A 72,089-nucleotide genomic window follows, 5' to 3' on the forward strand; every position below is an offset into this window, starting at 1 on the left:
AACAGTGCCACCTTCTGACAAAAGGGAGAAACCACAGCTAAACCAGGCTTAGGTGGAAAATCCAATGATCACAAAACTATAAATTAGCCAGGCTAGCTACCACCTAGCACAACTAAATTTATTAGCAACCCTGTTATGGACAAGGGTGCTACAAAAAAAAAATCTTGTTTTTGTAATAACATTTTGTAAATAAGTAAGCTTTCTCCTGCACTTGATGAGCACTGATGAGGCGGCACTGATATGCAGTACTGATATGCAGCATTGATGAGCACTGATAGGCAGCACTGTTGGGCACTGATAGACAGCACTAATGGGCACTTATGGCGCTTTTCCACTGCATGGAACCGAACGGTTCGGCTCGCTTTTGTGCTTTTCCACTGCTGGTACCGCATGGTACGGTGTAGGAACGGTTCGGTTCGGTACAGTACGGCTGCGCTTTTCCACTGCATGGAACCGAACGGTACGGCTCTCTAAAACAGTACCACCTCGATTGTGGTTCCAAGAGGTACCATACCGGTACCATATCCCACAATCCTTTGCATGCAGTCACTACTAGCCACTGATTGGTCAGAGAATCGTTGTTATCCCACCCACTTAACTTTAGTACTACTTTAGTGGAAAAGCAAACCGTACCGAACCGTTCCAGCAGTGGAAAAGCAAACCGGGCCAAGCAGGGCCGAGTAGAGCCGCGCCGGTACTTGCAGTGGAAAAGTGCTATTATAGGTGGCACTGATTGGCACTGATAGATGAAACTGATTAGGAGGCACTTACAGGCATTACTAATGGGCACTAATTGGTATCCCTAATAGGCACTGGTTGGCATCCCTGGTGGGCACAGGTTGGCATCCCTGTTGGGTTCTAGTGGGCATCCTTGTTGGGTCTGCTTTGATAATCAATGTGCTGATTCTATGCGCAGACCCCCCGCCATCAGGAGAGCCGCTGATCGGCTCTACATTACTCACGCCTTGTGAGCACGAACTGAGGAAAGCTGATAAACTGCACTTCCTGGTAAAATTGTGAGCAGCTGTGAATAAACACAGCTGATCACATGGTAAAGAGCCTACGTCATAGGCTCTTTATCAGGATTGGAGATGCAGTGTGTCAGAGTGACACACCGCACAATCGATTGCCGCTGTGCGTGCTCAAGCGGCTTATCCTGCTGGACGTCATATGACATCCAGTCAGGATAACTTAACCAATTTGCGGCCGTCATTCTGCTATATGGCGGCCGGGAAGTGGTTATTATAGGCTTACCTAAAGGTAAAACTTAAAGATGGAAGTTTACTTCCTCCTTAAGTCCTATCTTTATTCAACAATGGCAGACACTCTTATCTGTTTGAAACTAGGCAAAAAAGATAAAGTTTCCCACTGGCAGGGTGATATACAAGACAATATTAAGCAATGCCCTGTGTTATAAACACAGCAGGCATCTTGACTGGAGACAGTTCCTTCGGGTTGGTACATTGGCATCAAAAGGGTTAAGGAATGACAAAGGAGTGGGTGGGTGAGGTGGTGTAAATTTGGTGGCAGGTTATTGGTGGGGAAAAGTAAAAAGGAGTAGACTTTTGTGTCACTACAAGTCATGTGACTTACTGGTTCTTCAGTCTGTACAATTTTCACGAGGGAACAAGTCCCTGCCCTCCCGCCCTTTGTTGCTGAACTTTGTTGTTATGATTTCTTTAAAAAAAAAAAAAGACTTAAAATATATTAATAAATAATACAAATAATGCAAAAAGAAAAAAAACGACTTAGTCCCCGTTCACACTAAGGCGACCTGTGAGGCGACCTGGTCGCCTCACAGGTCGCCGTAGGTTGCCTCCCATATGGAAGCTGCGGACCCATTCTAATAGGAGCGACACAAGTCGCTCCGACTTAGAAAAAGGGTCCGGAGCTTCTTTGGGGCGACCGCCATAGACTTCAATGTTATGAAGTCCGTGGCGGCCGCTCCGAGGTCGCGGCGCGCTGCTCACCGAGGTAGCGTCGCTTGTATGTGAACGGGGCCTTAGGCTTTGTGTTGTGTCCGTTGTGTTATTTTGGATGCTGTTGTAGTTAAATCCTGGCTACAATATTTACTAATAGTTTAAGTAATTTATGTTTGTTGCTACATAATTTTATTGTCATAGCTGGCGGTTATCCCTTTTGCAGGCTGTGGTGGCAGGTGGCTGATGGAGTCAGTAGAATGGGGAGCAGGAAGGTCTTAGTACGCCCCTGAGCCTAACCTGGATGGCTGGGGGCTGAATTGGCTTGTAATAAGTAAGAAAAGTTGAGATATGCCACTCAGCACTGCTAAAGGAATCTGGTGTTGGCTATATATGTTTACTGGTTTAAATGGTTCAATTTACAAGTAATTAAAGTATCAACCCCGTCAAAAGAATTTGGTTGTCGGTGTGATTATTTAAGGTAATCTTAGGAGAAGTGAACAGTGGAGCAGTCAAGTGTACCTGGCATACTTCCAAGCTAGTCAATAAAAAAAAAAAAAAAAAATCAAAGGCACAACTCAGTTAACCAAAAAGGGAAGGCGGGCTTGCTCTCAGGATTTTAAAAAGTACTTCACAGCATCCATTCTGCACAGAATCCTAGACTGGAAGCACCATCAAGAATCCAAGCTATGGGTCCAGCTAGAATTCGATCTCAGTAAAACGGACCTATATCCACTAATTTGGATCCCTAGGAATTTCAGCTCCTTATTGGAAGGCACCTCTCCATTGACGATTTCCACCTTCGCTGTATGGGATTCCTTACACAAGTCTAACAATTGGAGTTATAACTCACCTCTGATACCCTTAACCAGTCACTCTTTCTTCCCAACTGGAGAACTTGACCCATTTTTTAATAAGTGGCTTTCTTCCATTGAATTCTTCCATTGAATGGAATTCTTCCATTGCTACTAAAAACTTCTGCGGCCACAAATCTGGATCAGTGGAGATATTATCAACTTTCTAGGTTTATCAAAACTTAACAAGAACAAATACGCTCATTATCTAATCTTACTCCAGTGGAAAACATATTAGCCACAGTACAACCACCGCAATCTGGTTTATCTCTATTTTACAAAGCCCTACTTTCAATGGGAACCAAATCTTGTCCCACTTTAATAACACAATGGGAAAAAGACTTGGACATCCCCTTAACAGATCAACAATGTTCCACTGTTATTTAACTGGCTCATATCTCCTCCATTTCATCAATACTCTCTGAGTCCCAACTATAAACTCCTGACCAGATGGCACTACACTCCTGCGCTTCTCCATTCCCTCTTTCTGGACTCTTCTGATCTATGCTGGAGAGGATGTGGTGAGGTTGCTTCACACATATATGGTGGCGTTTCCCGTTTATACACCCATACTGGTTATCAGTTTTGCATTGGATTAGAATCATTCAGGGTTCTAAAGTACCGAATGATCCCTGGATTGTACTGTTCCACTGTATGGTTGAACCAGTAGGCCGAAATAAGAAATCCATCACCCCACATCTTTTAAATGCACCGAAATCGTTGATACCTAGATTCTGGAAACAAGCTACTATCCCATCTCTACATCTCTAATAAAATTTGGGCCTGCTGGTTCGCCTTTACGTTCTCCTCTGCCTACGCGGAGGTTATGGCTCAACCTAAGTGACAACCTTAGTAAAAGGGTTTCATGAAAATTTTGGCATAAAGTTATGGTTTCTTTCCTCATTCCCTTGAGGCGCCCCCCCCCCTTTTCTTTCTCTTCATATTCTTCTCTCCCCATTTTTTTTTTTGTGATTTGAGACGTATGCCTCTTATTGAGCATACCCAAGGGCTATATTCAGACCTATGTTACAGGTTATGCTGGTTCATATTACTAATGCATAGCCATGGTTGATAGGTTCAAATATAGTATGTTGTACTTGGTTCATAATGTTACTATAATGGCATATTTGTTTTGTTATGCTTTTATTATTTTATCTCAATAAACATTTATTGAACAAAAAAATAAACTAATTCAACTACCCAGGTTAAACACATAGAGGAGAAATAATCAAAACGAGAGCAGCCAGAATCTAGACAAGAGCAACTGCATGGCAACCCATCAGCATTCTTCAGCTTGTTCAGTTAAAGTGGAACTAAACCCTCTTATCCTTTATAGACAAGGAAGCTGCCATCATAACCTCTGTTTGATCTGCAGTTGCCATGGTGCTGCACATTTGATCAGCTATGACACCAACCATTTATTGGCTTGACAGTTCGGTTGGGAGCTTACATAAACAAACTGACAACTCTGACAATTATCATTCATAGCATACTTGGAATGTAACTGTTTTGGGAAACAATTAAATCGGTGGGTTTAGTTCTGCTTTAAAGGCATTAATTCACCTTTACATAAAACTGCCTATGCATATAAGAGACGTCTGTAGAGAATAACAAACTGTGCAGGTTTAACCAAAGTTGAATAATGCCCTTGCTATAAGTATAGCCCTGTCAGGATCTGGATCTGAGCTCAGGACCTCTGCTGCATCTGGCAATAGCTCTTCTTACTGTGCCACGTGAGTGCTGGACAGCTCCCTGCCTGATCCCTTGGACAACCTTACTTTCCATCCTGTTTCTGGTGAACCTTGAACTCCTTGCTCATCCCTTGAACTTTATAATGAAGCCATGTTTTTACACTTCCTGTTTGCCAGATTATTGTTGTCTTTTTCAGCCAATATTTTGCTTCTTGTGCTCTTGCTGCTGGATCTCAGATACCACGTGGATCCCAGCATCGCAAAAAAATTCAGTTTTGCGAAGTGCTCTCTGAACAGGTAAAGATTAGCTCACCAGAGATAAGATTCCTAATGATGTCTAGACTTTCATCCAATTATGTATCCAAATTGATCAGAATGTTTGGAAGTAATGGGGGCATGTATTTCTCTGCTAGTCAGTTAGTGCAGAAGAAACCAAATGTTTCTCCGGATTCTAACATTCCTAAACCTATGTAGGTTGATGCTATCAAAAGATCCATTGCCACTCAGAAGAAAGAGAGATGTTCCAAGAATGTATGTCTATATTGTTAGGACTCTAGGTATTATCCAGTTAATTATCCAAACAAAGTTAAAAGAATGCTGCGACTGATGTTTGGGTGCCTGAACAAATAAACTCCATGACTCAGTCTGCCTCACCCTTGATCCATAAAGAACATAAAGTTAATTCTCCGCTATCTCATTTTGTCATCCCTATTAAACCTATTATTGAATCATCGAGGGCCATAAAACTTCTTGCTCTGCTATGCTAGACCCTAGAAGGGGGAGCGGGAAATTAATGGGACAAAAATTTGCTCAAAGCAAAAATATTCAAATGACAATTAAACCTGCCCTGATTGAGATGGAGAAGGTTGATGGTTCACCTTTATCTTCAGGACTTGTTATCCACAAAACTGTACCTCTTGAACTTCTATTTGAGGCTAACCATCATGAGACTTTCAGCTATTTACATCACTCAAACTTTTTCAGCATGCTGGGCATTTCCTGGTTTTGTACCCATAATCCCTCCATTAACATCGGGAGCACCTTGTCAAACAAGTTCTCCACTGATCAAGGAATCACAGGTTGATGTGGTAACTGCCCAATCATATGACAAGCTGCCTCCACAGTGCTACTAATTCCAGGACATCTGTGATAAACATGCCAATCAGTTACCTCCTCATTGCCTGTACGATTGTCCCATTGAACTGCTCCCAGGGGCAGAAATAGCTTTAAGATAGAAAAAAGATAACACTATACTAGTTTATCTCCCCGCGCCTCGGAAAAGGTTTTGATTAAACGCAAGCGCTGTGTATAGCCTAGACTATTTTTCTATCAGAAATAGCTTTAGGTTGTATTTATTGTGTTAGAACTTGAATTAAGGCACCATTCACACCTGAGTGATTTTCTGCTTGAAGCTTTGTAATGCTCAACAAGGCAAATCCCATTAATTTCAATGGCCCCTGTTCACATCTGAGTGTTCTGTCGTCTGTAGCAAAATGCCTGTTGCTTAAAAAAGTACATGAGCTTCTTTTTGGCAGATTGGGCCCCATACACTTCGATGAGAATGCCTAAAAACACAAGATGTGAGAGTTTTACAAGCATTTTGCCATGAGTTTTCTGCTCAAACAGCAGCTTTCCACTTCTAATCTCCCCCCCTTGGGCATTCTATTGGATAAACAAAAATGGCTGAAGTTGTGAAACGCTTGTAAAACACTTCTAAAATTGCTCAAAAGAGGTTCAAATAAAAATGCCTGAAAATTGCTCTGCTAAGGTGCATTTTAAAAAGGGGCTTTATCAGACACTCAACATCTGCAGTGGCAGCCCTGTTATTTGTTGAAAGACTTCACCTTGCATCTGTGTATCGAACACAGGGTTTGGACAAAATAACTATTAAAAACTGTTATCCACTCCCCTTAATCCCTGAAATGTTGGAAAGACTCAGCTTGGCCAAAATTGTTACTAAAGTAGACTTAGAGGGAGCACATAACCTTAAGAAATAAGACAGAGTTGGGAAGGCAGAATACTTGCAGTGTCCTTGGGTTTAGCAGAGTTTAGTAGATGAGCAAGGTATTATCTGTTCTCAAACTTGACAGATGTTCCTGATTTATTGGTACATGAGAACTGTCAAACTATCCTGGCATTCTTTTTTATTTGGGATTAAAGTGGTGTTGACACCCTGAGGCCATCTGACCAATTAAGCGTCTGAGAGGTGGTTGCTGGGAGATCTCCACGTTCATGACCATGTTTCAGATACTTTGTGATAGGTATACATATCTCTAAATATCTTCCAGTTTATAGTTTGCAAACCAGCAGATTATTGTCCAGCATTAAATTTGCTTCAAATCAAATAAAAATATGTCAGGTTTCCGATGTCTACTTTACCTAGGAGGGATAAGGGGTGTCAGTGGTTTCCCATATAATCTGACATAAGGGTGTCTGAACATGAAACGTTACAAATTAACTGAGGAAAGTAAATATGTCCATATTCTGGCTGTGCTATTGTTGTTTTGGAATGGAATATACTGGAATGATGGATTCTATGGAGAGACAGATATGTGTACAGATTCCACTGAGGTATTTATGTCCCAAGTCTGTTAACTTTTTTGGCACTGAAGCGGCTAAGTCAGACACTTTTACGGGTCCTGAGATGGGTATTGGGAAATTGTTAAGAGGTGTCTGGCATGAAGAGGTTGTGGATTTTATGAGCTGAAGAAGAAGGAAGGAAGGAAGGGGTAAGGTCACTGCAGCTGCATCTTCTTAAGACAAGATGGCATTGAAGACTTGTGACCTGAACAAAATGGCTGCTACACACACAGCTATACTGTATGTGAGCCCAGTACGCAGGACCATTACCATCTCCACTTCTTAGAGTTCTTTTTTCCTAAACATTGGATATCATACATTTTTTATTCTTGATCTCCATGTTTTAGCTCTAAAGTTTGGGGTTGTTAAAAAAATATATATTCATGCCCTCTAATTAAAAAATGAACTCCACTTACCAAACCTGGTCTAGGGACAGTCCTGGAAGGAAGAGAGTACTTTTAGGATCCAGATCTGAACCCAGGACCTCTGTTGCATCTGGCAGTGGCTCTTCTTACCCTACCACCTGAGATCCTGGACAGCTCCCTACCTGATCCCTTGGACAACCTTATTTTCTATCCTGTGTGGCCCTGACCCCAAGGGAGTGGCTTATTGCATGGGTATCCTCTTCACTTTTTGCGCTCTGACCCCGCTCCAACCCATCTGACACTGTTAGCTCTGTCATCTTGAACGATTGAGACCACAAGTAGTGCAGTGAATACTGCTTTTAACTTTTGAAGAAAAACAAGAATATGCAAACAGAATCAGAAATGACACAGATGTTACTAGGGGAATAGATCCTGAATTCCCAACCAAAGATTTAGGTTTAGTTCAGCACTCAGAATCCGGAACACAGGCCATACATACACATACAAATAAGTGCTTGTGTATGCTAGAGGATTGTGTTCAACAATAGTAAACAACACTTTGAATAATCTGGTGTAATTAGAGAGTGACCACAGATAAGAGTGACCACACTAGATAACTTAATGTAGAATAAACAACATAACAATACTAAAGTAGCTATCAGAGTGCACTCTGTATACCAACGGGGGCCCCCTTTACAATGAATTGCAAGAGTCTCCTGGAGAATGAGGCCTCACTTGTGTTCACCGGCAAGGAATTCCCACAATCCAAGGAAAGTATTTGTAATCCAATAAAGGTAAGGATGATGAACTGTATTCCCCAAGGTAATCAATAGTTGTAATCCACAGAGTAGTAAACGCGACAAATCTTGATGCGTCACAACAGGTTAGCAGCCTAGGACTGAATAGAGGGCTTAAGGCCTAGTTCACCCACCTTGCACTATATGTATATCTGCAATGTCAAGTGGTTAGCTGTATGTCAGTATGGCCCTTTGTAAGCCCTGATCCAGCCTAGGTCTGTGATTTATGGACTTGTAGATACTGGATGTCTCTCACCCAAACCGGGAGCTCCACTCTCTGCGGTGGCCAGACCCCGCTCTGTTCAGCGTCTCCGTCTGCCTGTCCACAACCTTCCGCTCGGTCCTGCCACCGAGACTCCTCCGCTCACTCACACCACCGGCTTCAACTTCGGTGTCCGCCACTAGGCCTCGGCCTAATCTCCTGCGATCCGCAGCAGCTCTTCCCCTTCTTTCCAGTACTCTGTCCTAGAGGCAAGAGAGTGAGGTTGAGTCCCATCCTCCTTTATAAAGACACTCCCAGCAAGCTCCGCGCACCCTAGTGCTCCCTGGGAGAAGGGTCTCTCTCTCTCACAGCAGTCTATGATCCTTGCTCCTCCCATACTATATCCCCCATTGTTCCAAAGTCACTGTCTTTGCAGAACTTTAATAACAACAACAGTTTGAACAATGCCAGCCGTGCGACCGGGCTACATCCTCCCCCCACTTGAACATCTTTGGTCCTCCAAAGATAAGGAGAATCTTTTCCGGAGAAAACAAAGGCTGATTCATATGAAAAGTCTTAATCAACCATCTAAAATAGCATTCATTGCAACTGGAACTGATTATCACTATCTAACAACTTACTGCACACGTTATCAAATAAATCTGGGTCACTCTCACAGAAGGCTAGCAGAAAGTCAGCAGCCAATTTAATAGTGTCAGTGGGTGGAGTAGAACTTTCTCCTTGAGAGTCATCAATAGAGGGAACAGTCGATGACATAGACCGTTGTGCTGTAGAGATTTGTTATTCAGAACTTTCCCCTAAGGTACTATAAGTCAGTCTTTTGGGGGGGATGAATCTCTCCCTAGTCTAGCAGATATTCCATTATCATTTTCAATAGCACTTTCCTCTACTGAAGACTCAGGGTCCACCAACACTTCTTGTCTGTCTCCAGAAGAGTCCACTTCCTTAGAAGGCGAAAATATTTCGGAAGCCTTGACTCCCATTTAGATCTTCAAATGGCTCCAAGGGAGGAGAACTTGGACGTTCAACAACAGACTCGTCTAATCCAGATAAGGGAGAATCCACAAAAACATTGTCAGTAGGTGACGGGTCCTCAGGGACCAATACAGTCTCTCCTTCTATCTGTCTTGGCTCCTCACAGGGGGGCTATGTCCCTGGCTGAGTTCCCTTTTAGGGAGAGGGGCAGGGCCCCACTCAGCAGTGGGTGAAGATGTTTCGGAAGAAAATCCCTCACAGGATGGCCACCACCAGTCGAAAATTACACTTTCATCATCGCTATCCCCTTCTTCATCCATTACATTTGCAAATTTTGGGCTGGAACCCTAGGGGCCCTAGGAGCATCCTCCTCTTCATCCCCTTCGGATGAAGTTCTGACTGCTTCAGAAATAGGCAATAGTTGATTTCTGTGTCAAGTCTTAAGTGGTCTCACCTTACCCTCTGGGTGGATTTGATAGACGAGTAGCCCAGGAAGTTTCCTGTGAAAGACAAAGGGCTGAGAGTGCCAACAATCAGCCAACTTATGCTTCCCTGGCACCCCCAAATTTCTCAGGAGCACTTTATCACCAGGCTTCAGATCTTGCACTCTCACTTTCAGATTAAAGTTATTTTTATTCCGTTGTTCTCTACCCGCAGAAGCTTCCACCGCCTTCTCATGAGCCAATTTCAAATTTTGCCGTAGTCTGTCGACATAACCCTTGTAGGAGGCCTGCCAGGTATGATCCACAGAGGTACCAAAAGCCAAGACAGGCAGTCGAGCTTCCCTTCCGAACATAAGGAAATACGGGTAAAACCCCGTGGAGTTGTTAACAGTACTGTTGTAAGCATGAACTAATACTGGGACATATTCACTCCATTTGGCCAGTGGCATCCAACTTGATGTCGTCAGTAAGTACATCAAGGGTTTTTATCAGTTTTGACCATGAAGAAAGCCCCATAGATGTAATCCCTCACCTTTTCCACTACAGCCCACTTGAGGGCCAGGAACTCCAACTTATGGATGGGGTAATTATTCTCAGAGGGGGACAAACTGCGGCTAATGTAAGCGATGGGCTGCAGTCTTCCTTCAGTTTCCTGATATAACACTCCTCTTAGACCATCTCTACTGGCATCCACATGCAACTCATACGGTTTTGCTGGATCTGTATAAGCCAAGACTGGAGCCTTAGTAAGGCTCTCTTTTAACTTCCAGAAAGCATGTTCACACTTGACATCCCACTGGGCCTGGATAGACTCTTTATATCCTCTAGGCCCTTTCATGAGTATCTCTGTCTTCCGAGGAGTTGGCCCTTCTTCTTCAGTTTCCCTCTTCAGCAGCTCATTCAGAGCGCTAGCTATCTGAGAGAAATTCTTATCAAACCTCTGGTAGTAAGAACAGAACCCCAGGAAGGATCGCAACTCCATCATATTGGTAGGTCTAGGCCAGGTAGTAACAGCCTCCAACTTCTTCGGATCAGTGGATACTCCAGCAGCAGACACCACGTCCTAGATAGGTGACAGAGTTCTGATAGAATTAGCATTTCTCCAGGGACAACTTCGACCCCTCTTCATAGAGCCTCTGAAACACTTTCTCCAAACGGGCTTCATGCTTCTCCAAGGTCTTCCCAAAGACAGTGATGTCATCAAGGTGGACCAGAACTTCAATTAAGTGCATGTCTCCCACTGTATTCTCCATGAGCCTCTGGAAGGTCGCTGGGGCCCCGGCCAGTCCTTGGGGCATACGGTTGAACTCAAAGAAGCCAAAAGGACTAATAAAAGCAGTCTTTTCTCTGTCATCAGGATGCATGGGTATTTGATAATACCTGCTCTTCAGATCCAACACGCAGAACCATTTGGCTCCTAAATAGGCACTGCAAAGCATCTTCTATCCGAGGAGTGGTGTATTGATCTGGAATGGTTCGACGGTTCAGAGTACGGTAGTCGATAAACATCTGGATGGTCCCATTCTTTTTGCGAACCACCACTATGGGGGAAGCATAGGGACTACGGGACTCCCGTATAACACCCTACCTTTTCAGTTCTGCCATCTGCTCCCCGAGATCTTCCAGGTCACTCAGAGGTATTCTTCGAGCTCTCTCTCAGAAGGGCTTGTCCTCACTGAGGCAGGTCCGATTTTGAATCACTTTTAGCACAGCCCACATCGTAATCATTTCTTGAAAATAATTACTCCCACCGAGATAACTGGGTCTTCACTCGCTCCCCCCACTTGAAAGGGACCACTGGGCGAGCAGGGGAAGTACTCCTTCTCTCGATTCTTCTCTTCCTTTAACTCAGAAGGGGTAAGTGGATAGGCAGCACGCACATGTCCTAACACCATCCTTGGCTTCAGAAGTACTGGCTGAGTGGTAACATTCCGGACACTGACAGGAATCTTCCCGCTATTTTTCTGTAGCACTTTAGTCGGGGTTACTTCCAGCACCAGCTCAATCCCACTATCCTCTGCCAGCAGATCTCCCTCCACCATCACAAAAGGCCCCAGTTGGTCCCATGACAACTTCACCACAGCCTTCATGCAGGCTCTTTCTCCCGGCTGTAACACTCGCTCCTTGGTATCCAACCTCCAGAGCTTCACCACTTCTTCAACTAGGGTCTTCTGCTCCTGCAGGACTAGCTGGAAAGCTGCCCTTAGCTTAGGATGTACCTCTTCCTCTGTAGACCCATGGGCCACTAAAGGGATGAGCATCCGTCGAACCAAATCCGTGTTTGTGCCGATTATCAAGGAGTTCTGTTTAGCACCTGGGGGTTGAAGGCACACCACAGCCAAAGTATCAAACACTTCCATCTTTGCCCCTTTTGTCGGCTAAAATTATATCTTCACAGGAATATACCCGTCTTAGGGAAACTTCTGGGTCCCCAAACCCCAGATTTGCAGTTCTTCTAGCTTGCACAGAGGAAGGTGTTTTAAGTGCTTCAGATAAAAGTAATTATACAACAATGTCACTTGGGCGCCCGTGTCCAACAAGGCCTTGGTATAAATGCCTTCCACTTGCAGTTGGAAACCACCGGGGCTGGCCCCACCAGATTCTTGTGTACCACCTCTCTGTGAGGCTGGAACAATTTTCGGCAGACCTTGTTACTGAAGTTTTCCGCCCTCTGGGGCTTGGTTTTTGCAGGAAACTTGATGCTTCAGCTGGAGAGGAGTTGAGGTACCGACCCCCTGTGTCTCTCTGCCCGATTTGGGGGGTCCCCACAAAAGTATAGAGGTATCGGGGGTAGATAGGGAGGCACACCCCATCTCATTGTGACCGTAACTACCCTGATAACTGCTAGAGATCAGGCTTTGAGAGGGACTCTCAATTGGCTCCTTCACTGAGGTCCCTTGAAGTTTTCTGCCTTCTTGATAAGGAAGAACGTCTATATAGCCTTCAACAACTCTTCCATTGTCTCAGGAGTAAATCCTCGCTTCAGGCATTGGGCCCTGAAATGCCCCTTTTCTCCACAGGCAAAAAATCCTCTATCCCGAGGGGAGAAAAGATTGGATCCCTTAAACGACTTCCACACCTCAGGAACTTTTCCTTGCGCTTCCATGACCTGCATCAGGGTCTGGCACATTTGTGTCTGATAAATAAAATGGAAGGTGATGGCGCTGCTTATTTAATAAAGTGCAAATAAATATGAGATGCTTAAATATAAATATGATTGAGGAATAAGTTAATAGATAAAAGATGCGGAGGTGAAAAACCAAGTAAAAAGATCAAACGTATGGTGTTATAAGGGATATAAATTAATCTAAAAATTCCAAAAGTATATAAGAGAAACAACCACCAGAGGGCGTAATAAATGGCAAGATGTGACAATAAATATGCTTGTGTATATACCAAAATAAAATAAACAATGTGAATATATGACAATACTAAATAAATTAATAAAATTTATACAAGGTGTTAGTTCCGCAAGTGATAATATAAATAATAGTGAATGAATTAATAAATAGGTGATAAATGTGCGGGAAACTTTTATGCACGGGATGGGTGTGCAAAAAAACAATTGATATACAGTGCAACAAAAAGTGATAACAATATATCAAGGTGAATCAAAGATAAATGTGCCAAAAATAATTTTTTATATAAATATGCAGGTGAGTATAAAGGTGCGGGAAGTCTATTTGTGCAACGTGCAAAAAAATCCAAAAAATGAGTCCATAAAATAATGGTGATAGCAAAAAATATAAGTGTACAGGATATCTTACGGTGACCCCCAAGGTGGGTGACTGGTGAGTGGTAAGGTGGCCCCTGGTAGAAAGACCTACTCACCAGATGTACCCACCCCACACAGGGGTATAGAGCGGGTACTGAAGAGGTATCTTTTAATCCTGGATCTGTGTAGTGGTTCACTTCCTAGGGGAGATGTGTTATGGAGTCCGGAGTGTCCTAAGTGGGGTCCGGTAGTGAAATATTGTGGTATCCAAAGCCTCGTGGGTAAATCAAGTGTGGCCACTCAAGGGTATATGGATGGAAGGAAAAAAAGGAGCTCGATAGTGTATTATCGTTTAGCTAGAAAGTTTAATGTAAATTACAGCAGCAAAATGGGTACTCACATATACAATGTGGGAAAACAGCGAGGTATCAGCGTCCCGGAACGCAATGCGTTCCAACCAGAGACCGGAACCGGAAGTGACGTGACGGCGCTGTACGCGTTTCGTCATGTGACGTCTTCTGCAGCGTCCTATCACTTCCAGCGTAGGCCCTTTTGTACATGGTGGTTACTAGGCAACAAAGTAGGCGGAACTCAACAAAGCAAAACTGATGCCGTGGGTCGTAGTATCGGGAACAGGGCGTAAGATAATCTTAGCCAAATAGAAATCAGATGATAAGTATAAATAACAAAAACCCAGGCTAGCCATTGTTGAATACTAATTAAATGAATATATAATATAACAATATAAGAAATGTAATGCTCCGTGCCTGATAATTGAACCATCATGTATACATACAGGGAAGGATATCTCGTACATGATATTAAAATATATACAACAATATTTTATTAACAAATAAGATTAAGAATATATTAAAAAATTAAATTAAAATATATTACGCCATCTGGTGGATAGAATAAATATATGAGGTACATTTGATATAAGAACGTAGAACTTGCGCCATCTAGTGGATAAGTTGTTAATTGTATAAACTATTCATTTGATATATACGATGTAAAGGTTATTAATGTTGTTACCATGAGTTTGTTAGTATGTGATTACTAACAATATATACCAATTTATGGAAAACATGATGGATAAAATATATAATTAAGGAGGACATCTGATTTAATATATGCTATTTTGTAAAAAACATTATGGATAAGGTTAACATTAATATAAACTATTGTGTAGAAACCTTTATGGATAAAATTTTTTGAATAAAAAATATAATAAATAATATTTTATAGGAGGATAGTACATCTAATGTGTGGAAAAATATATGTCTATTAATTATTAAAAGGATGTATCAGAATATATATAGAAAGATGTATAAAAAAAATATAAAAAATATAAAAAATATATATATATATATAAAAATTAATAAAGAAATGGAAGGTGAAATGACAATGGTGTATATCGAACATTAGAATCCAGTATAATATATTAAGTTTAATACATATGAATATAAATTCATAAAGTGTAAGAGTATAATGAATGTGAATATGAAAATTAATAAATGAGAAATGATATAGTAAAAAATAATGAAAATGTGATTATAAAATATGTTGTGATGATAGGGTGGATACTATATTCATATATAAAAAATTGATGGGAAAAAGATTAAAAATTGGAAATAAAACAGTTGAGGTCTATATCTAGGTTTAATCCCCTAGGCTGGAGTGTATTAAGCCGATATATCCAGCTGGTTTCATTTTTGGAAATTTTAATTCTTTTATTTTCACCTCTCCAGTGTCCTGTAATAGAGTCAATTCCAACGAATGTAAGTCCCCTGGGATCCTTATTGTGTGCCTCTGCGAAGTGCCTAGAGAGGCTATGTTTCGGAAATCCCTTTCTTATGTTCTTGATGTGTTCTCTAATACGCACGAAAAGAGGTCTGGTGGTCCTACCGACATACTGAAGTCGGCATGGACACTCTACCAGGTAGGTCACATGGGTGGTCTGACATGTAATTAGTTTGTTAATCTTGAATTCCTCTCCACTCCATCTGGATTTAAAATGTAACGTCTTTCTGGGTTGTTTGTTCGTTGATTTGCAAGGTAAACATCTATTGCATCGGATAAACCCTTTTAAATCAGGAAACAATTTCACTGGTTTGGGGGGATCAATAGCATTATGTACCAATTGATTGCGTAGATTAGGGGCTCTCCTATAGATAAACCTCGGTTGTCTGGGTAATAATTTGGACAAGGTCTTATCGGATTTTAGGATAGGCCAATATTTTTTCATAATCTTCTCTGTTTGTCTGAAATTTTGATGGAATCCCGTAATAAAAGCTAGCTCATTGGATTTTTTGTTGGGGACATTTTTCTTTTGTAGGAGTTCATCCCTATTGATATTTAATGTTTTATCCCTTGTCATAATTAACTTCTGTCTGTCATAACCCTTTTCCTCGAATCTTGTTATTAGAACATCCGTTTGTGATATATAATCTTCCACATTGTCACAATTTCTCCTGATCCTGACAAATTGGCTTTTTGGGATTCCTTCTTTCCATACAGGATGGTGACAGCTGTTAGTAGGTATGTATCCATTCCTATCTGTAGGTTTAAAATAGGTCCTACTTTTCAATATATTATTGTCTTTAAAAATATTAAGATCCAAATAATTTATTTGATTAAAACTCCAGTCTCCTGTGAACTTAATACCATATGGATTCTCATTCATTTTTAAAAAGAAATTATTCAAAGATTCTTCAGTCCCTTCCCATAAAATGATAATATCGTCTATATATCTTCGGTAGAATGTTAGTTCTGGTATATCCTGAGTGTAAATCATCTTTTCCTCTAACATGTCCATAAATAGGTTCGCTACGCTAGGTGCGTAGCGGGCTCCCATTGCAACTCCCTTTGTTTGTAAGAAATAATCATTTTTATGCCAAAAGAAGTTGCTACTCATGGTGAGTTTTAGACCATCCAGGATATATTTTATTTGTGTTTGTTTTAACTTGCTACGTTCGTGTAAGGCAATATCTACCGCTTTTAATCCATCACTTTGTTTGATGCTGGTATAAAGGGAATTAGCATCTATTGTAGCCAAGATACATCCTTCTGGTAATTGTACTTCTTTGAGTGCTTTAATCAGCTCTGAACTGTCTTTAAGGTAAGATTTCCCCATCTTTACGGCTGGTTGTAGGTATCCATCCAGATATTCGCCCAATCTAGAAAACAAGGAGTCCACCCCACTCACAATGGGTCTCCCCGGGGGTTTGACTGGGTCCTTATGTATTTTGGGCAAATAGTACAATACTGGGATCTTACTTGAATCAGGTATCAGGTATTGTGCTTCCTTTTTATCCAATATTCCTATTTCTTTGCCTTTGTTAATGAATTCTTTAAGTTTCTTCCTATATATCTTGGTTGGATTCCTTTTCAATTTTTCATAGGTGCCTTCCACTCTTAATAGATTGTTCATTTCTTCTTCGTAGTCATTTTTGTTCAGAATCACTAATCCCCCTCCTTTATCTGCGGGTCGGATAATAATTCCTTTTCTGTCTTCTAGTTGTTTGATTGCAGACTTAACTTGATTGTACTTTTTATGTGGTTTTTTAATCTTCCTCAGGTCCTCCTCCACCATTTTCTTGAATGCGCTAATACATTCACCTCCAGGTACTTTTGGGTTAAAAATTGAGTTATTTCTGAGACCTGAGTGTACAAAATTGGGGTCAGGAATAGTAGGTGTGTGTCCTTTTAGTTTAAAAAATTTCTTAATATTCAGTTTTCTTAAAAATTTGTGGAGATCAATAAAAATTTCAAAGGGGTCAGCATCTTTGGTGGGGGCGAATTTAAGGCCAAGATCTAAAAGCTGAAGTTCGTCATCATTAAAAACTATATCCGTGAGGTTAAAAATACCTTGCCCTAAAATTCTCGCCTTCGTTTTCTTCCTCCCACCTCTCTTACCCCTCTTACGTCTTCTTCTTCCCAATAATGGTTTTGTTGATTGGGTCTCATGTATCCTCCTGGGGGTGGTGGTCCCCTCCATTGATTCTGGTAGTCTCCTCCTCTGTATGTATTGGGTCTTCTGTCTTCGTGATAATTGTGGTTCCATCTCGTCTGCTGGTCTTGTGGTCCTCTCCATCTCGTTCCTCCTTGTGGCCTGTACCACCCTTGTTGTCTGTAAGAGGGTGGTGGTCTTCTTTGGTGGCCTCCCCGGAAAAAATCCCTTTGCATATTGTAGTTCGGTCTATCCCTATCTGGATGGATACCTACAACCAGCCGTAAAGATGGGGAAATCTTACCTTAAAGACAGTTCAGAGCTGATTAAAGCACTCAAAGAAGTACAATTACCAGAAGGATGTATCTTGGCTACAATAGATGCTAATTCCCTTTATACCAGCATCAAACAAAGTGATGGATTAAAAGCGGTAGATATTGCCTTACACGAACGTAGCAAGTTAAAACAAACACAAATAAAATATATCCTGGATGGTCTAAAACTCACCATGAGTAGCAACTTCTTTTGGCATAAAAATGATTATTTCTTACAAACAAAGGGAGTTGCAATGGGAGCCCGCTACGCACCTAGCGTAGCGAACCTATTTATGGACATGTTAGAGGAAAAGATGATTTACACTCAGGATATACCAGAACTAACATTCTACCGAAGATATATAGACGATATTATCATTTTATGGGAAGGGACTGAAGAATCTTTGAATAATTTCTTTTTAAAAATGAATGAGAATCCATATGGTATTAAGTTCACAGGAGACTGGAGTTTTAATCAAATAAATTATTTGGATCTTAATATTTTTAAAGACAATAATATATTGAAAAGTAGGACCTATTTTAAACCTACAGATAGGAATGGATACATACCTACTAACAGCTGTCACCATCCTGTATGGAAAGAAGGAATCCCAAAAAGCCAATTTGTCAGGATCAGGAGAAATTGTGACAATGTGGAAGATTATATATCACAAACGGATGTTCTAATAACAAGATTCGAGGAAAAGGGTTATGACAGACAGAAGTTAATTATGACAAGGGATAAAACATTAAATATCAATAGGGATGAACTCCTACAAAAGAAAAATGTCCCCAACAAAAAATCCAATGAGCTAGCTTTTATTACGGGATTCCATCAAAATTTCAGACAAACAGAGAAGATTATGAAAAAATATTGGCCTATCCTAAAATCCGATAAGACCTTGTCCAAATTATTACCCAGACAACCGAGGTTTATCTATAGGAGAGCCCCTAATCTACGCAATCAATTGGTACATAATGCTATTGATCCCCCCAAACCAGTGAAATTGTTTCCTGATTTAAAAGGGTTTATCCGATGCAATAGATGTTTACCTTGCAAATCAACGAACAAACAACCCAGAAAGACGTTACATTTTAAATCCAGATGGAGTGGAGAGGAATTCAAGATTAACAAACTAATTACATGTCAGACCACCCATGTGACCTACCTGGTAGAGTGTCCATGCCGACTTCAGTATGTCGGTAGGACCACCAGACCTCTTTTCGTGCGTATTAGAGAACACATCAAGAACATAAGAAAGGGATTTCCGAAACATAGCCTCTCTAGGCACTTCGCAGAGGCACACAATAAGGATCCCAGGGGACTTACATTCGTTGGAATTGACTCTATTACAGGACACTGGAGAGGTGAAAATAAAAGAATTAAAATTTCCAAAAATGAAACCAGCTGGATATATCGGCTTAATACACTCCAGCCTAGGGGATTAAACCTAGATATAGACCTCAACTGTTTTATTTCCAATTTTTAATCTTTTTCCCATCAATTTTTTATATATGAATATAGTATCCACCCTATCATCACAACATATTTTATAATCACATTTTCATTATTTTTTACTATATCATTTCTCATTTATTAATTTTCATATTCACATTCATTATACTCTTACACTTTATGAATTTATATTCATATGTATTAAACTTAATATATTATACTGGATTCTAATGTTCGATATACACCATTGTCATTTCACCTTCCATTTCTTTATTAATTTTTATATATATATATATATTTTTTATATTTTTTATATTTTTTTTATACATCTTTCTATATATATTCTGATACATCCTTTTAATAATTAATAGACATATATTTTTCCACACATTAGATGTACTATCCTCCTATAAAATATTATTTATTATATTTTTTATTCAAAAAATTTTATCCATAAAGGTTTCTACACAATAGTTTATATTAATGTTAACCTTATCCATAATGTTTTTTACAAAATAGCATATATTAAATCAGATGTCCTCCTTAATTATATATTTTATCCATCATGTTTTCCATAAATTGGTATATATTGTTAGTAATCACATACTAACAAACTCATGGTAACAACATTAATAACCTTTACATCGTATATATCAAATGAATAGTTTATACAATTAACAACTTATCCACTAGATGGCGCAAGTTCTACGTTCTTATATCAAATGTACCTCATATATTTATTCTATCCACCAGATGGCGTAATATATTTTAATTTAATTTTTTAATATATTCTTAATCTTATTTGTTAATAAAATATTGTTGTATATATTTTAATATCATGTACGAGATATCCTTCCCTGTATGTATACATGATGGTTCAATTATCAGGCACGGAGCATTACATTTCTTATATTGTTATATTATATATTCATTTAATTAGTATTCAACAATGGCTAGCCTGGGTTTTTGTTATTTATACTTATCATCTGATTTCTATTTGGCTAAGATTATCTTACGCCCTGTTCCCGATACTACGACCCACGGCATCAGTTTTGCTTTGTTGAGTTCCGCCTACTTTGTTGCCTAGTAACCACCATGTACAAAAGGGCCTACGCTGGAAGTGATAGGACGCTGCAGAAGACGTCACATGACGAAACGCGTACAGCGCCGTCACGTCACTTCCGGTTCCGGTCTCTGGTTGGAACGCATTGCGTTCCGGGACGCTGATACCTCGCTGTTTTCCCACATTGTATATGTGAGTACCCATTTTGCTGCTGTAATTTACATTAAACTTTCTAGCTAAACGATAATACACTATCGAGCTCCTTTTTTTCCTTCCATCCATATACCCTTGAGTGGCCACACTTGATTTACCCACGAGGCTTTGGATACCACAATATTTCACTACCGGACCCCACTTAGGACACTCCGGACTCCATAACACATCTCCCCTAGGAAGTGAACCACTACACAGATCCAGGATTAAAAGATACCTCTTCAGTACCCGCTCTATACCCCTGTGTGGGGTGGGTACATCTGGTGAGTAGGTCTTTCTACCAGGGGCCACCTTACCACTCACCAGTCACCCACCTTGGGGGTCACCGTAAGATATCCTGTACACTTATATTTTTTGCTATCACCATTATTTTATGGACTCATTTTTTGGATTTTTTTGCACGTTGCACAAATAGACTTCCCGCACCTTTATACTCACCTGCATATTTATATAAAAAATTATTTTTGGCACATTTATCTTTGATTCACCTTGATATATTGTTATCACTTTTTGTTGCACTGTATATCAATTGTTTTTTTGCACACCCATCCCGTGCATAAAAGTTTCCCGCACATTTATCACCTATTTATTAATTCATTCACTATTATTTATATTATCACTTGCGGAACTAACACCTTGTATAAATTTTATTAATTTATTTAGTATTGTCATATATTCACATTGTTTATTTTATTTTGGTATATACACAAGCATATTTATTGTCACATCTTGCCATTTATTACGCCCTCTGGTGGTTGTTTCTCTTATATACTTTTGGAATTTTTAGATTAATTTATATCCCTTATAACACCATACGTTTGATCTTTTTACTTGGTTTTTCACCTCCGCATCTTTTATCTATTAACTTATTCCTCAATCATATTTATATTTAAGCATCTCATATTTATTTGCACTTTATTAAATAAGCAGCGCCATCACCTTCCATTTTATTTATCTCTGTATAGCCTTTGGCTATAGTTTAAGGGAGGCTGCAGCTTATTTGTGCATATATTGTTACAATCCCTTGATATCCTTAGCGCGGATTTATTTATCCACATTTGTGTCTGAGCTTGAGCTTCTTGCAGCATCAAGTCAGCAGACGGCAAACCCTCCTCAACTTTCCTCCTCTCTGGAACTTCCTCAGGATGGTCTGACTCCACTTCAGCTTCACTCTCGTCGTCTGAGAAGTTATTTTCCAATCGTAGCAGCCGGGCTGAAGCTTTCTCTTTTTTGGATTCATTATATAATGGCTCTTTCCCTCCGTGATTTTTCTCTTCAAGCAAGGCTTCTTTCTCCCAGACTTCCCGCATGAGTTCCGGGCAGTGGCAGCTGGTGCTCAAAATTTTTTTGGGGGGGGGGCGCAAACAGAAAAATTTAATAGGCATTGCTTTGCGGCAAAAAACGCTGTAAAAAATTGCATGACTTTGAGGTCGCAAAAGTGTGAAAGGGGCCTTCAGTAATTAAGGTATAGTGTGCCCTCTTTCAATGCAAAGAGACCAGCGTGCCCCCTTTCAATGCAGAGAGACCAGCGTGCCCCCTTTCAATGCACAGTGACCAGCGTGCCCCCTTTCAATGCACAGTGACCAGCGTGCCCCCTTTCAATGCCGTGACCAGCGTGCATGCCCCCTTCAATGCACAATGACCAGCGTACTTGCCCCCTTTTAATGCACAGTGACCAGCGTGCCCCCTTTCAATGCAGTGACCAGCGTAAATGCCCCCTTCAATGCAGTGACCAGCGTACATGCCCCCTTCAATGCAGTGACCAGCGTACATGCCCTCTTCAATGCAGTAACCAGCGTACATGCCCCCTTTCAATGCAGTGACCAGCGTACATGCCCTCTTTCAATGCAGTGACCAGCGTACATGCCCCCTTTCAATGCAGTGACCAGTGTACATGCCCCCTTCAATGCAGTGACCAGCGTACATGCCCCTTCAATGCAGTGACCAGCGTACATGCCCCCTTTCAATGCAGTGACCTGCCTACATGCCCCCTTCAATGCAGTGACCAGCGTACATGCCCCCTTCAATGCAGTGACCAGCGTACATGCCCCCTTCAATGCAGTGACCAGTGTACATACCCCTTCAATGCAGTGACCAGCGTACATGCCCCCTTCAATATAGTGACCAGCGTACATGCCCCCTTCAATGCAGAGACCAGCGTACATGCCCCCTTTCAATGCAGTGACCAGCGTGCCCCCTTCAATGCACAGTGACCAGCGTGCCCCCTTTCAATGCACAGTGAACAGCGTGCCCCCTTTCAATGCACAGTGACCAGCGTGCCCCCTTTCAATGCAGTGACCAGCGTACATGCCCCCTTCAATGCACAGTGACCAGCGTACATGCCCCCTTTCAATGCACAGTGACCAGCGTGCCCCCTTTCAATGCAGTGACCAGCGTGCATGCCCCCTTCAATGCAGTGACCAGCGTACATGCCCCCTTCAATGCAGTGACCAGCGTATATGCTTCCTTTCAATGCAGTGACCGGCGAACATGCCCCCTTTCAATGCAGTGACCAGCGTACATGCCCCCTTTCAATGCACAGTGACCAGCGTGCCCCCTTTCAATGCAGTGACCTGCGTACATGCCCCCTTAGAAACATAGAAACAAAGAATGTGTCGGCAGATAAGAACCATTTGGCCCATCTAGTCTGCCCAATATATCTGAATCCTATGAATAGTCCCTGGCCCTATCTTATATGAAGGATAGCCTTATGCCTATCCCATGCATGCTTAAACTCCTTCACTGTATTTGCAGCTACCACTTCTGCAGGAAGGTTATTCCATGCATCCACTACTCTCTCAGTAAAGTAATACTTCCTCATATTACTTTTAAACCTTTGCCCCTCTAATTTAAAACTGTGTCCTCTTGTGGTAGTTTTTCTTCTTTTAAATATGCTCTCCTCCTTTACCGAGTTGATTCCCTTTATGTATTTAAAAGTTTCTATCATATCCCCTCTGTCTCTTCTTTCTTCCAAGCTATACATGTTAAGGTCCTTTAACCTTTCCTGGTAAGTTTTTTCCTGCAATCCATGTACTAGTTTAGTAGCTCTTCTCTGAACTCTCTCTAGAGTATCTATATCCTTCTGGAGATATGGCCTCCAGTACTGCGCACAATACTACAAGTGAGGTCTCACCAGTGTTCTGTACAGCGGCATAAGCACTTCTCTCTTTCTACTGCTTATACCTCTCCCTATTCATCCAAGCATTCTGCTGGCATTTCGTGCTGCTCTTTTACATTGTCTTCCCACCTTTAAGTCTTCTGAAATAATTACTCCTTCAATGAAGTGACCAGCGTACATGCCCCCTTCAATGCAGTGACCAGCGTACATGCCCCCTTTCAATGCAGTGACTAGCGTACATGCCCCCTTTCAATGCAGTAACCAGGGTACATGCCCCCTTTCAATGCAGTGACCAGCATACATTCCCCCTTCAATGCAGTGACCAGCGTACATGCCCCCTTAAATGCAGTGAACAGCGTACATGCCCCCTTCAATGCAGTGACCAGCGTACATGCCCCCTTCAATGCAGTGACCAGCGTACATGCCCCCTTCAATGTAATGACCAGCGTACATGCCCCCTTCAATGCAGAGACCAGCGTACATGCCCCCTTCAATGCAGTGACCAGCGTGCCCCCTTAAATGCAGTGACCAGCATACATTCCCCCAATGCAGTGACCAGCATACATGCCCCAATGCAGAGATCAGTGTGCGTGCCCCCTTCAATGCACAGTGACCAGCATACATTCCCCCAATGCAGAGATCAGCGTCCGTGCCCCCTTCAATGCAGTAAACAGCATACCATTCCCCCAATGCAGAGATCAGCGTGCGTGCTCCCCTTACTTACCTGGAGCAGCAGCGGCGGCGGGCGGCTTCTCATCAGTTTCACGGCGTCGGCTTCTCCTCGGTCCCGGCGGCGCGTCTCCTCCAGTCCTCCCGCCTCCTCCTCGGCCAATGGCATGGGGTTTGCCTTGCGGCCAATCAGGAAGCGTGTGTCGGACGCGTTTCCTGATTGGCCATGAGGAGGATCGGTGTGACAATACCGAATTTTCATTCGCTATTGTCACACAATGGGTGGGCTCTGGACGCACTGCTCTGCGCCCCGGGTCCATCCTTTGCATCGCCCTATTAGAGCCTCGGGCTCTAATCAGGTGATGCCAAAAAAAAAAAAAAGCACCATTGAACTCCATGCGTCTGGCGCCCCTGCATGCAGATTAGGGGGCCGGACACATGGATGGGGGGGGGGAGTGTCCTTGACCCCTCTGAGTAATAATTTTAAGACAATCGGGTGATTGGGCTAAGTGCCCTGTAATACTCGATCCAGGTGTACTTGGTCAGCATCTTTAGGGTCGACACTCTTCCGCAGGAGAATTTGGTGTAACATCTTGTCTATCCTTGCGATGTACCCCGATAACTTCTCTCCCTTTTGCTGGTGGGTATGATTGAACTTGTAGAGTAGATCAGTGGTGTTTTCCACTTGCCCAAACACATCCAAAGCGGCTTTCAGATAATCATTATCTGTACAGTTGTTATTCCCCATCCGTAGATTTCGGATCACTTCCGCTGCAGGACCCCTTAGACTTTCACTCTTCACAGACTCTGCAACATTCCATTCATCCACAGCCTGGGTAGCTTGAGTCATCCAACTCTCTAAACTCTCTTCACCAGTGGGAGTGGGTGACTGTCCGGAAAAGAAGCGCAACTTGCGATAGTTTTGTGCAGCTCCACTGGCCCCATTTAGAACCAGGCTATCCACCAACCGACTCATGTCAGCATAGAAAGAAGCAGGGGGTACAGCAGCTTTGTCTCCACCTATGCTCACGGAGCTGTTCCCAAGGTGAGGGCTCCCTGGAGAGGAGGGGGATTTCCCTTCACTGTCCTCACTCTTCTTCAAAGAGGAGAAAACTTTAGTCAGGACAGTCTCTTCCAGCATCACCCGGTCAGTTTGGAATATGTCTGGAACTTCTCCCTTCCACTCTACCACAATATCCAGGGCATAGTCAGCCCATGCATCCAGAATGTAGGCCGTTTGCCCTGGCCTGGTGCTAGGGCTCACACCCAAAGTCTGATCTCAGTCTCTGTGTGCTTATATCCTGTAACTTCTAGGACCACACTCTGATCCAAACTGGCCCCTTAATATAGTGCCCAGGACCGGGCAAGGGCAGGATTCATTGCTTCTCCGGCTACTGGCCCTCTAGGAGGGGAATTCAGGGCAGAAGTGGCACTGGACATCCCGGACGAGCCCCAAATGTAGCCCTGCCCCCAAGGGAGTGGCTTATTGCATGGGTATCCTCTTCACTTCTTGCACTCTGAGCCTGCTCCAACCCATCTGAAACTGTTAGCTCTGTCATCTTGAATGATTGAGACCACAAGTATTGCAGTGAATAATCAGTTTACTGCTTTTAACTTTTGAAGAAAAACAAGAATATGCAAACAGAATAAGAAATGACACAAATGTTACTAGGGGAATAGATCCTGAATTCCCAACCAAAGATTTAGGTTTAGTTCAGCACTCAGGATCCGGAACACAGGCCACACATACACATACAAGTAAGTGCTTGTGTATGCTAGAGTATTGTGTTCAACAATAGTAAACAACACTTTGAATAATCTGGTGTAATTAGAGAGTGACCACAGATAAAAGTGACTACACTAGATAACTTAATGTAGAATAAACAACATAACAATACTAAGGTAGCTATCAGAGTGCACTCTGTATACCAACGGGGGCCCCCTTTACAATGAATTGTAAGAGTCTCCTGGAGAGTGAGGCCTCACTTGTCTTCACCGGCAAGAAATTCCCACAATCCAAAGTATTTGTAATCCAATAGTTTTGATGGAATGAGTTGATGAGCTATTGTTCACTTAAAAGTGCTTCTCTGCCTGCACAAGTTGCACAACCTCACAGGCTGCAGGAAAGAAATTTGCACAGACTGTGCTGACAGGGGAATCGCTCCTCCTGCCGAGACCTTGTATTCTGCCGGTGCCGAGAGAGAATAGTGATTATTGCTAGCGGCTGTAGCAGTGGGGGGTATACATAATTCAGGTGTGAGGGGGGCTGCATTGTATGTGCGGGGGGGGGGGGGGAGAGGGCGGGTTGCATTGTTTGCGAGCATGAAAACGAGGGGCAGGGGTCTGCATTGTTTGTGATTGGGGTGCGCAGTGGATGAGGGGGTGCAGAGGTTAGTGGTAATGGGTATGTAGAAGTGTGCATTAATCAAGAGGTGCAGTACGGGCAAAGGTGAGTGGTGGATAAGGGGTTGGGGTTTGTTGGGGGGGGATTTACTTAGAAGTGCGGGTTTCCAAAAAAAATAAACATACATACTCACCTAGATGGCTGCAAAATCGATCTGATGCTGCAGCTTTACCCCGCCGGCTCTACATTGAGACCTGAGCGATCAAAGAACCGCTGATTGCTCAGTTCTCAGTCTTCAGTGAGCAGAGAGCCTGTGATTGTCAGTCACTGGCTCTCTGCTCTTCCCCTCCAGTGCTTACTGGAGCACTGGGCTGTTGAAGGAGAGGGAATGGCTGGCTCAAGCTCTCAGTGAAGAGCTGAGAGACTGAGCCAGCTGCTGGTCAGACATCTGAACAGATCTAGACAATATTGTTGCCTGCACCGGCTCTGTGATGTCAGCAGACAGTGGCTGAATTGGGACACAGGAATGCAGATAACTTAACCTAAAGTCAGCCTATCATCTGATAACTAAACACCCTTTAACTTACATTGAATCAGTGGGCAATGTGGTCCAGAAACCTAATTTAAGAAAAATAAGAACTTCCGCGCTATGGACTAAATGGATAGATAAGTGAATAAATAAGTGAAAAAAATGTGTATAAATAAATAGATAAAAAATATGTAGTAAATGTATAAAATATATATATAGAGATATATCTAAAAATAGGCTGCAGCCTCCCTGGATGATAGTCCGGAGACTATGCACTGGATAAAAAAGGAATAGGGGTAATGGCGCTGCCTATATAATTTAGATATAATAGAAATGTAATAAACTGTGATACAAAGTGCCTTAAGCTAAAAACAATAATGTGTAATATTCAAACAGTAATATATTCCGTAAAAACTTCAATTAAGTGCAAGTGCAAGGTATAAAGGTGCCTGCAAAAAGATTGGAAAGTGACTGGTGCAATAATTATATGAGCAATAAATAATATTTAACATGCAATATTAATGTGCTAAAAAATATGGTGCTATATAAAGTGAGCTGTTCCACTCATACCACGTGTTGATATGGGGAATAAAAAAGTGCCAACAGAGCCAAAATAGAAAAAAGTTATTTTTTAAAAATACAGCTTGCAATGTCCAATAAGGAAAGATCCAGTAGAAAAGTCTATATCATGTGCGGTGACTTCAAAGGCAATAAAGGTGACAGCACTCGGAACAAACCGACACTCAGGTGAAAAGGTGACCCCGTGGTGGGTGGTAAGGTGCTGGGATTCCTTTGGTAAAATTGCACACTTACCAGAGACACCCACCCCACACAGGGGTATAGAGCGGGTGTTTTTTATGGGTCTGGCAACCTAGCGGTATCCTCCTATCCCTGGATGGAGGGCGTGTGCCGAGGATCAGGCTGGTCCTGGTGTGGATGTACCATAGGATGGTCCCCTGTGTGCCTTCCTGCCTAGGTGTGTTCCGAGGGATCCACTCAGCTCCACTCCCGATATTTAAACCAGAAAATAAATGGTGGACATAGCGTAATTCCGCAATATGCTTTATTGAGCAAAAAAATGAAAAGGTACTCACATTGAACAGGAAAAAAACAAGCGTAACTGTATTGTCCGAGCGCTTGCGATCCAAGCCTCGTTCCCATATAGTTTTACCGGAAATGACTTGACACGCTGTACGCGTTTCGTAGCTTGTACGTCATCAGCAGCGTCCAAACCTAATTTACACTATATTACAAAAAGCAATGGGATGCCTGCCTTTACATGCACGTGACTTTTAATGGCATCCCAGTCTTAGTCCGTAGAGTTCAATATTGATTTGGACCTCACAAATGCGCTTCTGGAAGAATGGTCAAACATTCCCATAGACACACTCCTAAACCTTGTGGACAGCCTTCCCAGAAGAGTTGAAGCTGTTATAGCTGCAAAGGTTGGGCCAACTCAATATGTTCACACCTAAACGAACCAATTCATGTCCGAACTGACACTTTGCACTGCGATATGCAAACTGATCTGGGGGTGTCGTTAACTTTGTATTGTCACCCCTTAGCGATTTGCATATGGCAGTGTGAACTGCCTGCGAGTTGAATGTGATGCGAGACCCCCCAGTGGATTTGCAGGGTTCTCGCATTGCATATATGTGAACCGGGATAAATGTTTAAAAGTGGACTTTTGCTTCTACCAGTGCTTGTTATTACCCCCATGTTTAAAGTGTAAATAAAAGCAAAACTTTTTTTTTTGGTTTTGGAAAGAATGGAAAGGAATTAGAACACCTGTCAGGTTTTTTTTTTTTATTGTTGGCTGTGGCTCCGTTAGGGAGATTTACCCTCTTTATTTTTCTTGTTTACTGTTATCTTTGAAAGTGAAAGTAAAAGGAAGCCCCACATTTTAGCATCAGAACAGAAGTAGAAGGGAATTCCTTCAGTGGGGACACTAGTTCTGGTGACACACCACGATTACCTCACTTTGGAGGAGTATCCTCTCACTTCCTGTTTGGGCTAAAATCTCCTCAATGGGACACAGATGGCAAAAACAAAAACTGATGGGGGTTATAACTATCTATCCAGAATGGAAAAAAATAAATAAAATCGGACTTTAGTTACACTTTAAAGTAAATGCCATTGTAGTCTCATAAGCAGGCATTTTTGTTTTTGGTTTTGAATTTACAGTATATATAAATCCAGACTCTGGATAATGGGAAATCTTGAGCTTTGTTTTGGCTTCTAGTCCCTTTGTGTTACATAACCATTTATGCATGTTTAAGTCATCCCATGGATGGTGGTGTGAGCTCCTTTGCAGCTTGTCCTTGGATTTGAGTTTAGTATGCCTGCCTTATGGATAGATAGGCATGTACAGTACATCTGAATCAATTTTCTTTCCCAGATAATTCAATGTAAATGCAAAGTCAAAGTAAAAGGGAAGTAAAGGAAATAATGCATACTGAAAGCATACTATATTGTTTATGAGTCTGATACAGATCTTGAACACTAAGGGCCCTATCACACAGGCTGTCCAATCAGGTCCGCCTGTCAGTTTTTCAGGCAGACCTGATCGGACCTTGAAGTCTCCCCTATGGAGTGGCACATGTCCGCTGGCGTCCGCTGCTATCCTATCCGGGCCACAAAATCCAGACGGATGGTGGTCCTATTTTCCATCCGTCTGGCAGATCGTATGAAAATGGACAGGCGGTCCATTTCCATCGGATTTCCCCATTGAGGAGAGCAGGACTGTGTCTGTGTTCGCTATGCAATCCCCGCTGAGCAAGCAGAATCCATTGCACGGAGTCGCCCGTGTGAAAGGGGCCTAACACAGACCCAGTATTGGGAAGCATTTCAGTTTGTGGTCCACTGAGGAGTATGACAGTTTAACTCTGTTTATTTGTGTAGTGCTACCCTCCTAGTAGCGGATGGGTAGTTTGCCCAGATCATTTTCTAGTAGTTTCTGTGCAACATGACACAAAATTCACTCTTCAGACTCATTAACCAGTCTAGGGGTATGCTTTTTCTGATCTAAATCCCTAGGGGTTAAGAAAATACCCTGGCCCCCATTTCTTGCTGCTTCAAATAGGCAGTATGATGACACTGACCCTTCTCATGGGATCCTGGGAATGCTGTTACGTACTGTAATGCACTTTTTCGAGATTTAAATCCTAAGCGTTATTGGGTGATGAGTATCCCAAATCCAGCTAGAATGCTGTCCTAAACTGTACAGTAGTAAATTTTTGTTAGATTTAGGCTTCCTGGGATCCAATAGGAAGGCTGAGTAATATCTTCCGCACCCATGTAAAGCAGCCAGAGGTTGGGGTCCAAGGTACATGCCCTACAATAGCAGGCAATACACATGCACTGAAGTACACCACAGCACAGAAGTTACTTGTTCCATTTTTACCTACATCAATGCTCCTGCATTTGTTTGTGTATTCCCCACCCCCTTTTTATAGGAATACATGGGAATGCTCAGGCAAGCATTTGTGTTTTTGTGCCATTTCTTAGTTATACCAAGGAATAGATTATACATGTGATAAGGTATCTAAAGATCATTCTTGAATATTCTTTAATTAGGTTGATACTAAAGGCAAAACCTTTTTTTTTTAAGTTGGATAGGGAGTAGAACATCTTTCAGGCTTTTCTTCTCAGAGAATAGATGCATGTACTCCCCCATTCTGAGTTACCCCTTGTCTTCAAGCCCTACCCACCCCACAGCACTGTCCCTTGGTTCAACCCCTTATCCACCTGCCAATACCACCCTTTTTAGAGAATACAGAACCAATTATCAGGTTGTATCAATTTGAAGGTAATGGAAATGGAATTTGTTAATGATAACAAGACATGCAGTAAAATGGATCCCCTGCATCCATTAATACAAAATTCCCCCCGAAACAATAGATCCACCCCAGCAACAATAGATCTCCCAGCAGCCATTGAATCTCCAGCAGCCAGCAACAATAGACCCCTCCCTCAACAGTAGATCCCTCCCAGCAACAATTGACCCATCAACAACCTAAGATCCCCCACCAGCAACAACAGACCTCCGCAACAACAATAGACCCCCTGGAACAAGAGATCCCCATCAGCAACAACAGATCCCCCAGCAGCCAGTACCTCCTGCACACCCTAGCGCCCCTTGTCATATACACATACATTTAGTGTTAGAGGTGCCAGAACTGTGTTCCCCCACATTCCCCCTGAAAAAAAAGTCCTGTTTGTACGTGCCCTTGTTAGGGAGATTCATCCTCTCTATGTGTCCTGTTTACAGTTATCACTGAGAGTGAAGGTGAATGAAAATCCCACATTTTGGGTTGTCACCAGAACAAGAATAGAGGGGACATCTTCATGCAGACTCTACAAAAGTATTTCTGAACCCAAGATTCATGTTGCATGCAAATAACTGGACAAAAGCTCATGTTAACAAAAACTTTGTATGGGTTTCCCCACTTACAGTACACACCCTGTCAGTCTAGGGCTAGCATCTCCACCATAAATGCACTCTGCAATATAGTTCCAGACTACTGTTTACTGCTGAACGTGAGGTGGCCTTGCTACTTCACGCTGATCTGGATATCAAAAGCCATCTTATGCCTAGTCCTACGGTTAACCACTTTGTATGCTAAACTGTGTAGTTACCATTGCCAATCTATTTTACACTTGCCTCGTTACCAACCATATTGGGTGACAATATATTAAGTTTGCCTTTACTAACTGCTTTGGTGCTTGTACTTTATTTTTTTTTTTAAAAAGCTCTACTAGTGGATACAAAGTATTACTTTTAGTGATTTCCTGTGATATTGTATGTTTGAACACACTGGGGCTGAGGTTCTTGAGAAAGGTTGAGGCAGAAAACAAAAGATCCATCCCAACCAGCAGCTCCGCAGCACTACTCTTTTCAACCAGATAAAAGGGTTAATAGACTTGAATAGGGTATTCCCGAGGCTACTACCTATAACCCCTAAACCACTTTCTTAAACTATAAAGAAACACCAGTGACACCAGTTTGGAGAAAAGTGGCCCGGTGGGCCATTTATTAACACAATTAACCAAAACACATAAATATTAACATAACCATAAATACTCCAGTATCCCCTAAATGAGTTGTTGGTCTTGGGAGGCACCAAATTCCAATTGACTGTGTATCAGTGTAACTCGTTAAACGGTCCCCAGCCGCGCAACACCAGCTCGGGGACAACCCACTTGACCACTGATACCTCGTTGTTACCACTTCCCGTTAATCCGCTATTAACCGGGATACACTAGAGGGCTCCATACCTTAGATGGGTCACCCTATGAACTTTGTTACCAACAACAGATTGTACCGCCTCCAAAGACCCCCAACCGCCAAAAACCAAAACCAACCACCCAGCACAAACAAACCAACCCATCCAACCAAACCCCATACACCAACAAACCCAACCAGCAAAACAATCCCCGGAGAACGTAACCAATCCAGGGCGGGAGGGCGGGGATCCTTTCACCTTGGCTCCCGACGAATTGTGCTGAAACCGTAAGTAAACCCCCCCACTTCACTCACTAGCTACCCCACCTACCTGACACTGACCAATCCCTGACCTTGACCTCCACTTGAACCAACAGCCTTAACCCTTAACTGACCGTAGCCCATTAAACCCTTCCATGAGGCCCTACGCTTATTTTTTTATTTTTTTTTTGCTGCGGGCCTTTCTTGAATAGGGTATTCCCGAGGCTACTACCTATAACCCCTAAACCACTTTCTTAAACTATAAAGAAACACCAGTGACACCAGTTTGGAGAAAAGTGGCCCGGTGGGCCATTTATTAACACAATTAACCAAAACACATAAATATTAACATAACCATAAATACTCCAGTATTCCCTAAATGAGTTGTTGGTCTTGGGAGGCACCAAATTCCAATTGACTGTGTATCAGTGTAACTCGTTAAACGGTCCCCAGCCACGCAACACCAGCTCGGGGACAACCCACTTGACCACTGATACCTCGTTGTTACCACTTCCCGTTAATCCGCTATTAACCGGGATACACTAGAGGGCTCCATACCTTAGATGGGTCACCCTATGAACTTTGTTACCAACAACAGATTGTACCGCCTCCAAAGACCCCCAACCGCCACAGCACGCAGACGTGAAACCTTACACCTGCGAGCCCCTCCACACTCGCAAAGCCCTCTGCAAGCCATCCTGAATGCCTAGGAACCACAAATCAGTCCCCACCGCATTATGGTAGACACCATCACTGCGCAGATACCTCCAGGTGTCCACCTCCAGTTCCCGGTGCCTGACTACCAAACCCCCATTCCTGATGACAAAACGGCTGACCGCCGAATTGACCTTAATCCTGGCCTTGTTCAACCTGGCGACTGACCTGGCAAAACGCCAGGAAGTACGCCCTACAATTTCCGACCACACCACCACCGTCCCGGGAAAAGACACACGCAACCGGAGAAAATCATACTTAATATCCCGGATAAGGTGGCGCATGGACCGGACCCCCAGGTCGTTGCCCCCTGCGTGCAAGAGCAAGATGCCCGGGGCCCTATCCAACTGAGTAAAACGAGGGACCTCCGGCAGGACCCTGCACCAAAGCAACCCCGGAATCCCAATCCACCGAATGGTGGCTTCCTCCCTGGTGAACCCCAACTGCCGCCCATCATGCCTAACTTCCGCCCTTCTGGCCCCCCAATACACATATGAGTGGCCCAAAATCCAAACGAGGCAGGCGGCTCCCCCTGTAAGGAAAAAACAACATGCAGCAAAATCACAGAAGACAGACCACCAGCCTCCCCCAAAACACACGAAAAACCCCACAGAAACCAACTAAACCAAATGAGGACGTACATACAACCTAAAACGAGAAGATTCCCACCGACCAATCCGTTTTAACGTGGCTTCATCCACACCCCACCTGGCCGCCTCAGTGGCCGCCCCGATGCGGAAGGAGTGAGAAGCGTACTGGCGGGCATCGTAACCCAGCTCGGACAAGCACCGCCGGAACACCGCCACGAACTGAAACCGGGACAAAGCCGACCCGTCCCTGTGCACCAGAAAGGAACCCCCCCCCAGGCGGACACACCCGCCGAAATTCCTCCACCACCCCAACCGGGCAAAGGGACGAACCCCGAACCCGGTACAGACGCACATGCACACCCTTACCAACCTGATCCGTCTTGGAACGACGGAGGAATATCACCACCGCCGAGTTCGTACAACTCACCTCACCATCCTGAAGCCCTCCGTGCACAGCCCTGTATGGGCTAACCAATTCCCCTATCCGAAACGCCCCAAAGAAAGCCAAAACGAAAGCCACTGTAAATAAAAGAGACTCGTACCCAGAGGAGCATATGCTACGCAATCTGCCCACCAACTCACCCAGCAAAACAAAGGAGACCGGCCGGCGCCCGTCCGGACGCCTGGCCCCTTTCCTGTACCCCTTCAGAGCCTGCCGCACCACGAAGTCTTTCGTGAAATCCGGTAACCCAGACATTTTGAACAAGAAAGCCAGGCCAGCCAACTTCCGATTAATGGCCGCCACCGACACCCCTTGTTCAAAATTCAAACACACAAAATACAATAACAGGGATCGGGAACCCATACTCACCCCGTCCACTCCCGTCCGTGCCAACAAAACCTGCCATTCCTGCCATACCTTACTATACGCCGACCAAGTCCCGCCACTCAAGGACCTTCTGACCAACTCGGCGGCGATCCCAACGCAATCGCCCAGAGCTCCGATGGACAAGGCTCCCCCTGCTGCTCTGCATCCGGTGCTAACGCCCGAAACCTGTCCACCTGGAAACGAGACAAAGAATCCGCAACTGAGTTGGTCACACCAGGAACATGCATGGCATACAAAAAGACATTCAGCTGCAAACAGCGCAGAACTAGATGACGCAACAGACGAATGACCGGTGGGGAAGAGCCCGACAGCCTGTTAATGACCTGCACCACCCCCATGTTATCACAGTGCAACCGTACCTTCCTGTCCCGAAGGGCCTCCCCCCACAACTCCACCGCGACTATGACGGGGAAAAGTTCTAACAGGACCAAGTTCCGCAAGAAACCCTCCCCCCGCCAAGCCTCAAGCCAACGCTCAGCACTCCAACGACCCTGCAAGTAGGCACCATAACCCGTAGACCCAGCCGCGTCCGTAAACAACTCCAAATCCCAATTGCTGACCGGACCCCGCAGCCACAGCGAACGACCATTATACTCCGACAAGAAGACGTGCCAAACCCGCAAGTCCTCCACCAACCCCCCCTTCCCCATAATGGCGAACCCAACAAATGGCAGCGTCGAACAACGTGTACGACACAGCACAGGCCTCCGGATCTATGCCGTCATTGACCGAGCCCCCTTTCGGAAAGGACAGATGATGTATCGACCAAAACTTATTCGGCTCCTTCTTCAGAACAAAACCCAACGGGGAAACCACCAAGTCAGCCAAGGGGGGTTCAACAAAAGGACCCGCCATCCGACCCAATAACACTTCCTTTGCCAACTTGTCAGACACCAACCCGGGGTTCAGTCTCGTAGAACGCAAATTGTCCGCCATGGGGGGAACCCGGTCAAGGGAACAAGGAATCCGGAAACCAAAAGAAAACCCATCCTCCAGCAAGCGGGCCGCCGCCCTGTCCGGATACTTACTTAGGAAAGGCCGCATCCTTTCCACCCTCACCAGCGTCGTCCCTTTTACCTTGAGCATCCCCGGGACGAGACTTCCCTTGCTTAAAACAACGGGATAAGGGGTGGGAGCCCCCGCAACCGGAGCACTCATGCTTGAACCTACAGGCAGTCCCGAAGCGGCACGTTCCCTCATTGAACTGCCAACAGAAACCCCTGCGCTTCGTGGCCGACTGTCCGGAGGTAGACGGACCGCCGACCCCACTCTGAAACGACGACGGCCCCGCCCGGGCCGACGTCATAAGGCGCATCCACAAACTGATGTCCTTATGGTCCCACCTCAGTGACGGACGAACTGCCTTACGCTGGCGGAATTGCTCGTCGTAACGGAGCCACGCCACCCCCCCATAAACCCGGTGAGCCTCACCGATCGCGTCCAAATAACAAAACAACGCGGAGCAATGCTCCGGGTGTTTCTCCCCCCCCACACTCGCAAAAATAGCAAAGGCCTGGAGCCAATTGCTAAAAGTGCGCGGATTTAATCGATAATGCCGCCGTTCCTCATCCTCCTTCTTCGATTCCTCTGGCTTCACCCTGTCCAGGTTGAACTTCTCCAGCGGAAGCAGAGTAAAGATCTCGACGTATTCGTCCTTCCAGATCTTCTCCCGAACTTCCGCCTTGAGGTGAGCCCCCAAGGGGCCCTCAAAACAGACGTATACCTCACATTTCGCTGAATCCGCAATGCGAATCCCATCATCCTTACCTGCAGTCTTGGGCTCCGCCACCTTGTCCCCCACAGGTGGCGCAGGAGACGGCTCCACCGACGTCACCGTCTTGTCCACAGGAGCCGCAGGGGCCCCACTAGTCCCAGCCGCCACCGAGCCTGATGCTGACACGGCCGGAACCCCCCCGATCCCCAAGCCGCCACCGGAGCCTGACCCGCCCCACCGCCATCAAAGCGCTGTACCAGGGATCGCAGCCCCGCCAGCAAGTCCCCCAGGCCCCCCGCCGCTGCCGGCGCAGCGGGCCCAGGACCCCCCGACCCCACTACAGGCGGAGTGCCCGTCCCCACTGGAGCCCCAACAACCACCGCCGCCCCCCCCGGTTCTGCTCTGGCCCCAACACTCCCGCTAGCGCCGCCACAGCAGACCGCAAAGACAACAAATTGTGCTGAAACCGTAAGTAAACACCCCCCCCCCCCACTTCACTCACTAGCTACCCCACCTACCTGACACTGACCAATCCCTGACCTTGACCTCCACTTGAACCAACAGCCTTAACCCTTAACTGACCGTAGCCCATTAAACCCTTCCATGAGGCCCTACGCTTATTTTTTTTTTTTTTTTTTTGCTGCGGGCCTTTCTTTTTCCTTAATTTCCTATTGCCATTTTCAACTAACCTATACAGGTTAAATTCAACCTGTTGAAAAGTATATAATACTTTCATAGAAGAGTAGCCCACATCCCTATCACCTACCTAGTAGTTGAGCCTGATATGATGAGGAAGTCCTTACATCTCTGACTCTGGGCCCCTGATAGTGTAGACAGCAAGTGCAGGAGTACAGTGTGGCACAAATGGCTGTAAGTCTTGCTAGCAGCAGGGCAGGTGTCCACACTGTGGTGTATTTTAGTTTTGTGCTGCCCTAGGCAAGACTAAAATTGGGCGCCCCCTCCCCCTCTTATGTAAATGTGCCCCACTCCTTCCTTTTTAATGGATGTGACTCCCTCCAAAATCAAAGGACTACAAGTCCCAGCATGAAACCCTGAGATCTCATGGGGGGGGGGGGTGAGAAGGGGTGGGAGAGAGAGAGAGGGGGTGGGTGAGGGAGGGAGAGAGGGGGGATGAGAGAGAGGGGGTGAGAGAGAGAGAGGAGGATGAGGAGAAAGAAAGAGGGGGGGGTTGAGAGAGGGGGGGTGAGAGAGGGGATTAGAGACAGAGAGGGTGGTGAGAGAGAGAGAGGGGTGAGCGAGAGAGAGGGAGGATGAGAGAGAGGGGGATGTGAGGGAGAGAGGGGGGATGAGAGAGAGGGGGTGAGAGAGAGAGCGATAGGGGGTGAGAGAGAGAGAGGGGGATGAGAGAGAGAGATAAAGAGGGCGGCTTAGAGAGAGAGAGGGGGTGTGAGAGAGAGGGGGATGAGTAGAAAGAAAGAGGGGGGGTTGAGAGAGGGGGGGTGAGAGAGGGGATTAGAGACAGAGGGGGGGTGAGCGAGAGAGAGGGAGGATGAGAGAGAGGGGGATGTGAGGGAGAGAGGGGGGATGAGAGAGAGGGGGTGAGAGAGAGCGATAGGGGGTGAGAGAGAGAGAGAGGGGGTGAGAGAGGCAGCTCTAGCAACTAGTGGCCAATAGAGTCTAAGAAGGAGGGGGGCTTTTTTGACGCCCCCCTGCAAAGTGCCGCCCTAGGCCTAGGCCTTGTTGGCCTAAGCCAAAATACAGCACTGGGCAGGAGAAGTCGTCAGACGGCTCCAGTAAACAGGCGAGCAGGTTGGTAGCTGATACTGGCAACAGCATACAGATTAACAGATTCAAGCAAGCCGGGTCATGCACGCACAGGATAAATTGGGTTCAGGGCACAAGCAGGACCGAGGTCAGGAAACAAGCCGGGTCTACAAACCGATCAGTAAAGCAGGAGCCAATGCAACAGACAGAAGCGGAGGTCAGAGGACAAGCCAAAGTCGGTGCAGGTGGAATTCAGAGAGTGGTCAAAACAAGCTGGGTCAATAAATGGACTAAGGATCACAGGGCACAGGAGGCTGAAGACAAAGCAGCATTCATCCCGAGCACTGGCCGAGTTTAAATAGCCTGTTTGGCACCAACATCTCTCACAGGTGCACGTCAGCACTCTGTATACTATTTTGCTGCTTTGGAGTTTATGTTGAGGCAATTTATTGCCATTGTTTACAACAGCTTATGTTGAAAACCAGTAGTGGCTGCAAAACTGGTTTGACTTTCATCACTAATTTCCTGTGTGTCTGGGTTTCTGACGTCTAAAGTGGGGTACACACTAGTAGAAAATCTGCCGAAAATTCCCGTCCGAGGTAAAATCGTACGATTTTCGGCAAGTGTGTACACAACTTTCAGCAGCCAATGCCGACATTTTCGACGAAAGAAACGGAGGGACAAACACCAAAATTGTTATCGTCCGTCCCCAGACGACCAATTTTCGTTTAATGTGTATGCAGTACGTCCGTGAAAAATCGGATATGAAAGACCGCTCATGATCTGAAGTTGCTGACGACCCGGAAGTCTAGGAACAAGTGTCCCAAAAAAAAAAAAACTGACGAGAAATTTCGTGAACATTTATGCACTGTCAACTAAAAACGGTTATGAACGCTGAGCAAGAGAGAGAAAAATCGGAGGATATTTTGTCCGTTTTCTGTCAAGTGTGTACGGCCTTTAGACACACTTTTCAATTGTTACTTTAATGGTTTACACAGGTTCCAAGTTCAAATGTGTGTGACCCTTTAATACTTGTATGATGAACCTAAAATGCATGGAGTGTCTACTTTGTTTTGTGTCCTTTACCTTTCATAGTCTAATTGGGCGAAAATGTATGCTCACACACATACTGCAATTCAAATTACCTCCTGATATTTAAATGCAAACAATTAATGTAAAAGCATACACACACATATACTGTATACAGTATAAATATATATATATATATATATATATATATATACAGCAGGCAAAATAGGTATTGAACATGTCACCATTTTTGTAGGTAAATATATTTCCATACCTCCCAACTTTTTGAGATAGGAACAAAGGACACCTATCAGCAAAAGTGTGTAAACAAAGGACACCCCCCCCTGCCATGCCCTCTTAAAGGAGAAATATACAAAAAAAAGATTAGTTAAACCCACAAGTGCTTTTCTTTACCACTACTATTCCTTTATATTGGCTTTGGAAATTTACAAATGTAGCAATTTAGAAATTAGCTGAAAAGCTTAGCACTGGGAAACACTTTTTGAAAGAGAAAAAGTGCATTTTTATATACAACTATATAGATCAGACCAAAATGAGGGATACATGTGGAGGGTAGAGGGACACAGGGACTTTGTTCCAAATCAGGGGCAGTCCCTTGAAATCAGGGACAGTTGGGAGGTATGTATTTCTAAAGGTGCTATTGACATGAAATGTTCACCACATGTCAGTAACAACCCATGCAATCCATACATACAAAGAAACCAAAACAAATAAGTTCAGAAATGAAGTTATGAGTAATAAAATGGAAAGACACAGGGAAAAGTATTGCACACCCTAGCTGAAATTTATTTAATACTTTGTACAAAACCCTTTGTTGGTAATGACAGCTTCAAGACGCCTCCTGTATGGATAAACTAGTCGCATGCATTGCTAAGGTGTGATTTTGGCCCATTCTTCCACACAAATCTTGACGTTTCCAGAAGCCTCTTCTATGAACTGTGATCTTTAGTTCTTTCCATAGATTTTCTATTGGATTCAAGTCAGGTGATTCTTGGCTGGGCCATTCTAGCAGCTTTATTTTCTTTCTTTGAAACCAATTGAGAGTTTCCTTGGCTTTGTGTTTGGGATCATTGTCTTGTTGAAATGTCAACCTTCTTTTCATCTTCATCATCATGGTAAATGGCAGAAGATTTTTATCAGGAATGTCTTGGTACATTTTTCTATTCATCCTTCCTTCAATGATAAGAAGTTTGTCAGTACCGTATGCTGAAAAACAGCCCCACACCATGATGCTCCCACTTCCAAACTTCACTGTTGGTACAGTGTTTTTGGAGTGTTGTGCAGTGCCATTTGGTGTGTATTATGGCATCCAAAGAGTTCAATTTTGGTCTCATCTGATCAGACTATATTCTCCCAGTATTTCTCTGGCTTGTCTAAATGTTGAGCAGCAAGCTTTAAGCACCTGGTCTTGGGAATGATGTTTTTTCCACTTCCAGATTATGGCCCCAACAGTGCTTACTGGAACATTCAGAAGTTTAGAAATCCCTCTGTAGCCAATGTCATCAGTATATTTTGCAACAATAAGGTTGTGAAGGTCTTGAGTGAGCTCTCTGCTTTTACCCATCATGGGATGTTTCTTGTGAGACACCTTGGTAATAAGATATCTTTTAATAGGCCATCAGTTGAGACTGAACTAACTGATATTAATTTACACTGACAAGGGGCAGGGCTGCTTCTGATTTACTGATAGACTTAAGCTGGTATCTTGGCTTTCTATGTCTTTTTGTACCCCCCTTTCTACATGTGTATAATACTTTTCTCTTTTGTTCAATTATGAACACAGCTCTTCATTATTCAGAACCACAGGGTTATATTTCCCCCTACAAGAGTAGGACAATAGGTCCTGGCAATTTTTTCCTTTTAAATGGCTTTTTTCCTCCTGTTTTTTTCCTGCGAGATCTACATACCACTGCCGGACTGGGCGTTGGGCTGGATATCTAGATCCAGTGGTCACCCCAATCTGGCCAGTGAGCGCGGACAGACCACAGCTTCGCATTAGGTAGGCTGCGACATAGCCCTACTGGACGGGGGCTGGCCTGCGAGATAAACACCTCGCGAGGTCGCATATGACCCGGTCTAAGTCACAGCGTTCCTCCTGGCGAACAGCCCCTCCATTTTGATGGCAAAGAGATTCTGTGTGGAGCAGTGCCTGCTTGGTTCCTGGTATGGTGCGTAGCTATCCCCCCCTCTCCCCCAGAGGGTTTGGGGTGGACGTGGGCCCATCCCTAGGATGGTTGGACCTGTGAGTTCCCCTCCTTCCTTCTGAACCCCCCCCCTCTTGGTTGTTGGTTGTTCCTGTGGGTCATCTGATAACCTTCCTTTGCCGCACCCCCCTCATCTGGGCTAGCATGGTGGGTTGGGATAGTGAAAGGGGCTGGGGTGCTGCACTGTACAGGTGGGGGGATCTCCTTGTTTTAACCTCTTCCCGCAAACCAATGTGCCTGCACCTGTACCCATCTTTTAGAGCCGGCGGCCAGCTTTCTAATGATAACAACCGATGCAGCTCAGCAGCCACTCAGCCGTTATTACAGGGAGCGTGAGGGGACATCCCCCCCTTCCGCTGCTCTGCCCTGGTCTCCTGTCCCACCGGGAGACCCGAGCGACCAGCTGGCACATCCACTGGCTGGTTAGAGTCCCCAACGAAGCCGGTTTCGGCTTCGATTGGGTCTTTGATCAAGTAACCTAGAAACGACGTCACAACGTCACTTCTGGTTTACTCCGCTGCCAATGGTGCCGTTTTAAAAAAAGTGACAGTATTCAAAAATGCAGATTTCGGCGTTTTGAAAATTTTTAAGTGCAGTGAAGGGGTTTGGGGTCTTTTAGACCCCAGATCCCTCCATAAAGAGTACCTGTGACAGCAATAAAAGTGATCAGATTTTTTTTTTTTAAAGAACAGTAATAAAAATAAAAAATAAAATTAAAATAAATAGAAAAAAATAAGTATTTTAAAGTGCCCCCATGCCGAGAGCTTGCACAGCAGAGAAAACCAATTGTCAGAGCAGGAGCAATAACTCTAGCAAAAGACCTTTTCTGTAACTCTAAACTCGCGTCGCCTATGGAGATTTTTAAGAACCATAGTTTGTCGCCATTCCACGAGTGTGCACAATTTTAAACCGTAACATGTTGGGTATCTATTTACTTGGAGTGACATCATCTTTCACAATATAGAAAAAAAATTGGGCTAACTTTACTGTTTTGCTTTTTTAAAATTCCGTAAAGTGTATTTTTTCCAAAGACCGCTGTGCAACTACTGTGTGACCGCCATTTAATTCAAATCTTTGCTAAAAAATATATATGTAATGTTTGGGAGTTATAAGTGATTTTCTAGCACAAAATACTGATTTTAACTTGTAAACAACATGTGTCAGAAATAGGCTTGGTCCTTAAGGTGGTTAATGACCAGCGACCATGTTGTGTATTCCAGCGACCATTTTTCATTGGTCCAGTAATGACAGAGGAGCCTCTGGGCAGGGATTTCGGCTTTAGGAGCTCCTCTTTTTCCCCTGATGTTGACTCCTGGGTTTTTCCTTCCCCTTGGAATGCCGCAAGTGGAGCAGTGCTATCCCTGGCACAGGCTGGTGTTACTCTGGTGGGGTGGCGAGTCTGGTGGGGTCCCTCCCTTTCTCTGCTGCAGGTTGTGGGATGCTCTGCTTGCTGGTGACCTGGTGGTGCTACTGGCACAGTGGGGGTGTCCCATAGCGGTGCTAGGCATTTTTTTTTTGTGGGGGTCTCCTTCTTTACTTTCTTTTCTCAGGAGCATGTTTCCCCACCTGACCTCCTCTCAGAGACTGCAGATCCCTCAGGGTCCCAGCCCTCCATTGATGCACTGATGGCGGTCATGGAGTTCTTTGTTTCCCAGGTGGACGTAGCTTTTGGATGGTGGGCTAGAAAAAAGCATCCCCCCGCCTTCTCCTGCCTCATTTGTCTCTTTAGATCCTGAATCTGATTTGGCTGTTGTGGACATGGCACACCCTGCAGGGTCTGCAGCCACACTCCCTGATTTATCAGATATTGAGGATGATTCCTCCACACCTGTAGCTGTGCATGAGAAAGCACTAGTTGACAGACTGATTGCATCATTGCGAGAAAATTTAAAAATGGAGGATGCAGCTGAGGCTGCGGCGGAGGTGCCGGTCCACTTTGGCACACACAAGCCGCCTCGCATTTTGAAAGTGTTTCCTTATTTCTCCTATTTTGACAAATTTGTCTCTAAAAAGTGGAAGCCTCCAAAACGTGCCTGTTTGGTGCTTAGGCATGTATTGTGACTCAAGTGTTGGTCTGCCGACCCGACTTCTAAAAAAGCTCTGACTGATTTACTCTTTCAGGGATGATCGTCTGTTTGGTGCTACCCTGGATGACTTCATTAAGAGTGCCGCAAGGGGGGAAGAGTGGCTTTCTTCCACAGGCTGGAAAGGGAAAAGAACCTCATCGCAGAGGTGGCCGGTCTTTCTCAGCTCACAAGAAGTTGACAAGGTTTCAAAACCTTTCAAGTCTTCCTCGGGAGGTTCCAAGCACTTCTGGTCTGGCAAGCCGAGAGCAGGATTCTCTAGACCCGCGGACAAAGTTCCTTCAGCATGAAGGTGCGCCCTCACCCATGCCTGGGGTGGGAGCATGTCTTCACTGGTTTCCAGGCCTGTGGACCTCCTTGGTAAACGACAAGTGGGTCCATGAAGTGATACTATCTGGTTACAAGATAAAGTTTCGTTCTTGCCCTCCAGAAAAGTTCTTCCATTCCAATGTGTGTCTGTCCCCAGACCAATATCAAGCTCTCTTTGGGGTTGTGCAGGACCTGTTGTTTCAGGGTGTGATTGCCCCAGTTCCGGTATTGGAACCATTTTCAAGATTTTTTCTCAAACCTGTTCGCATTCTCAAAAAAGGAGGGCACTATATGTCCGATTTTGGACCTCAAAGACCTGAACTGCTTTGAGAGGGTACAGAAGTTCAGAAAAGATTCAATTCGCCCCATGGGTGGCATCCCTTCATCCATCAGGGGAACTTTGTTGCTTCTATTGACATCATACTTACTTGCACATTTCAATATGTGTCCGACACCAGCACTTCCTCCATTTTGCTGTGGGAGAGGAGCATTATCAGTTCGTGGCATTACCCTTTGGTCTCGCCTCTGCTCCTTGGGTCTTCACAAAAGTGTTGGCCCAGGTTCTGGCGTTGCTACGTCAGCGGGGGATTGCGTTACTGGGCTACCTGGACGACCTCCATTTGTGAGCGGAGTCCTCTGCTGCTATAATGGACAACGTGGAGGTCACTATAAAAACCCTATGAGAGTTTGGTTGGCTTCTTAACTACCAGAAGTCTGCTCTGATTCCATCCAGAAAATTGGATTATCTGGGTCTGACTCTGGATTCAGCTCTAGCCAGAGTGTTCCTTCCTCTGGACAAACTCCAGAAGTTGCATGTTGCGCTTAATCTACTGCTGTCCTCCCTCCAGACTTGCAAGCAGGTGCTGGGCCTGATGGTATCTACCTTCGATGGCGGTTCCGTTTTCACAGTTCCATACGAACTCCCTTCAAAGGAAGATCCTGGTAAAATGGGACAGGTGTTTGAGATCTCTGGACACTTAGATTCGGCTCATCCAGGAAACCAGGGGGTCCCTGGTCTGGGGATTTCACTCTCTGGCTCTTCAACAGGGCAAATCCTTTCTCTTTATTGGACAGTGGTCACCATGGGTGCCAGTCTGTCCGGGTGGGGAGGTGTCCTGAGACTGAACTCCACTCAGGGTTGTTGGGCGCTGGAAGAGACTACCGATCAATGTCTTGGAACTTTGGGTGAACAGACTGTACCTGGATCACTGGACGGATCATCTCTGGGGGCTCCCGGTACAAATCCAGTTGGCCAATGCAATGGCGGTGGCCTATGTCAATTACCAGGGCGGAACAAAGAGTGTGTTGGCAGCCCTGGAAGTAGCTGCCATCCTCCAGTGGGCAGAACGCTTCTTTCCAGCCCTCTCTGACGTACACATTCCAGGACTGGAAAAATTTTAGGCGGACTATCTCGGTCGGCAGGCGTTGGACCAAGGGGAGTGGTCCCTTCACCCGGACGTGTTTCATCAGATATGTCTTCAGTGGGTCACCCCCAAGGTGGATCTGTTGGCGTCCCGGCTCAACCAAAAGGTAAAGAGGTTTGCGGCAAGGTCACGGGATCTCTGGCAGATGCCACAGAGGCTCTGGTGGCCTTGTGGGGTCAGTATCATCTGATTTACGCCTTTCCCCCTCTCCAGCTTATGTCACAGCTTCTGCGCAGGATCGAGGCTGAAGGGATTCGTTCATTTTAGTGGCCCTGGACTGGCCTCGCTGGTCTTGGTACACTGACCTGGTGCGATTGGTCGCTGACGTCCCTTGGAGACTGCCTCTTAGGGAGGGTCTACTGTCCCAAGGGCTGAGCTTCAATCCTGCTTTACAGTCTCTGGCTTTGATGGCCTGGCTGTTTAAAGCCAGGTACTGAAGGATAGGGGTTTTCCTGGGTCAGTAATTCCGACACTGCTGAAGGCTAGAAAGTCTACCTCTAGGAAGATCTACCATCATATGTGGAAAGCGTATATTTCGTGGTGTGAGTCGATTGGTGTTCACCCTTGTTCTTTTTCGGTGGCTCGAATTTTGACCTTCCTTCAACGAGGTGTTGTGCATAAATTGGCCTTGAGTACCATCAAGGAAAAATTGGCTGCTCAGTCTAAAATGCTCGGGCCTATTTTTTGTCCCAGCCCAGGCCTTGTTTACACTGTAACTAAAGCGCTCAGCAGCTCTCAGAGCACAATGAAAAGAAAGAGCAAAGAGGTTATATCTATCGATTATAATACATTTATCCAGCTGGATATGAGATTACAGCCACTCGATCTGGCCAGATGGGATTATAATCTCTTATCTGTGGTGTCAAGGTTTCTTCTTTGATATCGATTTGTCTGTATTTGCCTGTACGCCTTCACAATAAATGTTATGGTTGAGCAAGGCATTGAACCAGTTTCATTTTATTTTGTTGAGCATAACAGGATCAGGAAATTACTGAAAGCTGTGATCCTTGAAGTGAGGGGTATTTGAAGCCTTATTTAAAGCTCCCTTGCGGCAGCAAAGTTTCTGTGTAGTGATCAGACAAGGTTAGAAGTTTTACACAATTATTCTTGCTCTACCCTGATATGTCAGAGACAGCTCCTTACTGTTCTCCACATTGTCCATTCCCATTAGCTTGGCCAGCATGTAATGATGGAATAAAAATAAAAGTGTAAGAACAAAGGAATTAACGAATAGAGAAAAAAAAAAAAAAAACAAGGAAAGACAGAAAAAAGAAAAAGGAAAAGAACAATCCCTTTTTCCCTTTCTTACTTGGTTGTCCTTTTCCTTTTTCTTTTTTCAGTCATTCCCTGTTTTTTTTTCTCTAAATTCTTCTCCTTATTCTCCCCTCTCCCCTTCCTTTAGTCTTGGTTCCCATTGTAAATTTCCACTTTACTGGCTTCATGATAGAGTGAGATAGTTTATGGATAGATTCCCATGATTCCAAATAACGAAGTGTGAATAGGGCCTGAGCCTTTGTTCACATTGCCACAGATTCAAAGTCACGTGACTTTGAATCCGACATCCCTGCGCAACTTCAACGTGGCTTGCATACGACTTCTTTACTAGAAGTCAATTCAATAAAGCCAGTAAAGTAGGAATTCAGAATGGGTACCAAGACTAACGGAAGGGGATAGGGGAGAATAAGGAGAAGGATATAGAGGGAAAAAAAGCAGGGAAAGACTGAAAAAAGAAAAAGATAAACCAAGGAAGAAAGGGAAAAAGGGGTTGTCCTTTTCCTTTTTCTGTCTTTCCCTGTTTTTTTTTTTCTCTATATCCTTCTCCTTATTCTCCACTGTCCCCTTCCTTTAATCTTAGTACCTATTCGGATTACTTTGCTGGCTTCATAATTGAGTAAGATTGTTTATGGATAGACACTCACTTTAATGCATTATAAGAACCTTTTACTCTAAATTACCTCTAGATACGTGTGCTTGTGGTTATTCCTCATGTCCACGGTTACCTTCAGGTTCCCCTGCTGTTTCTGCTATATGTTGGCTGTTGGTCTTCTTTTGGTAAGCAACAAAATGACAACTTTTTCCCTCCTTTTTTCTTTTTTCATCACTAATGTTTATTATGCATGTATTCGTTTATTACCTGCTGTACTATTTTCACCACAGATGGTAGTAATAATTATTCCTGAAGAAGCGGTTGCTACCGCAAAACATGTAGAGGATTTGCTGTACATCAATAATTATTACATCCTATGTCCTTAGAATTCACCTGAGGATACCTTATTACCAGCAATACCAAGGCAACAACACAAATGTTATTGCAAGCATCGTTTATTTTATATCTTTGGATATGAGTTTTTTTTTTTTTTTTATCAATTTTTGTATAAATAAAATGTAAAAACTTTTTCATTACATAAATTGTACTACTTCTTGGGTGCCGAGATAGTCCATTTTCCTTATGCTTGGGGGTTGGTGGGGGTAACTCCTGGTTTTATCAATATTTCTATCAATAGGATGGTACTCCTTAATTTTGTAGTCTTGAAGTCGCACCAAAGTAGTGTAGGAACCAGTGGCGGCCGGTGTATTGAGGGTGCAGGGGCGCCGCCCCCCATCCATGCGTCCGGCCCCCTAATCTGCATCCTGGGTTTTTTTTTAATCACCTGATTAGAGCCAGAGGCTCTAATAGGGTGATGCAAAGGGTGGAGCCGGGGTGCAGAGCAGTGCGCCCGAGCCCACCCATTGTGTGACAATAGCGAATGAAAATTTGCTATTGTCACACCGATCCTCCTCCTGGCCAATCAGGAAGCGCGTCCGATATGCGCTTCTTGATTGGCCGCAAGGCAAACCCCATGCCATTGGCCGAGGGGGAGGCGGGAGCGGGAGGACTGGAGAAGACGTGCTGCCGGGGGACACAGTGAGGAGAAGCTGCCGCCGGGACTGAAGAGAAGCCGCCGCCACGGCTGCTCCAGGGCTCCAGGTAAGTGCACTGGTCTCGTGGGGGGGGGGCACACTGCATTGAAGGGGGCACGCAAGCACGCTGGTCTCTGCATTGATGGGGGCACGGCACGCTGGTCACTGCATTGATGGGGGCACAGCAAGCTGGTCACTGCATTGAAGGGGGCACGCCAAGCTGGTCACTGCATTGATGGGGGCATGGCAAGCTGGTCACTGCATTGAAGGGAGCACGGCAAGCTGGTCACTGCATTGATGGGGGCACGGCAAGCTGGTCACTGCATTGAAGGGGGCACGGCAAGCTGGTCACTGCATTGAAGGGGGCACGGCAAGCTGATCACTGCATTGATTCGGGCACGGCACGCTGGTCACTGCATTGATGGGGGCACGGCACGCTGGTCACTGCATTGATGGGGGCACGGCACGCTGGTCACTGCATTGATGGGGGGCATGCTGGTCACTGCATTGAATGGGGGCATGCTGTGGTAACTCTGCATTGAATGGGGGCATGCTGTGGTAACTCTGCATTGAATGGGGGCACGCTGTAGTAACTCTGCATTGAATGGCGGCATGCTGTGCTAACTCTTCATTGAATGGAGGCACGCTGTAGTAACTCTGCATTGAATGGGGGCACGCTGTAGTAACTCTGCATTGATGGGGGCACACTATACTGAAGGTCCCTTTCACACTTTTGTGACCTCAAAGTCATGCAATTTTTTGCCGCGTTTTTTGCCGCAAAGCAATGCCTATTCGATTTTTTCTGTTTGTGCCCCCCCAAAAATTTTGAGCACCAGCCGCCACTGGTAGGAACCTTTTTCTTAGTCGGATTGATATGAGTGGCATTGATTAGATCAGTTTCATTTCCGTTAATGGGGTGCGACTTGTCATGCAACTTTGAACATTCAAATCGCGTGAAAAGTCACGGCAATGTGAACCAGGGCTCTGGGAGATCACACTTCATCTCCTGCTGACATATTACCAGACAGGGAGAGAGGGGAACTCTCCAAAAGAAGCACAAACAGAAAATCTGTATTTTCTGGCATCTGGTATTTTTTTTTTTCTGTCTCTAAATGCCTCTGCATGTTAACCTATGTGTCCTTGTACACATGGGCATTTGAAGGAGTTAAGAGGCAGGGGCATTCAGAGACAGAAAAAAAACCCCACTGCCAGAACATTTAGGAGCAGGGGTATTTTGGCAGAAAAAAACGCTTGATGCGTGTGAACATGTCTAAACGCACATTAACGCACATTTTAATGGCTAGAATAAATTATCATCCAATTGTGGCATTGCCCAAAGATTTCACCCTTTTGAGAGAAAATGTTGGGCTTGACAAACTTGCTTAGAATCTAGGAACGATCTCAAAAAGTGCAAGTTTTTAAATTAGCTGCCTAGCATCCAGAACTGCATGCCTGGGGCGTCAGGCGATAAGAAATGCTCACGCATGGTGCCAAGCGAAAATAGACCGAAATTAAAAATAAAAAAAAGATATTGTATTTATGCTGACCTATATGCTTTCGATACTTTGGATTCTGTAAGTGTTTTTAACCATTTGTATTATTAAACTACAGTGGAATACTGCACTTAGAAGCGCCTTTTTTGTTTTTTATTTTGATAATGTAGCACTGTCCCTGTAGTGCTTGCTGTGTGAGGACTTCTTGGGTCTCCCTCTGATTACCTGCAGACAGTCACTAGGGGTGTTTTACACATCCATCCTTATTCCCGCTTGCTCTTTACTCAATAAACAGTCCAGGGCATTTGATTTTGTATTTATTGTGGAACTTGGATGGGGGAAAGGAATAGTGGGATACTCCAACTGAACTATTCACAGTAGATAAAGACAACTCTTACTTGGCCTCACCAGGTTATTTGTGGAAGCAGACACACTGCTTTAACCATACTGCCACTTGTATGGAAAAATTCAAGTCCTCTTGCTCTCTCTAGCAGCAGACTTGATGCAACTACTTTATCTTCAGGACACTCTGACTCTTCCTCTGAAAGGATGGCCCTAACATGACAGGCCCCATGACACAGATCTGTACTCACTGTAGGCAGAATCAGATCCTTTCCAGTGTCTCCTTTCCAGTCAGCTCTGCAGGACCTCTGGGTTCAGTTACTATCGGACTTTCAGGCCCTTAGGTCGACTACCCAAGGCTGTATGGCAGCTTCTAAAGGGGGGGGGGTTGGGGGGCATCTCACTATCAAGGGTCTATGAGACATTCCTGCAATATTCTAGCAATCTGAAAAGTCAAATCATTAATTTTCATACATTTCCTGAGAGATACTGCTGAAAAATATTACCGTCCCATCTGATGCAATTCAAACCATTAATTATCTGTCTTTCACTCCCAGTGACGGTGAATACCATCACAAACGCCTTTCCAGATTCTGGTAGGTTACAGTCTTATGGAAAAGATAGTTTTGAGGCTTCTGTAGGTCAAAGGAGAAGTGGTGGAATTTGGGGCCGCCTCAGTGATGCATTTCAAAAATGTTTTACTCCTCGACACCCAGGGCTGTCAGCTTCAACATCCCATCGGCAGTGTCTCCATCAAATAGTGTAAGATTATCTAGGGGCTAAAACAGACATGGAGAGCATTCCAGTAGATGATCCACTGGGTTTTTGGGTCATAAGAATAGTCCGGAACTTGCCCAGTATGCTGCTGGGCTGTCCTGCATCCAGTGTGCTTTCCAAACGTGCATTCAGTGCTTCTGAAGGTTTTGTGACAGATAAAAGAGCGCGTCTGTCCACAAACTCTGTTGACATTGACATTCACATTTGCCAAAATGAATTGGTCTTGGATTAGCAGCAGCTATCAAGCCCCTGGTGCCGATGTCGCTGATTACGTTTTATTAGATCTCAAATCTCTTGCAAGACTGTCTAGGCTGCCTATCTTTGTGGGTGTTGATTTTATCTTGAAGTAATTTTTTGGTATAGGTTTCACGGGCACAATCAACACTCAAGGACCAATTTTTTCCGCACCTGCTTGATAGGCACATAAAATTTCGATTTTTTTTATAGTAGGACCAATTATTGCTTTCCTCAAGAGTACCTTTAGAAGGTTATGGGGTGAAGGCACCACCAACACCCAAAGCACAATTTTTCCACAACTGTTTGACAGGGGCATCAAAATTTTTTTTTTTTTTACAGCAAGACCAATTCTTACTTTTATCAAGAGTTCCTCTAGAAGGTTATGGTATGAAGACACCAACAACGTCCAAAGACCACTTTTTCCACAATAGGGGTGTCAAATTTAGTTTTTTTTACAGAAAAGACAATTCTTGCTTTCATCAAGAGTGCTTCTATAGGGTTGCAGTGTGGAGGCCCCACACTTCTATCCAAAGTCTATGAAAGAGACACCAGACTTTATCTAAGAAAAAATTGTTAATCTTGACCTGAGTGTACTATAATTTGGCTTTTTCACATTAGAATTAATCACTGTGGTGCAACACTTTGCTATTTCCATCCAAAATCTGCCAAAGAGACACCAGAATTGATCCCAAAAATCTCTAATCTTGTTCCAACTGCACTAAAATGTGTCCTCATCATCATAGGGACTAACTCCCCAAGCCATTGTTTACAAAATAAAGAAAGCTTGCAGGGAAAATTAATTTGAAGGTAATTTTGTTCATTTCTGCCACAAATCGAACAGGGGGCCGTTCAGCCCATCTTTATTTACTTACTGTTTCTTTCTATTAGGTATGGTAAAAATAATGGCTAAAAGTATTATAATGCAAAAGCAATTGAAATGTAAGTCGTGGATATTTCTTAATATTGTACCATTTAGAGAATGGAAAATAAAATTAAAAATAAGAACTTAATAATGGCCAAGAACTTGACGCACCTTAACCACTTGCCGACTGCCTAACAACGATTTACGTCTGCAGTCAGCCCCTCACAGCCAAAGTGATGTAGTACTACGTCGCTAGCCTGTGAGGCTGTAGGGAGCGAGCGCGCGCCGCTGGAGGCGCGCCCCCGCTCGCTCACAGACCCCCCCGCGCGTGTGAGCGGCGGACCGATGTCCGCCGGTCACTCGCGATCGTCGGTTACACCGGGCGAAAGGCAGGCGGCTAATGTAAACAAAGCCGCCTGTCTTTCTTCCCTGTGTAACAGCAGAGATCATACGGTCCTGCTATGTAGGACCGTAGATCTCTGCTGTTACATGAAAAGCCACATCCAATCACAGTTAGAAGCACGCCCCTAGGGACACACTTAACCCCTCCTTCTCCAATAAAGTTAACCCCTTCCCTGCCAGTGTCATTTTTACAGTAACAGTTCATATTTTTAGCACTGATTACTGTAGTAATGTCACTGGTACCCCCAAAAGTGTCAAAAATGTCAGTCAAGGATCCGATCTGTCTGCCACAATGTCGCAGTCCCGCAAAAAAATCTCAGATCGCCGCCATTACTCGTTAAAAAAAAACAATAAAAATGACAAAAATATTTCCCTTAGTTAGTAAACGCAATAACTTTTGCGCAAACCAATCAAAATACGCTTTTTGCAATTTTTTTTACCATACGTATGTAGCAGAAAACAAATTGGCCTAAAATGTTAAAAAATTTTGATTTTTACATTTTTTTTTGGGGGGGGGGGGAATTTCATATAAAAAAATGTGAAAAATATTGTTATTTTTGCAAAATTGTCGCTCTTTTTTTGTTTATAGCGCATGATCAAAAAATCTCACAGGTGATCAAATACCACCAAAAGAAAGCTCTGTTTGTGGGCAAAAAAAGACATCAATTTCATTTGGGTACAGCGACACACGACTGCGCAATTGTCCGTTAAAGTCACGCAGTGCCGAATCGCAAAATAGGCCCTGGTCAGGAAGGGGGTAAAATCTTCTTATGTGGTTAACGCACTACACGTATTAACAACCTTAAATAGATTTTTCTGCCAAAACACCACTGCCACGGGGAAAGGTGTCTAGGAGAGCTGAGCAAATGCCCTGTGTGCATGAGGCCAAAAAATGAAACCATTAGATACATAAAAGAACAGCCTATGTGCTCGGCACACTGCTGTTTGTGATGCTGGGTACTTGTTGCCTTTCACACACAAAAAACCTGATATACAAAAATGCTCCTACTACCTCAGGCTGCATTTACACTTGAGCTGAGCGCCTTTGATCAATTTATAGGCTTTTTTTTCTTGTGTGTTTTCTGAAAATTTTCAAGTGCTTCCATTCAAGTTTTTTGGAGCAAAAATACTTAAAGCTCAAAGCTCATGGCTCAAAATACTGTACATGCACTTTTTTTTCTTGCTACAAGGTGTGAACAGGCGCAATGGAAAACAACATCCAAATCCACCTCCACCCAGTTGTTTGTTCCCTTCAGTGCCTAAATTTGTCTTTAGTGCTGCTGTCCATACCCTAGTCCCACTGGGTCCCCAAAATGCAATGTGTTGGGCCTGAGTGGCCATTCTCTAGGCCCTAGTACTGTCACAGGAAGGGTGGGGCTGTACTATAGAATGCACAAATACCAAAAATACTGGGTATTTTTTGATTGTTACTGACATTTTGGGGGAAGTGATGGGACATTGAAAGCAAGATTAGGCATTGGAGAATGCACACCACATGGCAGGTTTCTATTACAGGTTTGCTTTTAAGAAACCTGATAAAGTGTCTGAATTTATATTTTTTTCATACTTTTTCCCTTTATTTTAACCTGGTAATCCTGCTAATAACACATGTTTGTGTCTCTGGGTGGCTATGTTCATGTTTCTACTGTATCTGTGTAGGAAGCCATAGTTGTCACCCTTGCTATCCTACTAACCTGTCTGCTTTTGTTCATTTTAATTGGGATTGGGCGATTGATTGTTTACAGAAACAGCATAAACGGCACTGAGTTTCCTTCAGGAATTCATAGTTTGCCCCTAATTGCAAGCGCAAATGGGGGCTTATACTGTAGTTGATGCTGCCCTAAGCTGTTGATGTTGCTGATTATAAAATTCTCCTTTAAAGTGCTAATAAACCCAGGACCCTGCATTCATTATATCTGGTCTCCCACAGTACACAGAACATATAAATGCAATTATTTTAGTCAATATAAACTGCTAAATACCTTTACTCATCGGCAGTATATAGCAGTCTTGTGACTCCTGTCAGTGTCTGGTTAAAGCTTGTAGGAGGAGTTTTCTTTCTCCTCTCACTGGCTTATGAGGCTGCAGGACCCCTGACCCTCTGTATGGACAGATTGGCCCTGTGCTAAACACATGCACCCTCCCAAGAAGAAAAAAAAAATCTCTATCAATACACACCAAACTGAGCATGTGCAGAGTGATTCCAAAGGCTCTGTTTTATCAGGAAATGGATTGGGGACAGTAAAAGAGGGGGAGGATCAGAGAAGAGAAGATCAAACAGCCTTTTTACACAATGATGAATAACCCCTTAGGTCCCACAGTGAATATAACAAGCATTCTTTACTGCATATACATTTTTTTTGTGGGTTTAGTAACACTTTAACATCCTTTTTATTCAAACAGTTATTACAGATAATATTGTAACATATTGTAACAGTTACACACCAGGAAAAAAGTACCACAATATGGTTGCAATAAAATGTGTCACGTAAACAGTGGGACAGCTGGGAAAATCAGTCCTTTTACAGAGCAAGAAATACAAGTGACAGTTCATGTCAGTTTTCATTTATCAGTGGTTTGCTTCAGACACTAGGAATTGTCAAACAGATGGTGCAAAGATGGTTTCTAAGATGGGCACAAATATTGTTCTTGATGCTATATATATATGCTATATATACCAGGCAGTTGCACAGAAGCAGATTATAGTATCAGCTGTTGGGAAATCACATTGGGTCACATTCTTTAAATTGCCATCTAGGAGATTCCTTCCGGGTTTACATACAGTGCTGACTTCAGACAAGTTTAGTTGGATTCTCATGGACAATCCTTAGTGTTACAAGATTTTATGGAATGGAAAGGAGAATGTGGGTGGAATCTTGATCCTCCTTGAACAATTTAAAAGCTTGGGATGCCTAATATTAAAACACAGACATGGGGCAATTATGTTATTCTACAAAACTTTGCTTGAGTTTTTTACTTCTCAAGGCCCCTTAACCAGTTAACGACTGCCCACCGCAGGTATACTGCGGCAGGCAGCCCCTCCTGCGTGAACCGAAGTAGGTATACGTTGGTCGTGCACCTGCAGCTAGAGGGCGAGCAAGCGCCACCGCGCTCCCGCCCCCTACTCGGCAGCGGGGAAGCCGATGCACAAGGCCGGCATCTCTGATTGCGATCGGCCACCCGCGATCGCTCCCTGCTGTGAGAGAAGGATGGTCAGCTGTTGTAAACACAGCTGACCGTTCTTTTCTCTGGAATGATCACAGAGCGCCTGTGATCCTTCTATATAGGATCACAGGTCTCTATGATCATTTCAAAAGCCCAACCCCCATACAGTTAGAAACACTTCCCTAGGCTTACATTTAACCCCTTGATCACCCACTGTGTTAACCCCATTCCCTGCCAATGTCATTATTACAGTAACAGTGCATATTTATAGCACTGATTACTGTAGTAATGTCACGGGTCCCCCCAAAATGTCAAAAATGTTAGTTAGGGGTCCGCCGCATTGTCGCAGTCCCGCTAAAAATCGGAGATCGCCACCATTACTAGTAAAAAAACAAAACAATAAAAGTGACATAAATCTTTCCCGTAGTTAGTAGATGCAATAACTTTTGTGCAAACCAATCAAAATATGCTTATTGCAATTTTTTTTACCAAAAACATGTAGCAGAAAACAAATTGGCCTAAAATGTTAAAAAATTTTGATTAAAAAAATTTTTTTTTTGGGGGGGGGGGGGGGGGAATGTTATATAGCAGAATGTGAAAAATATTGTTTTTTTTTTGTTTTTAAGGAATTGTCGCTATTATTTTTGTTCATAGCGCAAAAAATAAAAATCGCACAGGTGATCAAATATCACCAAAAGAAAGCTCTATTTGTGGGAAAAAAAGGACATCAATTTTATTTAGGTACAGCATCGCACGACTGCGCAATTGTATGTTAAAGTAACACAGTGCCGAATTGCCAAAAATGGCCTGGTCATTAAGGGGGTAAATTCTTCTGGTTCAGAAGTGGTTAAGCTAAAATAGGTGTAGCACTCACCTCCGTAGGAGCCGCTTATAAATTGTCGAGATTGCTTTCCAAGTAGTGCAGAGGCAGCCTGGCACACAGCAACAGTCACTCCAATTGGCTCAATAAACAGTCTAGGGCAAGGATCCTCAAACTACGGACCGCCAGCTGTTGCAGAACTACACATCCCATGAGGCATTGTAAAACTTTTACATTCACAAGCATGACTATGCATAATGGTAATTGTAGTTCCTGAACAACTGGAGGGCCATAGTTTAAAGACCCCTGGCTAGGGGTATCTTTTTTTTAATATTATTTATTTTTGAGTAACTTGGATAGGGAATTGTATGGGATATGCCAAAACTGTATACAAACAGGTGGACACTCTTCACTATAGCTGAACTTCAGAAGCAAATATCTACTGCCAGACTCAGAACAACATCTACTGTGAAAGATTGAAAAGAACAGTTCTCCCACAATCACACTGAAAAAAAGGCTGACTATAGATCTCTCAAAAGAGAAAATCTACTTAGCCCAGGCTAAGCAAACAGTCTTTCACAAACTAGAGTGGACTAGTTGGTATGTATCTCTCAGGAGAGGAACTACAGATCCCAGCAATCGCAGTAGCGCTCAGTCCCAAAAGCTGGAGCCAAAACCGTTAAGCTAGGGATGAGACTCTATGAGAGCGATCTACACTTAGAACAACTACAGGCTTCTTTAATAAGGAACAGTTCTCTGCTAACAGGCACAAAATTACCCAGATTAGATGTGTACTCACAAACATTTTTTAGGTAATTGAATGTCTCCTTCTAGTCCCACAGATATATTCCAGTGAGGGAGAGGTTTACCAAACTCATAACACTCTTCAGAACTCCTCTGATGGGAATGATTGAGCAGACATCTAAGTTGCTCCAAAGCAGGACTGAAGTATAGGCCCCCAACTAGCTCTAGTTGGGACCTCAATGAACAGTGGCTTGGCAAAAGTATTAGGGCTCATTTACACTTGCTTCCACTTTAACACATAATAAAGTGCCTACCGCTTCAACGTGCTTTTTTAATGTGTTTTTGATGCTTCGATGATGCTTCAACTATGCTTTGATTATGCTTTTTTTGAAGCTTTAATGAAGCCTGGCAAATGCTCTGTGTGTGGGTTGATTTTCTATTTGTTTTAAAGGGGCCAAGTAGAACCCCAGGTCAGTAGTACCCCCAGTCATCAGATCCCCAGCTCATTAGTACCCCTGTTCAGCAGATCCCCCAGCTCATTGGTACCCTCGTTCAGCAGTTCCCCAGCTTATTAGTACCCTCATTCAGCAGTTCACCTGCTCAGTAGTACTCCCAGCTCTGCTGTTCCCCCACTCAGTACTAACCCCCAGCTCTGCTCATCCATTATTCAGTAGCAGCCTGCAGCTCTGCTGATTCCCCATCAAGTAACCCCCAGCTCTGCTGATCCTTTGGTATGCTGTTCCTCCTCTCTCTTTGGTCCCCGTTCACATTCCGCAATATTGCTCCCACGCTGTGCAGCACGTTTGACACTGCTAGTTTCTCCTGCTCCAGTCCCCTAGCTCTGCTGATCCTCTGCTACTCAGTCCTCTCTCTCTGGTCCCTGCTAACCTTCTGCTATAGCTTTCCCATGTTGCAAACCATGTGTTCTGTCTGGTCCACTCTGGTCTGGACTCGGCTCACCAGCCTGCTACTCCATGCTGCACACCATGTTTGCAGCATGAACCCAAAGTGACCACTGATGACGTCTTTCTGAGAGCCAACTGTTGTACTGTCGTACAATATCAGAAACACTCATAGAAAGCCTTCCTAGAAGAATGGAGGATTATAGCCACGGGGGGGGGGGGGGGGGGGGCTATTTAGTGGCAACATGCCTATGATTTGGAATGGGATGTCTAAAATGCTCATCTAGGTATTATGGTCAGGTGTCCACAAACCTTTAACTATATAGTATATGAGCTACAATTAAATATTACATTGACTCTGAAAGCATTACATGTTATGCAGTGAAAAGGGTAATACACAGACAGAATAGCCTTTTATATAATGTGTAGAAATATTGCATTTATTTCCAGTATATCATATTGTATAATTATAATATTGTAAATACAGTACACATATTTTGAAATTAAAAATCCATCAATGGCTCTATTAGCTTTTAATGTGGATAGAAATATTTGCTTTTTGGCTTCCGAGTGCTTCCTGGGCTATCTCATACCTGCAATAGCTAAAGCTGAATGAATGCCTTTCAAAAGCTGCAGGTGCTTCAAGGGAGCTTTGTCATAGACTTCTATGGAGGCTTTGAAGATGTTTTGAAACACCAAGAATGTGACATGAGGTATAATTTTTGAAGCAAAGCAAAACAAAAGCAACGTGTAAACAGGACTGTAAGCTAACCATTTTATTTAGTGACAGGGGCTTTGATTGGCATTCAGAGTGCTTTAACCACTCTACTACCGCTCACGGTAATAGTACTGCGGCAGAGTGGCTCGTTCCCGTCCAGTCACGTAGTATTAACGTGACTGGACTCCTCCCCTTCTGGGCGGCGCTTGCGCGCCGCCGGAGGCTCGCTCCCGCTGTTTTCATTCACAGCGGGAGTCGGGCCAGGGGAGGAGCAGCGGCGATCGCCGCTGCTCTTACCCGATCGTCGGGGATCGAGTCTGGAGATCCGCCCGCTGTGTGTAAACACAGCGGGCGGATCTCCATAGTGACAGGGAGTGACAGATCGGACTGTTCAGCATAGCTGGACATCCGATCTGTCCATGAATCACATAGTCACCTCCCCCCCTACACGTCAGTAAGCACCAGGCATACATTAACCCCTCCCTCTCCAATAAAATTAACCCCTTCCCTGCCAGTGTCATTTTTACAGTAACAGTGCATATATATAGCACTGATTACTGCAGTAATGTCACTGGTACCCCCAAAAGTGTCAAAAATGTCAGTCAGGGGTCCGGTCTGTCCGCCGCAATGTCGCAGTCCCGCAAAAAAAATCGCAGATCGCCGCCATTACGCGTTAAAAAAAAAACACCAAAAATGACAGAAATCTTTCCCTTTGTTAGTAAACGCAATAACTTTTGCGCAAACCAATCAAAATACGCTTATTGCGATTTTTTTTACCAAACATATGTAGCATAAAACAAATTGGCCAAAAACTTTTAAAAAAATTGGTTTTTACATCTTTTTTGGGGGGAATTTCATATAAAAAAATGTGAAAAATATTGTTATTTTTTCAAAATAAACGCTCTTTTTTTGTTTATAGCGCAAAAAGTAAAAATCGCACAGGTGATCAAATACCACCAAAAGAAAGCTCTGTTTGTGGGAGAAAAAGGACGTAAATTTCGTTTGGGTACGGCGTCGCACGACCGCGCAATTGTCAGTTGAAGTCGCACAGCGCCGAATCGCAAAAAGTGGCCTGGACGGAAGACAGCAAAATCCTCCGGTTGTAAAGTGGTTAAGAAAGCACATTTTGAGGCACATGTAAACAAGCCCTTTGACTATCAAAGGGATAACTATGACCTAGCTTTCTCAATTATTTTGTTTAAAGCTGAATTCCAGGCACAAAACTTTAATTGAAACTACAATGAGTGCAAAAGCCCTGTTATAGTGTATCTCAATATATGTCACTGTCCCATTTGCTGGATTTTTTGATTGAAATGTTAAATGATGAGACAAATGTAGACAAAGGCATATGAAATAAAATAAATTATTATACTGAACACTGTTATTTGTTTAGGGCTCATTTAAGTTCTTGTGGTGAGTAAATGCACATGCCTTAGCAAGGATTATGTTGGGTGTTAACATGAGCTGCATTAAGACAGCCCTTTTATTTCATAAGCACCAAATGTTCCTGGCTCCTGTACCATCCTGTTCTCTTTGTATTGCTTCCTTTGTGAAAAATCCCTGGTGTTCCGGCCAGTCCCTCTGTTTTCCTGTTAACCAGTTCAGCCCCGCCCACAGTACATTTACTGCAGCACTCAGCAGCTGCTGGGCAAAGCGGCGTAGCCCTACGTCGCTCGCTCCCGCCACTCTGGGGGCGCGTTCCCGCGCACCCCCGCCCCGCTGATGGTCTGATTGGGTTCAGAACCGATGAGTCATCAGGTCCAGGCCAATGATTTTTGGCCTGGACCTGTTGATCGGTCCTGCCCAATCAGAAACTGACCTGTACCTGTGTAATTTAAACACAGGCACAGAAATTACCCGCTCTCTCCTCCCAAAATCCTTTTTGGATTCATCGAGAAGAGGATCAAAACTGTGAGTACTGTACCAAGCACCCACACACACACGTAGATAGGCACATTCAACCCCTGATCACCGCCCAGTTAACCCCTACATGCCCTGTCACATCACACACTGTATACAGTATATAGCTGTTTCCTATATTTCTGTATTAGTGGGACTTGTGACTAGGTTTAGCGCCTGTGACCATTCTTTTTAGGCTCAGGATACCTGCCACTCCCCCAATAAAGATTTAATCCCCTGATCCCCCCCTGATCACCCCCAGTTAACCCCTTCCCCCCTGTCACATTGCACACTATATACAGGTAATATAGTGGTTTTCTGTATATCTGTGATAGTGTGATTGTGACTTCAGTTAGCGCTAGCGAGTTAGTTTCAGTCCCAAGTAGGTTTAGAGTCCCCGCCACCCCCCCCTCGGGTAAAGATTTAACCCCCTGATCACCCCCAGTTAACCCCTACACCCCCTGTCACATTGCACACTATAGACAGTATAAAGCATTTGCCTAAATTTCTGTATTAGTGTGACTTGGTTTAGCACTTGCGACTAGGGTTGAGCGAACACGGACTGTATTATTCGTGTTCGTACCGAATAATTGGATTTTTGTTACCCGAACACGGACCCGAAAACTTTACTGTATATTCGGGTAAAAATCCGTGTTCGGTCGTTTTATTTCCGGGTTTTGCATGCTTTGGCGCGCTTTTCATGGCGGGCTTTCAACAGCCAATCAACAAGCGTTTAACTGGTGTGCCTAAGCCATCCCAGCCATGCCTACAAATGTATCAGTAGCTGTGAATGGCCGTCTGAAGCATGTGACCAAGTCTTTATAAGTTCGAGGCAGCGCCGCTGCGGCGCCATTCTGCTGTTTAGTTCAGGGAGAGAGCACACATCAACGTGCTGGCTGCTGATTAGGGACAGACAGGAATAAAAAAACATTTGTGTCCGGATAGAATTGAGGGACTGGTCGGAGTGTGTTAGGCAGGGCGAGTTGTAGGCATCTTAGGGAGAGAGTCTGCTGATTTTTAGGGTCAGTGTGTTCTACAAACTACAATCGATATTGCTGTGTGGGGTGGGGTTTGCAGTGACCGATCTACGATCTTAGCAATCCTTTTAGGGACAGAGTCTGCTGATTTTTAGGGTCAGACAGTGCGTTCTACAAACTACAATCGATATTGCTGTGTGGGGGGGGGGTTTGCAGTCACCCGATCTACGATCTTATCAATCCTTTTAGGGACAGAGTCTGCTGATTTTTAGGGTCAGACAGTGTGTTCTACAAACTACAATCAATATTGCTGTGTGGTGTGGGATAGGAGATAGACAGGTGTCAGTGGTCCACATCCATTTTGCTGTGTGTGGGCTGCAGTGAACACAATCTTTTTGGGGTGCAGTGAACACAATCTTTTTGGGGTACAGTGAACACAATCTTTTTGGGGTGCTGGCTGCTGATTAGGGACAGACAGGAAAAAAAAAACATTTGTGTCCGGATAGAATTGAGGGACAGGTCGGAGTGTGTTAGGCAGGGCGAGTTGTAGGCATTTTAGGGAGAGAGTCTGCTGATTTTTAGGGTCAGTGTGTACTACAAACTACAATCGATATTGCTGTGTGGGGTGGGGTTTGCAGTGACCGATCTACGATCTTATCAATCCTTTTAGGGACAGAGTCTGCTGATTTTTAGGGTCAGACAGTGCGTTCTACAAACTACAATCGATATTGCTGTGTGGGGGGGGGGTTTCCAGTCACCCGATCTACGATCTTATCAATCCTTTTAGGGACAGAGTCTGCTGATTTTTAGGGTCAGACAGTGTGTTCTACAAACTACAATCGTTATTGCTGTGTGGTGTGGGATAGGAGATAGGCAGGTGTCAGTGGTCCACATCCATTTTGCTGTGTGTGGGCTGCAGTGAACACAATCTTTTTGGGGTGCAGTGAACACAATCTTTTTGGGGTACAGTGAACACAATATTTTTGGGGTGCAGTGAACACAATCTTTTTGGGGTGCAGTGAACACAATCTTTTTTGCCCACTGAGGAGGAGGGAGAAAAGTATTTTTCTATCAGGCACTGTGTGCAGCATTTTTCCTTCAGCTGTGCTGTGCTGAGTGACTGATCATACACTGCTGTGTTCAGTTCACATGTGCTAATATTGAGTGGTTTCAAAAATCATACACTTTTTTTCTATTCCACTATTCAATATACAGCCTTGGGTTAAAAAAAATTAAATTGTGGCCTGCAGCAGAGCTGAATGATATTTGGGGTTTTTGGGGTTCATCTCATACTTCTGAAGATTTGAGGGTGCTGCCTGCTCCATACTCCTCCTACTCCTCATCCAGCCTTTTAGGGGTACAAACAATAGTAATTGGGGCCTATTGTGCTTCTGTACGTGTGAGATACATACACTTGTTTTGATCATATTTCCTATTCCGCTATTCAATAAAAACCTTTGGGGATCAATTAAACTGCGGGATAGTCTGTGTTGGTACGTGTGAGATCCACCTTTCCAAGTTTTTGGGGTTCATCTCATACTTCTGAAGATTTGAGGGTGCTGCCTGTTCCATACTCCTCCTACTCCTCATTCAGCCTTTTAGGGGTACAAACAATAGTAATTGGGGCCTAGTGTGGTTTTGTACGTGTGAGATACATACACCTTTTTTTATCATATTTCCTATTCCGCTATTCAATAAAAACCTTTGGGGATCAATTAAATTGCGGGATAGTCTGTGTTGGTACGTGTGAGATCCACCTTTCCAAGTTTTTGGGGTTCATCTCATACTTCTGAAGATTTGAGGGTGCTGCCTGTTCCATACTCCTCCTACTCCTCATTCAGCCTTTTAGGGGTACAAACAATAGTAATTGGGGCCTAGTGTGGTTTTGTACGTGTGAGATACATACACTTTTTTTTATCATATTTCCTATTCCGCTATTCAATAAAAACCTTTGGGGATCAATTAAATTGCGGGATAGTCTGTGTTGGTACGTGTGAGATCCACCTTTCCAAGTTTTTGGGGTTCATCTCATACTTCTGAAGATTTGAGGGTGCTGCCTGTTCCATACTCCTCCTACTCCTCATTCAGCCTTTTAGGGGTACAAACAATAGTAATTGGGGCCTATTGTGCTTCTGTACGTGTGAGATACATACACTTGTTTTGATCATATTTCCTATTCCGCTATTCAATAAAAACCTTTGGGGATCAATTAAACTGCGGGATAGTCTGTGTTGGTACGTGTGAGATCCACCTTTCCAAGTTTTTGGGGTTCATCTCATACTTCTGAAGATTTGAGGGTGCTGCCTGTTCCATACTCCTCCTACTCCTCATTCAGCCTTTTAGGGGTACAAACAATAGTAATTGGGGCCTAGTGTGGTTTTGTACGTGTGAGATACATACACCTTTTTTTATCATATTTCCTATTCCGCTATTCAATAAAAACCTTTGGGGATCAATTAAATTGCGGGATAGTCTGTGTTGGTACGTGTGAGATCCACCTTTCCAAGTTTTTTGGGTTCATCTCATACTTCTGAAGATTTGAGGGTGCTGCCTGTTCCATACTCCTCCTACTCCTCATTCAGCCTTTTAGGGGTACAAACAATAGTAATTGGGGCCTAGTGTGGTTTTGTACGTGTGAGATACATACACTTTTTTTTATCATATTTCCTATTCCGCTATTCAATAAAAACCTTTGGGGATCAATTAAATTGCGGGATAGTCTGTGTTGGTACGTGTGAGATCCACCTTTCCAAGTTTTTGGGGTTCATCTCATACTTCTGAAGATTTGAGGGTGCTGCCTGTTCCATACTCCTCCTACTCCTCATTCAGCCTTTTAGGGGTACAAACAATAGTAATTGGGGCCTAGTGTGGTTTTGTACGTGTGAGATACATACACTTTTTTTGATCATATTTCCTATTCCGCTATTCGATAAAAACCTTTGGGATCAATTAAATTGCGGGATAGTCTGTGTTGGTGCGTGTGAGATCCACCTTTCCAAGTTTTTGGGGTTCATCTCATACTTCTGAAGATTTGAGGGTGCTGCCTGTTCCATACTCTTCCTACTCCTCATTCAGCCTTTTAGGGGTACAAACAATAGTAATTGGGGCCTAGTGTGCTTCTGTACGTGTGAGATACATACACTTTTTTGATCATATTTCCTATTCCGCTATTCAATAAAAACCTTTGGGGATCAATTAAATTGCGGGATAGTCTGTGTTGGTACGTGTGAGATCCACCTTTCCAAGTTTTTGGGGTTCATCTCATACTTCTGAAGATTTGAGGGTGCTGCCTGTTCCATACTCCTCCTACTCCTCATCCTGCCTTTAGGGGTACAAACAATAGTAATTGGGGCCTAGTGTGCTTCTGTACTTGTGAGATACATACACTTTTTTTGATCATATTTCCTATTCAGCTATTCAATAAAAACCTTTGGGGATCAATTAAATTGCGGGATAGTTTGTGTTGGTACGTGTGAGATCCACCTTTCCAAGTTTTTGGGGTTCATCTCATACTTCTGAAGATTTGAGGGTGCTGCTTGTTCCATACTCCTCCTACTCCTCATTCAGCCTTTTAGGGGTACAAACAATAGTAATTGGGGCCTAGTGTGGTTTTGTACGTGTGAGATACATACACTTTTTTTGATCATATTTCCTATTCCGCTATTCAATAAAAACCTTTGGGGATCAATTAAATTGCGGGATAGTTTGTGTTGGTACGTGTGAGATCCACCTTTCCAAGTTTTTGGGGTTCATCTCATACTTCTGAAGATTTGAGGGTGCTGCCTGTTCCATACTCCTCCTACTCCTCATTCAGCCTTTTAGGGGTACAAACAATAGTAATTGGGGCCTAGTGTGCTTCTGTACGTGTGAGATACATACACTTTTTTTGATCATATTTCCTATTCCGCTATTCAATAAAAACCTTTGGGGATCAATTAAATTGCGGGATAGTTTGTGTTGGTACGTGTGAGATCCACCTTTCCAAGTTTTTGGGGTATATCTCATACTTCTGAAGATTTGAGGGTGCTGCCTGTTCCAAACTCCTCCTACTCCTCATCCAGCCTTTTAGGGGTACAAACAATAGTAATTGGGGCCTAGTGTGCTTCTGTACGTGTGAGATACATACACTTTTTTTGATCATATTTCCTATTCCGCTAATCAATAAAAACCTTTGGGAATCAATTAAATTGCGGGATAGTTTGTGTTGGTACGTGTGAGATCCACCTTTCCAAGTTTTTGGGGTTCATCTCATACTTCTGAAGATTTGAGGGTTCTGCCTGTTCCAAACTCCTCCTACTCCTCATCCAGCCTTTTAGGGGTACAAACAATAGTAATTGGGGCCTAGTGTGCTTCTGTACGTGTGAGATACATACACTTTTTTTGATCATATTTCCTATTCCGCTATTCAATAAAAACCTTTGGGGATCAATTAAATTGCGGGATAGTTTGTGTTGGTACGTGTGAGATCCACCTTTCCAAGTTTTTGGGGTTCATCTCATACTTCTGAAGATTTGAGGGTGCTGCCTGTTCCAAACTCCTCCTACTCCTCATCCTGCCTTTAGGGGTACAAACAATAGTAATTGGGGCCTAGTGTGCTTCTGTACGTGTGAGATACATACACTTTTTTTGATCAAATTTTCTATTCCGCTATTTAATCAAAACCTTTGGGTATAAACAATTAAATTGCGGGATAGTCTGTGTCGGTACGTGTGAGATACACCTTTCCAATTTTTGGGGCGCATCTCATACTGCCGAGGATTTGAGGGTGCTTCAGTCTGCCTCCTGCCTGTTCCGAACTCCTCCTACTCCTCATCCTGCCTTTAGGGTACAAAAAATTGTAATCGGGGCCTAGATTGTGTTTGTACGTGTGAGATACACCGTTTTGTAAAATTTTTCCTATTCCGCTATTCAATATACACCCTGTTTGAGTGTAAAAAATTTAATTGCGGGATAGTCTGTACCGGTACATGTGAGATACACCTTTTTAAATTTGTTTGGCGCATCTCCTTCTACCGCCGAGGATTGCAGGGTGCTTCAGTTTGGCTCCTGTTCCCAACTCCTCCTACTCCTCTTCCTCATCCTGCCTTTAGGGTACAAAAAATTGTAATCGGGGCCTAGTTGGTGTTTGTACGTGTGAGATACACCGTTTTGTAAAATTTGTCCTATTCCGCTATTCAATATACACCCTGTTTGAGTGTAAAAAATTAAATTGCGGGATAGTCTGTATCGGTACATGTGAGATACACCTTTTTAAATTTGTTTGGCGCATCTCCTTCTACCGCCGAGGATTGCAGGGCGCTTCAGTTTGGCTCCTGTTCCCAACTCCTCCTACTCCTCTTCCTCATCCTGCCTTTAGGGTACAAAAAATTGTAATCGGGGCCTAGTTGGTGTTTGTACGTGTGAGATACACCGTATTATAACATTTTTCCTATTCCGCTATTCAATATACACCCTTTTGGAGTGTAAGGAAATTAAATTACGGCATAGTCTGTATCGGTACGTGTGAGATACACCTTTTAAATTTGTTTGGCGCATCTCCTTCCACCGCCAAGGATTGCAGGGTGCTTCAGTTTGCCTCCTGTTCCCAACTCCTCCTACTCCTCTTCCTCATTCTCCCTTTAGGGTACAAAAAATTTTAATCAGGGCCTAGTCTGTGTTTGTACGTGTGAGATACACCGTTTTTTTATCCTTTTTCCTATTCCGCTATTCAATATACACCCTTTTGGGGTAAAAAACATTAAATTGCGGCATAGTTTGCATATTTAACTGTCAGATACACCCGTGCGATACTGTTGTTGTTTTGTTCCACTATTCAATAAACACCTTTCTAGGGCAAGATCATAAATTACAGAAATATGAGGAGACCGTCAAATAGGGGCCGTGGCCTGGGTCGTGGTGCTGCTGGTAGAGCTCCTGTTGCAAGGAGAGGACGTGGTCGATCTGTGCCAGCTACACGCACAAGTGAAACACCTTCCACAAGTGTGAGTAGGCGACAGAACCTGCAGCAGTATTTGGTAGGGCATAATGCGCCTCTAGACGTGATGAGGCCTGAAGAAGTACAGGCGATAGTAGATTGGGTTGCTGACAGTGCCTCCAGTTCCTTCACATTGTCTCCCACCCAATCTACTGCAGAAAGGTCAGAGTTGGCACCTGCAGCCAATGTCCAACCGTCTTTCACCTCACCCCCTTGGAAATCAGGCAAGCAGTCTGAGCCCCAATCCATACAGCAGTCTCTTGTTCTTTTTGAGGACTCTGTCAGCAGGGTTTCCCAGGGCCATCCACCTAGCCCTGCCCCAGAAGTTGAAGAGATTGAGTACAGCGATGCCCAACCACTTATTTCTCAAGATGAGTACATGCAAGGACCATCGCAGCACGTCTCCGATGATGACGAATGACAATGGCGTTCAGCATTGTGGAGACCGACAAGGAGGGCAGAGGTGAAGACTGGGTGGAAGATGATGTGGAGGACGATGAGGTCCTCGATCCCACATGGAATGAACGTCATGCAGGTGACCTGAGTAGTTTGGAGGAAGAGGCGGTGGTCGCACAGAGCCACCAGCACAGCAGAAGAGGGAGCAGGGTGCAGAAGCGGAGCAGCCGTGCCCTAGACACTACGCCGGCTACTGCCCAACGCAGCAAGGGAACGAGCGCACCAAAGTCAGCTCAAAGGAGTTCTCTAGCATGGAAGTTCTTTAGAAAATGTGCTGATGACAGGACACGAGTGGTTTGCACCCTGTGCAATCAGAGCCTGAAGCGAGGCATAAACCTTCTCAACCTGAGCACAACCTGCATGATCAGGCATCTAAGTGCAAAGCACGAGCTGCAGTGGAGTAGACACCTTCAAAACCAAGAAACGTCTCTGGCTCATCCTGCTTCCTCTTCTGCTGAAGTCTCGGCCGCTCCAGCCACATCTGTAGTGATACCGGCACCTGCCACCCCGCAAACAGAGGATCTGTCAGCAACACCACCACCTGGGTCACCAACCATCTCCACAATGTCCCGTGGAAGCGTTCAGCTTTCCATCTCCCAAACACTTGAGAGGAAGAGGAAGTACCCCCCTACCCACCCGCGATCCCTGGCCCTGAATGCCAGCATTTCAAAATTCTTGGCCTTTGAAATGCTGTCATTCCGTCTGGTGGAGACGCACAGTTTTAAAAACCTTATGTCGGTGGCTGTCCCACAGTACGTCGTGCCCAGCCACCACTACTTTTCCAGGCAAGCCATCCCTTCCCTGCACAACCAAGTGGGGGAAAAAATCAGGTGTGCACTGCGCAACGCCATCTCTGGCAAGGTCCACCTAACTACCGATACGTGGACCAGTAAGCACGGTCAGGGGCGTTATATCTCCCTAACGGCACACTGGGTAAATGCAGTGGCGGATGGGCCTGAGGCGGAGAGCAATTTGGCGCATGTCCTTCCACCACCGAGGATTGCAGGGCGCTTCAGTTTGCGTCCTGTTCCTAACTCCTCCTACTCCGCTTCCTCATCCTCTACCCTCATCCGGACAGCGTAACACCTTCACCACCAACTTCAGCACGGCCAGGGGTAAACGACAGCAGGCAGTTTTAAAACTTGCCTGTTTGGGGGACAAACCACACACCGCGCAGGAGTTGTGGAGGAACATGGAACAGCAGACAAATGAGTGGTTGCTGCCAGCGAGCCTCAAGCCTGGCCTGGTGGTGTGCGATAACGGGCAAAATCTCATAGCAGCTCTGGGCCTAGCCGGTTTGACGCACATCCCTTGCCTGGCGCATGTGCTGAATTTGGTGGTGCAGAGGTTCCTTAAAACCTACCCCGATATGTCAGAGCTGCTGCAGAAAGTGCGGACCGTCTGTGCGCACTTTCGGCATTCTCACCCTGCTGCTGCTCGCCTGTCAGCGCTGCAGCGTAACTTCGGCCTTCCCGCTCACCGCCTCATATGTGGAACTCCATCTTGCACATGCTGCAAAGACTGTGCGAGCAGCAGTAGGCCATAGTGGAGTTTCAGCTGCAGCACGCACGCGTGAGTCGCTCTGCGGAACAGCACCACTTCACCACCAATAACTGGGCCTCCATGCGAGACCTGTGTGCCTTGTTGCGCTGTTTTGAGTACTCCACCAACATGGCCAGTGCCGATGACGCCGTTCTCAGCTTAACTATCCCACTTCTATGCCTCCTTGAAAAAACAATTCGGGCGATGATGGAAGAGGATGTGGCACAGGATGAGGAGGAGGAGGAGGAGGATGAAGAGGTAACATTTCCAAGGCTTTCAGGGCAGTCATTCGCAAGGGGCTCCGAGGGTGGGTTCCTGCACACACAAATGCCAGGGACACAATTGTCCAGCAGGGGCACAGTTCTGGAGGATGAGGAGGAGGAGCTGGAGGAGGAGATGGAAGCATGTTCACAGCAGGGTGGCACCCAGGCCAGCTCATGGCCATCACTGGTGCGTGGCTGGGGGATACAGAGGACACGGACGATACACCTCCCACAGAGGACAGCCTTTCGTTGCCTCTGGGCAGCCTGGCACACATGAGCGATTACATGCTGCAGTGTCTCCACAATGACCGCCGAGTTGCCCACATTCTAACTTGTGCTGATTACTGGGTGGCCACGCTGCTGGATCCCCGTTACAAGGACAATGTACCGTCCTTAATTCACTCACTGGAGCGCGATCGCAAGATGCGCGAGTACAAGCGCACGCTGGTAAACGCCATGCTGCTGGCATTCCCACCTGACAGCGGGGCCACAGTGGAAGCACAAGGCAGAGGAGGAGGAGGAGGAAGAGGTCGCCAACGCAACCAGGGCACCGCCAGCACCTCAGAAGGCAGGGTTAGCTTGGCCGAAATGTGGAAAAGCTTTGTCAGCACGCCACAACAAACAGCAGCACCAGCAGCTCATATGGAACGTCTTAGCAGGAGGCAGCATTTCACCAACATGGTGGAGCAGTATGTGTGCACACGCCTAGACGTACTGAATGAGGGGTCTGCCCCCTTCAACTTTTGGGTCTCCAAGTTGGGCACATGGCCTGAGCTTGCCCTTTACGCCTTGGAGGTGCTGGCGTGCCCTGCAGCCAGTGTATTATCTGAACGGGTATTTAGCACGGCTGGGGGCGTTATCACAGACAAGCGCAGCCGCCTGTCCAGAGACAATGTGGACAAGCTCACGTTCATTAAAATGAACCAGGCATGGATCCCACGGGACTTTTCCGTACCTTGTGCAGAATAGCGATGGATACCGACCTTACCCAGCCATTGTTCCATTTTTGCTCTTTCTCACTCTTTTGGGGTGTACCCTCATTTAAAATTTGTGAAAAGAAGCAGTGTTGGCTACCTCGTCCTCCTCAGGGCCAGATTAACGTAGGGGCTATTGGAGCTGCAGCTCCAGGCCCCTACCTTTATATAGGCCCCAGGTTGGCCATATTCACTGTTACCGCTCTTCTGTCACTTGTAAACACAGAAGTCTGGCTTCTATGCTCGCTTCCCCAGGCAGCTCCCTCAGAACCTCCCCACACAGCACGAAGGCCGGACAAGGAGGGACAGTTGCCGATGCATGGATGTGTTTATGGGCTTCAGAGACAGCATCCCATGTGGAATTAGGCATGCATGGCTGCACCCTTCCTCCTCTGGGTGCATGCCAAGGCACGGCCCTTAAGGCCCTTCAAAATCCTCAGCACCAAGCCCATGATGCTCTTAATCCGGCCCTGGTCCTCCTCCATCGCCGCTTCCACCTACACCGCCCATAGGTGTGCGCAGCCTATTGCATTAGGGTGTGCACCTCAAAGTTTAAATACACATGCATGTGTTTGCCTACATGTACATGGCCCCGATACATTACTCTCCCTGCTGGCAAAGTGAAATAGAGCAGAGCAGTTCCGAGGGAGATCTTTCCCATCTCCTCACTGGCAAACAGAGCGATAATGCTATGTGCCCTAGGTGATTAGGGTGTGCCCAGGCACATCCCGCACACCCTGTGCGCATGCCTATGAGACCGCCACATCCACCACCCCCTCAACCTCCCTCCTACTCCATATGGGCCACGTCCTTCGGAGATGAAGAACATTGTTTTATTTTTCTGTTTTTTTTTTTGTTGTTTTAAGTTATTTCCCTATCCACATTTGTTTGCAGAGCACTTGCCATGCTCTTAACTACGTTTTGCTGCCATTTGCAGCAGTCTAGCCCTTTCCATTGGTGTTTTAGAGCCATTTTAGTGCCTGAAAGTTCGGGTCCCCATTGACTTCAATGGGGTTCAGTGTCCGGGAAAAGTTTGGCAAAAGTCCGGGACACGGACCCGGACTTTTTTTTAAAGTTCGGCCGAACCCCCCGAACACGGACATCCAGGTGTCCGCTCAACTCTACTTGCGACCATTACTTGTAGGCTTACTATACCAGCCACCCCCCCAATAAATATTTCACCCCCCGATCCCCCCCTGATCGCCCCAAAGTTAACCTCTTCATTGCCCTGTTACAGTGTCACTTTTATAGTGTACTTTTTTTTTCTGATCACTATTATTAGTGTCACAGATG

At 44.6% G+C, this 72,089-nt stretch overlaps 1 pseudogene across 1 annotated transcript; it reads right to left on the minus strand.

Moving 5' to 3' along the window:
* Positions 1 to 34,039: 34,039 nt before the first annotated feature.
* Positions 34,040 to 34,814, minus strand: LOC309552644 (integrase/recombinase xerD homolog; annotated as a pseudogene). The gene has a single exon. The product of its transcript is annotated as an integrase/recombinase xerD homolog (transcript).
* Positions 34,815 to 72,089: the final 37,275 nt, after the last annotated feature.

The sequence above is a fragment of the Pelophylax lessonae genome (assembly GCF_965119305.1).
Source record: "Pelophylax lessonae genome assembly, chromosome: 4".
NCBI classification, from domain to species: domain Eukaryota; kingdom Metazoa; phylum Chordata; class Amphibia; order Anura; family Ranidae; genus Pelophylax; species Pelophylax lessonae.